This window comes from Juglans microcarpa x Juglans regia, chromosome 3S, assembly GCF_004785595.1.
Source record: "Juglans microcarpa x Juglans regia isolate MS1-56 chromosome 3S, Jm3101_v1.0, whole genome shotgun sequence".
In the NCBI taxonomy this organism is placed as follows: domain Eukaryota; kingdom Viridiplantae; phylum Streptophyta; class Magnoliopsida; order Fagales; family Juglandaceae; genus Juglans; species Juglans microcarpa x Juglans regia.
This window is the reverse complement of record NC_054599.1, coordinates 15968268-16040356: the sequence shown is the minus strand read 5'-3', so window position 1 is coordinate 16040356 and position 72089 is coordinate 15968268. Positions and strand designations below refer to the sequence as shown.

At 35.6% G+C, this 72089-nt stretch overlaps 4 protein-coding genes across 6 annotated transcripts; 2 read left to right on the top strand and 2 right to left on the bottom strand.

Moving 5' to 3' along the window:
- The first annotated feature begins 27135 nt into the window (after positions 1-27135).
- LOC121258586 (protein DETOXIFICATION 29-like) lies at positions 27136-33676 on the top strand. The gene is made up of 8 exons (XM_041160127.1): positions 27136-27648; positions 27750-28291; positions 30479-30565; positions 32260-32316; positions 32434-32672; positions 32844-32962; positions 33082-33168; positions 33328-33676. The coding sequence occupies exons 1-8, from the start codon at positions 27310-27312 to the stop codon at positions 33403-33405; spliced, it is 1548 nt and encodes a 515-aa protein (XP_041016061.1). The 5' UTR covers positions 27136-27309; the 3' UTR covers positions 33406-33676.
- Positions 33677-36354: 2678 nt separating this feature from the next.
- LOC121258608 (60S ribosomal protein L27a-3-like) lies at positions 36355-37054 on the bottom strand. Its single transcript, XM_041160160.1, has one exon. The coding sequence runs from the start codon at positions 36938-36940 to the stop codon at positions 36500-36502; it is 441 nt and encodes a 146-aa protein (XP_041016094.1). The 5' UTR covers positions 36941-37054; the 3' UTR covers positions 36355-36499.
- An 8103-nt stretch (positions 37055-45157) lies between these two features.
- LOC121258579 (ABC transporter B family member 26, chloroplastic) lies at positions 45158-65760 on the top strand. 3 transcript variants are annotated; one of them, XM_041160116.1, is made up of 18 exons: positions 45158-45846; positions 45979-46106; positions 46393-46435; positions 52918-52962; positions 53061-53183; positions 53282-53385; positions 53763-53817; positions 53910-53980; positions 54288-54390; positions 54969-55179; positions 56702-56775; positions 57212-57268; positions 57356-57430; positions 63728-63802; positions 63881-64162; positions 64277-64341; positions 64484-64544; positions 65305-65760. In XM_041160116.1, the coding sequence occupies exons 1-18, from the start codon at positions 45409-45411 to the stop codon at positions 65383-65385; spliced, it is 2091 nt and encodes a 696-aa protein (XP_041016050.1). In that variant the 5' UTR covers positions 45158-45408; the 3' UTR covers positions 65386-65760. The 3 variants fall into 3 exon arrangements, with proteins under 3 accessions (XP_041016050.1, XP_041016051.1, XP_041016052.1); XM_041160117.1 differs by having other exon boundaries at positions 45705-45846; positions 46356-46435; XM_041160118.1 differs by lacking the exon at positions 45158-45846 and having other exon boundaries at positions 45979-46117.
- Positions 65761-66499: 739 nt separating this feature from the next.
- LOC121258719 lies at positions 66500-67373 on the bottom strand. Its single transcript, XM_041160263.1, has 2 exons — positions 67053-67373; positions 66500-66997 (listed from the first exon to the last, which is right to left on the bottom strand). The coding sequence occupies exons 1-2, from the start codon at positions 67371-67373 to the stop codon at positions 66500-66502; spliced, it is 819 nt and encodes a 272-aa protein (XP_041016197.1).
- Between the last annotated feature and the right edge of the window lie 4716 nt (positions 67374-72089).

Here is a 72089-nt window from a genome sequence, read left to right as displayed (position 1 = left end):
ATAGAGTCCAATTTGTCTTGTGAAACCTTTTTCTTTTAGGAGTTTGAGTTATCATTAGGAATCTGAGTCATCTCTCTCTTAGAAGTCTGAGTCATCTCCTTGACTTTATCTCTTAGCTAAAATTGTAGGGCTCAAATATCCCTTCTAACAATGATAGATAGAAGCCGAAGTGTGGTAGTGCATGTGTTTGGATCACTTTCGCCACTGTGTTTAACAAGTTTCTTTGGAGATCTGAGCCACCAAAGATGATGAGCAACAACTTAAGTCATTCGGTCAGTTACTCTCATACAAAGAGAAATGAGTTCCAAAAGGAAAATGTAAGACAAATATTTGGGAGGGGGACTGAGCCATTGGGCGCGAGCGGAAGGACTGAGTTTCTAAGAGGCGTGTTCCTCGAGCTAAAAGATTTGAATCTCGGACACAGAAAGGGTAAAAGAAAGGCAGAGGAGCAAAAAAGATGAAGTCACGTTGGCTAAAAGGATAGTGGTGGATAATAAGGGTATCATTGCCCTTTTATAATTAGCCCTTAAAAATGGTGAATTCGCCAAGCAATATTATATGATTGATTAACAATATTATATTATTGTTTCGTTGTCCCCAATGGAAATGTTCTATTATCAATATTATCAAACGAAGGTGAAAGGGCCATGCAATGATCTAATGCAGACGAGACGTATCCTGGTTAGGTTTGGGCTGGCTGGCCTCTAGAAAAGTCGAAGATTCCTGCTTGATTGTACCAATATAGAATATTAGTCTTCATTTTTTAAAATAATATGTATATACCATATAGTATATCTTATTATATGGAACATATGATCTCCATTGTTTATTTTTGTCGTGCTAGCTTGCTTTTGAGCTCATTTTTCTATATATATATATATATATATATATATATATATATATATTCTCAATCGTACGTATTTATGTATGATTGTATTAATTAAGTTGATCCATACACACATGCAACGTAGTAAAATAATTACTGATTTATATTAATCTAAATTAAAAGAATTCATGAGTTATGAGATCACTGAAATATCCGTCAATAATATCTTTGATTACGAAACTTAATAAAAGTAGAGAGAGAGTCAGAGGCTATTAAAATCTCATATTATCTTATTTAATTTAATATATATTACAAGACTCGAAACATGTCCCTAAGAAATTGACAGACATAAAATTAGAATATTATGCATGCTTACGGAATCAATTAACCCAAGACGTGCACCTCTAGTCAACGAGTCATCTCGTAGGTGCTCAAGGCAGGTGATGTATTTGGGATAGGGGTACGGCTCTGCTTCCGAAATCGGAAACCCACCTCCGACTCAGATTGACCATAACAGATTCCGGCTCTGACTCTACCGGGATAGGGGTTCGACTCCGGAGCTCCGATCGGAGTGTAATTGGACAAAGGCCACCTTCTAAAGTTCCAAGGGCCAATATAATATTTGGACTTCTCATTTTTGAAAAATTTGTTTCAAAATTAAATAAAAAAAAGAGAGAGAGAATCACCATCACCTTAGTGGGCTTCTCATTTTCAAAAAATACTATAAAAAATAATTAAAAAAACTTAAATATAATGACTAAATTACATACATTACAAAAACAAAGAAAAATAAATATACAATCACAACCAAACAATAATTTCCACAATCACAATTTCACAACATATCAACCATCTCAATCACAATCACAATCACAATCACAATCACAATCAGTACCAAACAGCCACCCATCCACCAAAATCACAACCAACCCTAACCAACTTCACCAAAGTCTTCAACCAATTTATAATGTAATAATGTATCAGAATAAAATAAAAAACTACAAATTAGTAATTACAAATTGACAATAATTTTCAATTTTTTAGCACCATCAGCCTCCAATCCCAAGCATTCTGCATTGTTTTGAAAATTAAAAAAAGTTAGAATTATTGAGAACTTTCCACTTGCAATGCATCTCCACTCCATTTTATCAAGACTGTTACAAGGACTTACTAGTATTTTGCATATTATCTTATCTTTAGAATTGAGAAGACTTCATTTACCAGAAGATTATTCCATTGTTTTGCATCTCTGTCTATCAAGGCGGCAATATTTTCCTCTTCATTCAAAACCATCATTGCAGATTGGATTCTGAAGGTTATTGCTTGAGGGAGTCACTTATCTTTCCAAATTTTGACAAATTTTCTATTCCCAATTCTCCATATTGTTCATTCTTCAATAGGGTGTCTTGCCGCCTGGATACTTCTCTATACCTAAGATGGGTTACCGCCTAACTAAGCCTTAAGGGATTCAATCTCAATGAAGTATTTGGATTTTAGCACGTGTGTTGCTAGTGAGTCAAGGTTTTGCAATAGTCTCCATCCTTACTTGGCAAGCATTGCAATATTGACATTTTCAAAATCTCTGAATCCAAGCCCTCCTATAATATTTGCCTTTCTCATTTGGCTCCAGTTAATGTGTAATTGACCTCAACAGATTTGAATTCTTGTGATATGGCCTGAAGTTTCTACATTTTTTAGGAGGGTAGTTAGGACTTTCGAGCATAAAATAAACAGGTAATGTGATAGAGGGTCACTCTACCTTATTCCTCTTATTGGTTTGAAAGCTCTTTGAGGGGCTCCATTGATGAGGATAGACTATGAAATTGTACTAGATTATAAGATCAATCCACCTTCCAGCAAAATCCATTTTTTTCATTACTATTCTAAAGAAATCTCATTATATCCGATTGTAAGTTTTGCTCAAATCAAGTTCTGAAGCAAATGAAGCTAGATTTCCATTCTTTCTGTTTAGTGTGCATTGAGTCATAAGCCACAAAGATGTTTTCCAAGATCAATCTCAGGGAGAATTAATTTCAGTTTGTTAACCAACACTTTTGTTATGATCTCATAAAAGCACATTATAAAGACTTATGGGTTTGAATTTTGAGACTTTGGTTGGAACTTTGGTCATAAGAATAAGAGTTATGTATATAATAATGTCATATGTCCAAGCACCTATATTTAGAATATCAAGAGCTGCTACACAAACATCTTGGCCAACTGTACTCCATTGATCTTGATAGAAAGTTGTTGGGAAACTATCAGGACTTGGGAACTCAAAGGGTTCATCTAAAAAATACCTGGTTCAATTTCAGTCACAGTGAATTCTTTTATAAAGCTTGCATTCATATCAGTGGTAACTCTAATACTTAAAAGACAGTAAACAGTATTCTATTCCCTTAGGTACATAGGAAGTGAATAGATATTCAAAGAAACTATGGAATAATTGACTAATATTCGAAGCAAAACACCCCTCCCCATTTGATATCCTGTTGATAATGTTAGTGGATGATTGGAGAATAAGATGAGATAGTGAAATAATTTGTGAATAGTAGTTAAATGGTTGGAATTAAGATGTTTTATGGGGCTTTGAGAAATAAGAGAGAAAAAGTAGAATAAAAATATTATAAAGTTAAAATATTAATATTAGAATATAATTTTTTTTTTTTTAATTTGAAAAAGTTGAATTATTTTTTACATTTTGTTTGAAGTTTAGGAAAATTATAATGATTAGATGAAAAAGTTGAGAGAGAAAAGTATTTGTGTTTGAGTTATTTTTGGGAATGAAATTATGAGAAATTTTGAGATGATATGAAATAAGATAATATAAGATGTGATATATTTCCCAAACAACCCCTTAATCTTTCTCCTTTTGTTTGCACACATATGAAAGGATTTTGTACTTTTATCACCTTTCTGTTGACATCTTTGTTTTGCTCTTTGTTTCCATTTGATATCTTCTTCTTCAAGAAGGCATTCCACTTCCTTCTACAATTCTTTTATACTCCATGTGGATTCTCTATTATTGGTCATTTGAAGATTTTTTATCTGGTTCATCTTATTATTGATAAAACCCTTTTGTTTGCCGAGGGCTTCTTTGCTCCGTTTAGTCAGTCTGACTCTGTAGCGCAAGAAGGCTTCTTTTGTATCCTCAAGGTTGTAATTTGAAGATGGGGAGCTACTCCAACCTTCATTAATTAAATCATGAAAGTCCTCCCTTTTGGTCCAACTTGCTCCATATCTAAAAATTCGTCTTTGAGTTCTTCCTTCATTTATTTGGTTACCCAATGATATTAATAGTGGGCAGTGGTACGAGCTCTCGGCTGCAAGGATACTTATAGTAGTAAGTGAATATAAATTGTGCCATTCTCTACTACCCAAGGCTAGTCTTTCTTTTGTAAACTCACTTCCTTCTCTATTGTTGCACCATGTGAATCCCATACCTTGGAACCCCAGACCACTCAAACCGCAGTCTTCAACAGCTTTTCTAAATCCTTCCATTTGTCTATATGGTCTATCAGAAGCTCCAAATTTCTCATCTTGGTGAAATATTTTATTAAAATCACCCATGCATAGCCAAACCATGTTTGCATGTGGCCTTAAGCATCTGAGTAATCTCCAACTCTCCTCTCTTTTGGCTGTCATTGGGTTACCATAGAAGTCTTTTAGTAGCCATTGTCACCTGTTATCATGAAAAGTAACGAGGAGAGAAATATGTCTTTGAGTGAAAGAATTTAATTCTACCTTTGTCTGACTCTTCCACAAAAAGGCTAAGCCTCAACTCCACCCCTTGTTGTCCACAACAAAGCTATGTTCATACCCAACTGGTTCCTTATCTTTTCTACGTTTCCCCTATTTCATTTTGTCTCTATAAGAAAAATAAAAATTGGGCACTTTGTACATACTAGATGGTAAAGCTCTTGAACTGTCCGATGGTTCCAAGGCCATAGCAGTTCCAGCTTAGGATATTCATTTCTCCTGATAGGGCTCCTACCACCATTTCATCCTGATTTAGGATCCCGGCAGGTGAGAGCGCACTTTAATTTGGATTTTTTAATGTATGGAATTTTGATCTCGAAGACCCTGAATTATTACTTTCCCTCTTCCTAGAGTCTCCCTTTTGGTGTAGTGGCAACGAGTTTATCAATCCAGATTGTTTTATGAGAGGACCTTCTCTAGCTCTCCTCTTCCAACTAGAGCTCTTTTATGACTTTTCGACACGGTTTGTTGGGCTGAGTGAGGGTCCTCTAGTTCCATATTGTCTATAGCTTCCTTTCCTCCGGAGATTCCCGTTTGCAAAGATTCTTTTCAACTGGGATGGTTTGGCTTTCTCTCTTTGAAGCATTTTCATTTGGAGACAGCTCATTATTTTGTATTGGCAAGTGGTCCATAATTATCTTCCCTTCTGAGATTTGATTGGCATAATTCATTGCCTTTTCCAGAGCCGTTGGGTGTCCCATCATAGGAACTCCTCTGTCGTTGATCCTTGGTTTGATCCAGTTCCGACCCACCACCATATTCCTAGTGTTGTTCACAATTTGAGGTTGAGATGTTTGCTTGAAGCCAAAAACTATATTGATTTTGCAAAGCCTCTACCAATTGCTTGCCACGACCCATCTTCAAGCAACCTCTTTCATTATGTATTAGGACGCCACAATGGAAACATAAATTTGGCAGTATCTCATACTTGAAAGAAATCCACGTTTGCTTCTCACCAATATTCAGTAGTCTGAGAATAATTTCACAAAATTACACATGATGATCCAAGATATCATAATTTCTCCAAACTAGATCTTTGACAACCTTGTCAAAGGAACCCATATCGAACTGTAGCACACAATGTCCAAGTTGGCTTTGATATCAATTGTTACTACCCAGTGATGCATTGCCCATGTTTGTATGGTACTTTAAAAGGCTTATATAGTCTTCTTTTTTTTTTACAAAAAATGCGAGGTCGAAGTCTCTTTTTATTAATAAACTCTCACTGAGGTAGAGGAAAACCCTCATAAAATCAATCAAAAAATCAATGTCGAATAAAAGGTAAACCCGATTTATCCATGCAAACTAAACCCCGGAGGCAACCTTAAACCAATTCTTCCCCAAAAAAATCAACTGTTCTACCTTTAGAGCCTTCATTTGCTAAGAAATCAGCAACCATATTCGCTTCTCTAAAATTATGCCGAACCCAAACCTGAAGCCAATGAACAAGATCCTTCACTTCCTCCCAATAATCTCATAAAAATCAATATTAGCAAATACCTGAACATAGCCAACCCACCACCACACTAGAATCGGACTCCACCACTAAATCTCTCAGCCCAAGTATACGGCACATCTGCAACCCATCTAGCAAAGCTCTACATTCCGCAATTGTATTTGTAGCATGTTCATAAAAATGAGCAAAGCCAACTATAACTCTTCCGTGTGAATCTTGAACGACCCCACCCCCACCTGACATACCCGGATTACCGCAAGAACTCCCATCTACATTTAATTTTAAACTCCCCTCTACTGGCGGTACCCAGGAAATAAATCTTGGCATCGTCTCCCGCACCAGCACAATTGGACAAAGTAACTCCTGCAAAACTGCACTATCATGAACTCCAATTTTCCTGAACTTCCGGATATTCCTAGATGTCTCTATTAATGTACCTTTTACAGCACGAATAATCGCCCAACTATTGAATTTTTCATCCTACATCCTTGTTGCACAGCGAGCCTTCCATAATTCCCAAGAAATAAAAATTTGGAGAACACCACGACACCACCCTACCTGCGTAGCTCCCCCAGCTCGAGCCCACCAATAATTCATCATACCATCCCAGCTTCGTGTAAGTGGCAGACGAATCCTACACACCTGTGCAAAATAATTCCAAACCTCTTGTGCTCCCTCCCCCTCATAGAACATATGATGCATCCCAGCTTATATAGTCATATAGCCCAAGTCAATCTAGGATGATTCCAATTTACATGGTACTCAACATATGCATATCACTCACATGAGTACCACACACTAGTTACTTCATGTAGAAAATGAATCACAATAATAATTTTAACTAACAATATTATTATTGAAAGGACAAGGAACTTATGTTAAAGTCTTTTAACAACATTTGTAGAAAGTAGTCAAAACCTCATCGAGAATGCTCAACTAAAAATATATATCATCACAATATGCACTCAGAGTTTCAAGATGACTAAGCCTATGAAGGAGCTAGTCTTAAGTTTTTTTATTTGATAAAATGCAAAGAACAATCAAAACTTTATCGAGAACGCTTAAATCACAGGAAGATTACCTACAAACAACGGTGGAACTAGGAATTATATTCACATGGGTGGGGGAGGGTTAACCTACGTTAGTACATAAGCAAAGATATTTAATTTTACAAATCATGAAATCTTGTCATTTAAGTAACGTGGATAGTGTGATCTATAAAAAAAATTGAGAATAGAATAGCTCATACGTATAAACTTATAATTTCTTGGACGTGGGTGTGTGTATATGCATGTTTATGTGAAACAAAAAACAAGAAGTCTTGAATTTAATTTGATATCAAGTCATAAGCCTTAACGTATACAAAAGTTACATGTGTATATAGTAAATCATCTTAAAAAAGAACTATCCTTTTGGAATACGAAAACTTCCTAATTTTTTATAGTAACTATGTTAAGAAGTCTAGCATTCTGCATACAGTTCACACTTATGTTTATTTTAATTCTTTTTCGACAATCTAACTGTCGAAACTGAATGAGGTGCCAGAGGATAAAAATACTAACTTTGGGGGCTACCTCAAATAAAATACAACTCTAATGGTTTTAAAATTTTTTGGCAGGCCATGGATTCCCAAGGAAAATAGTAACTCCACCCTTGAGTGGGTACATAAAACGCATCAAATAGAAACAACAAAAGTAAAAATGAAAAGAATATAAAAATTGATTGAATTAGTAGAACATATAAGAAGAACCCAAAGACAACTTGGTTTGAAAATTACTTGTGACGTTGTGTAATAACCAATTTTTTAAAGAAGCTACTAGAAGGGAGCTAGGTCATGAGTGTGATCAGCTTCATATAAAATATGGGCCACTTCTTATAAAATATAGCTCTTATAAGGCTTACTTTTTGGGAGGGGGGTATGCCTGACGCAAAGGTTGTAAGTTTACCCTACCAATAAATTGCAGAATATTAACACTACATAGGGTTGTGTCCGGATCGGACTTTTTTTTGTTCAATCTAAAATTTTGTAATTCGGGTGAATCCGGATAATTATATGTTTAAATTGGATCCGGGCGAGTAAAATAATATTTTACCTACCCGAATCCGGTTATGGATACCAGTATAGAACCAGTTATCTGTAGTCGGTTTTATTTTTAAAAAAAAAATAAACCGTTTTTATGTTACAAAAAGATCTCGTTTTCTTTATGAATTTTACTTGAGTATTTTCTTTTAGGAGAGGAAGATGGAGTTGCATCTAGCAATAGTTAACATGGAAAATGGAGGCAGAGATGATAGAGTTTATTACTTAATCATATATTCTTTTAGTTATTCTATTATATATCACAAATAGCAAACAGAACTGAGGGTGCAGCAGATGAGCACCTCCTCTCTGCACATAATTTCTCAACATTGAGCTGCAGAAATTATCAGTTGGCATTTGTCCATGTATTGCATGTACCTGGCTGCTACCAATCTAAAACCAACATGAAATATGGTATCTCGGAGCTCCCTATTAAATACAATTAATTTCTGCATGCCTTTAACTACATTTAAACTTTAACGGCTATTGACTTTGTTTTTCCTATGAAGTATTCAAAATTCTTTTAGGTGTGATTGAAATTCTCTGAAATCAACAGCTGAGGAAATTTGAAGATGGTTGTACGCATGGATCTGGATCATTATGATGTAAAACTCATAGATTTGTTTTATGTAAAATTGATGTTTTGCATTGTGATGTAAACAATGTAATATGTACTATGCAGTGTATTGTGTGTTTTGATGTCTACTATTATTTATTTTATTTTATAAAATTTGAATGGATAATAAAAATTTTAAAAAATACATATAAAAATATTCATTATATAAGAAATAATATTAAGCATAAAGACCTATAAGAAAATCCTTTTACAAAGTGTTAAAAATATTTTTTAAAATAAAAAGCCCAAAAAAATCATAAAAAATAAATCCAGATATCTAGTTATATTTCGAATATCCAAGTTTAAATCCAGCACCAAACCCCGGACTATATCGGATATCCGTCCGGGTTCGGATTTTGATTTACCTGGGAGGATATCCACCCACATTCCAAAAACCGGATACGGATTCGGGTATCGCCGGGTACCTAGATCCATGCATGGATCTACAATTCTAATTAACACAACAATCAAGTACAACAAAGACAGACACCAAAAAATATACGTAAATTGGCTTAAATTAACACTTCAGCATGATTACAATCAACAGTCATTTCATAGGAGCTACAAAAAAAAAAATGTTGATGAAGGGAAGCATATAAGCAAGACTTGAAAAAATGGTTCGATTCAGGTCGATTTAGTGTATTTATTTAAATTGGTCAAAAATCTAACTAATTTTAGTATACTTTTTAATCATTCACTGAATTAATCAACCAAATTAAGTTGATTCACGTTGACTCTAGTCGATTCATGTTGATTTGAGCCGATCAGAATCGATTTAAAATTATGTTACCATTTTCTTTTTCCAATTTTTCTATATTTTCAATAAAAATAATTACCTCATCCATTAAGTTATCTTCAACAGGATAGGTATTGTAGATTGGTATAGAGTTATGTCATATGGAAGAAGGTACATCCTCAAACTCTTCTTCATCAGAGTAGTAAAACTACACAATCTCATGCAATAAATCAATAAAACCTTCAACTTGAAGAGTACCAGAAAATTCTGATAAATTAACTCTGAAACCGAGATTCCCATGACACTTCTCCCTATCACGGTACTCCCAAAATAGAGCATGATTGTAATACAGGTTCTCAAAACTGGAATCGAAATCATGATCTTTCATCTCATGATCACCAATATCATGCATCGTTAGACACCAAGTTAACTCTACAACTAGTCTCTGCAAATCCTCTATCATCACATCCTGAACACTACGATCACGGTGGAGGACTTACTTGTTTGGAACCAACCCACAACAGCCACAACCACCAGACATGGAAACTGATGAAATATCACTTCAAAAAGATGCTTAAGCTCTGATGCCAATTGACGCCGGACAGAATTTAGATTAATTCTAGCAAAAATTTCGAATAATATGGGGTATCAGTTATTTCCAATAGAATTTAACACAGAGAAGACAAGAGATTATTCTGTAGGCTAGTTCCAACAGATGATCAACACAGAGAAGACAAGAGATTTGCCCAAAATATAGAGAAAATAATTCCGAATAATATTGATTAATAGTAAAATTTGAAAGTATTTTATGAAGCCCACAAGTCGGACTTAAATAGCTACAAAATTTGAAATTATGAAGATTTTTCCAAAAATAGAAAAATCTAAATTATTGTATGATATATAAATACATAAATAAATAAAAATCCTACCAAAATTTTGGCCAAAATCAAATCAGAATCATTTCCAAAACTTAAAACTAAGTATTTACTAACAAGGCACAAATTTCGTCCTTAAAAGTCATTTTTGGAGACGAAATTTACATTTCATCTCCAAAAATGCCTGAGCTACTAAATTCGTTCGAACGAAAAAATATCCATTCGAACAAGATATTTTGTAACGAACAAAATCGTTTCAAAAAAGGAAAACCGTTCGAACGGAACAAAATATATTCGAACATGGAATTAATGTCCGTTCGAACAGTATATAATCTGTTCGAATAATAATATTGGCAAGAAATTAATTTATTTTTCCCGGGGTAAATTAATAACCGTTCGAACTTAAATTTTTTTGTTCGAACGGGTAGAGATTCAATTAATTTTTTATTAGTAGGGATTTGTGCATATATTTTTCCATTAAAGTAATAAATATTTTTTCCATTAATTTGTTATCATTTTTAAAATATAAAAATGTATATATATTATATATTATGATTTGCGGCGAGTTAAAATATTTATAAATTCATAAATTACTTTTACGTAATTAACTTCAAAACTTTATAATGATTTCTTTTATGTTAAATTTATATAAATATAACTTTAAAGATAGTATTATTTTTTATATTATCATAAACGGCAAGTAAAATTAAAAAAATAAACAAAGTAGTAAACACGAGAAATAAATACTATACATTAATTACATCTCAAATATATAATGTTCAGTACAACATAAAAAAGTAAAATTATAACTAAAACGATCATAATTATTGATTCCTTAGTATATAAACATCTTCTTGCAACATTTTAATAGATCCTTCCAGATCCCTAAGCTTTTTCATGATGGGCTCAACAAACTCCACAAACAGAGCTCGTACCTGATCCAAAGTAGCCTTAGGAGGCTGTCTCTCAACAGCGGTAGCACTACTAGAAGTTGGATCTGTGGGAGGATCACTAGGCTGTTCTGGTGCAGTCTTCCGCAAGTGCCCCTGGCTCTTGCTGAATGTGATCTTGTTAAGGGGCCCCATCTGTGGCGACCTCTGCTCAGTGGCCGACACTGTAACCCCCGATCGGAGTATGAGGTTAGATATCAGCAGTGCAAATGATAGACTACCTCCACTGGAAAAGCGTGACTCCGATCAAATGCAGAGGAATAAATACAATGCCAGATCAATGGGATCCCCCGTGCTATCTGCAGCAAAAGTCTGGCTCGATCAATCCCGAAATCAGTCTTGTGTTTTTTCGGATCGATATTATAGCCAACAATCAAATTAAGCATTCTAAAAAATCCTATACAATCGGCCTGTCGGATCACCTTACTCCCATCATATGGAGGAGCCGATGGTCTCGCACTAGCTGACGCACTTGATCGTCTGTGAGATCATCATCAGGTAGATCCTCATCCTCACTACCATTAGAAGTAGCATCTGAATCTACATTCGGGGCTAGCGTGGAGGATGCGGCCAGTTTGTCGGAATCAGATGGTGCAGCCGCTGGTCCCCGTGTAGCCGCTGTAGGATATGCATCGGCTATACGGGGAATGTCAAGGAACTCAGCAATAATGCAGGGAGAGAAATTAATACTCACTCCCTGGACTAATATGGTGTAGAACAGAGCATCAGCGCTAAGTTCTCTCATGGCACGGTAGAACTCACCGACCATCTCTGGATATGCAGTCCCCCGTTGCTCACAGATCGGTATCCATCCCTGCTCGGTGAAGATGTACTGTATGCTCCGTCCCTCCCATGAAAGATCAGAGAAGTTAGACAAAATGACTGGACGCTCGACAAGTGTAGACCTCGTCTCCGGAGCATGAGCTACTGATCCACTACTTTGGCTGGGCTGATCTCTCGCACGTTTTCTTCCGCTAGATGTCATTGATATACTATTTAACCATAATGAAAGTAAGAATATAATTAACCATAATTTTTAAATTATATTATTGAATAATTATAGTATATTGAACTGAATTGAAATAATTCGTTCGAACAGAACATAGTCTGTTCGAACTAGAAAACTCTATTCGGATGGACTGTTATGTTCATTCGAATAGAGTTTATTTGTTCATTCGAACGAACTTATTTTGTTCGAACAGAAATAATGTTGTTTGGCAACTAGGAGTTCGAACGGACTAGAGTTTGTTCGAACGGAAGAAGCCAAACAGCCATGGCTGAGTCGACTCAGCCCCGAACTGAAAAACTTCCTATCTAGATGTTATCCTTTGTTTCAATCGGTAGAAATGATTAAGGCGTGAAGCCCAATCATTTCCACCGATTATTTTGATGTTATTTCCACGGAATACACCAAAATGGGTGGATTTCGGATTCGAAATCCATACCCTCCAAACACATCCCATTCGTGCAAAAAACTAAATAATAGAGGTGGAGAGTTGACCCATACCTCTTAGAAGTTCAAATATGGGGTTCTTACGGCGGTTGAGTGGTGGTTTTCGCGGTGGAGTTAAGGGGCGAACTCGGCAGGCTCTCGGTGATTGCTGGTTCAAATGAGAGAATTTTATTTCATTGTATTCGAACTGGGTCTATAATGACCATGGCGTCTCGTTCGAACTGGATAAATATCCGTTCGAACGGTTATTATATTAAAATATTTATAATTATATTACTAATAATAATATTACAAAGTATAAAAGTATAAAAATGAAACTAATAATAGTATTATAATACTTTTAATTAATATATTTAGTATATTATTTTTAAATATATTGTTTCTATTATACTAAGTACATACTAAGAGCATTAACATTAGATTCATCATTTTCATCTTCAAAATTTGGTGAAAAGTACATATTTTCCATAAACTCAAAACTTCCATATCCATAACCCCATATTGAATTAGCCATTGAATTCTCAAAATAATAATATAATATGGTTTTTTTAATAATAATATTTTTAATTTATTTTTTTCATATTTTACAATTTTACTAACTATATGTTAATTAATAATGTAATACTTAAATTATTGTTTCCCAACTTAAATATATTGTGGCTCAAAATTAGAAAACAATAATTTAAGTAAATAAAATAATAGTTATAAAGTGTGAATAGTAACTCTTCAAATTTGAAGATGAATTGGAATGCACAATTCGTCAAAATTTCATATATTAATGTTTGGTGAATCCAATACAGTGATTTTAAATATGAATTCATCAAATTTTGAAGATTGAACTATAGTAGTTATACATTATATAGCTACTATAGTGTAAGTATTATATATAGTTACTATATAGCTATAGCTATTATAAGTTATGATAACTATACAAGTTAATATAATTAATATAAATATAGATATACTGGATATTAGCTATATAGCTACTACAATGTAAGTATTATATAGTTACTATATATATAGAGTAGCTATTAGTTATATAGCTACTACAATGTAAGTATTATAAGTTATAATAACTATACAAGTAAAAATAATTAATATAGATAGTAGTTATTAGTTATATAGCTACTACAGTGTAAGTATTATAAATTTTGATAATTATACAAGTTATCATAAGTACTATAGTTACTATAGCTACTTCAGTGCAAGTATTATAAGTTATGATAACTATAAAAGTTATCATAACTATAGTAACTAGTTACTAGTTACTATTATAAGTTACTATAACTATAGTTATTATAGATTATATCACAAGATAGTAAGTTATATAATATATAGTGCAAAATTAGAAGACCAAAAGTATATATATATTAATAAGTACTATATATTAATAGTTAGTATATAGTGTAAGTATTATATTAACTATTAGACTTGTAGTACATTATATATTATCAATTATAATATAAAATTGTTGGTAAAATATATAGTTATTATATAGTATATAATATTAAAATATTTTGTGATTGGTTCGAACCCAAAAACGTCTAATTCGAATGGTGTTATCTCGTGGAATGTGTTTGAAGGGAAATTTCGCGCCAAATACTCTGAATGTTAGTTTATTCGAACGTCAAAATTCGTCATTCGAACGCTCTGCAAGAAACAGTGTTACGAATACTCTTTGAGGTGGTCTACATTTGAAGAATATGCCAAGGAATATTCTGATTTGTTAGTTCGAATAACAAAATGACACGTTCGAACGTGAAATAAATAGCGGCAGAATTGGTGCCTACTCGAAATTTTCGTGTTCGAATGGGTAAATTTTCAATTTGAACGGGACTTCACATATTCATATACCTGAACCTCCCATTCATTTTCACAATTGATGAATGTTTAATAGGAGGCAGAGCACGGCTTTGTGATTTGTGTGTGTGAAAGTGTTGTGGAGAGAGAGATACTCACAGATTTAGTGAGAGAATGGATTCTTGAGAGAGAGAGGAGAGGTTCAAACAAAATGTATGTTTTTTTTTCTATTGTTTTTTGTATTTCGAGTTTCATTAATATTAGTTTATTGCACATGATTTAGGTTTTCTCATAATGTGTTTTCTGCTTATGTAAGTATTGTGGATTGATATTTTTGTTTGGATTGCTTAAATTTAAGGTAATATTTATAATTTTTAGATTTTTGATAATTTATAGTTTTTAATTAATTATGTTAAGATGCATGCTGTATATTTGTGTTTGTGCAATCCCATTTAAAATGGGCATTCTAGCAATATACATCTTATAAGATTATGATTGTGAAATTTGTGTTTTATGGTAAATGTTTTCTCTGTTTCGTGTCTGGAATCTGGGTTTGTCCCGTTCGAACGCTATAACGTTAGTTCGAACGGAATCATGTGGGAATAGAATATTGTTCGAACAGAATTCAAATATAACAAAAATTATAAATGAATAAAATATAAAAATATAGATTAATATAATATAATTACAACATAGTTTATATAAAATTAAATTAGAAACAGTGTCCAGTGATGATGAGGGCGCCTGGTCCGGCAAAACAGATAGTGAATGAATTTCAAACATAAATTTTTGTAAGTAATATTAACATGTAAATATCTTTAACGATTGTTTGAATAATAATTTGTTACAATTTTAAATATATATACCTCCCAAACGCAAAGCAACACGTGTGCCATCCCCATCCATTATTGACTCTCCGTGTGGTTCACCTGTCATCAATTGTGAGCCAACATCACCAGGCCAGAACAAGGTATTTATCAAATTAGATATCATATTTTATGCTCAATTTAAGTAATATATCTATAAAATAAATTAATTTAATTAAAAAGTTATACTTTAATTACTGTATATATAGTTGTTGTAAACAAGCGTTGAGGTAGAGGCACTACGAGGGGTGTCTGCATAGAGAAAGTAAGGAAAGTTGGTAAAATCAAAGTTGACATTCCTGATGATCTCACCGGTGGCTCCGGCGATTCGGCAGTGTGGCTTGCTTCTTATGTTGATACACTTACTCGCACGTATGTACCGATTTCTACATCCTCTTGGTCTAAAGTTTCCCAAGATGTGAAAGACCACATAAAAAATCGTTGTTTGATAATAACCTACATCTCAAGCAACTAAGTATATAACATGTTACTTTCAAGTTATTTTGTATTTATAGTAATTGTTTATAATTTTTGAAAGGATGAGTTCGAGCTTAATTTTGGCCGAAGAGATGATCGATTAACGGTTGAGGAACTGATGTCAAATGCATTTCGGAGGAACAAAGGTTGATGTTATGCACATTATAAGAAGTTCAGTACTACAATAGAGGCGCGCCAAAATCCATTCCAAAATATTCCACCAAACGAATGGGAGAAAGTTTGTGATATGTTTGAAGACCCTGCTTATCAAGTAATATCGCTGCTGTCTTTTTTTAATAATATATCACAGATGTATTAAACATGTAGACTAATATTTTTTTCTTTTAGCAACGGAGTACTGTGAACAAAGCAAATATATCAAATTTAAAGATAAACCATCATACAGGTTCTCGATCTTTTCATCGTTTGTCTAACAAAATGGTAAGTTATTTTAGTGCTCGTTAAATATTAACATATAATACACATTTTCTTATTTAAGTTCTAATATATATTTTCCTTTTACAGAAAGAAGAAAGTCTCGCTGACTATGATTTGACCCAATTGTATGCTCAAACACATAAAAATCGTGATGATGTTTGGGCCAGTCCTGAAGTAGAGGCAAATTATGTAAGTTTAAGGTTTTTTAGTTTCATTGTCACATAATATTTTTATTACTTATACTAACTTTAATGTTTTTATTTTTGTAGGATAAGATGATATCTCTTAAGGAAACTGCTGCGGATCTATCTGATGCATCATCTGTCAACGATGCTAAGATCTTTTATCAAGTTATTGGATCACGTTCTAGATATTTGAGAGGGGTTTAAGACGTTGCGTAAAACCATCATCATCATCATCATCATCATCATCATCCTATTCTCGAGTCAAATCGAATGACGACAAGGCTAAGGAATTGGATGAAGCAGCACTTGAGATAGAACAATTGAGGTCCAAGGAAAAAGAGCTGCTGGCCCAATTAAATCAAGCAGCAGATTTGGAGGCGAGATTAGAAGAGATGGTGCATTTGAATAACCAAAAAATGTTTGAACAATTCCAGTCAATGATGTCCCAAAACTCTATGCCACCACCATAGTCTTCAAATTTATCTTTTCTTTAATTGCTATTATGATGTTCCAAAACATTTAAACAATTGATGTTTGAATTACAAATTGTGTAATATTAATATGATATTTTTAATTAAATTCTGATCTCTATGATTAATACAGTTCGAACGGTAAATAACAAGTTACGGTAAATTACCATTTGTAATTTCATTCGAACCAAAACAGACCCATTCGAACGGAAACTATCCCATTCAAACGACAAAAGAGAAATACGGACGTTCGAACAATAAATTAAGCGTTCGAACAACAGTTATATGCAAAACCCCGTTTGAACGAATATAATTTCCGAAATAAAATTTATGTTCGAACAGACATAATTTTTGTTCGAACACAAGTCGTTTGAAAAATTTATTAGTTCGAACGCATAAAATCTGTTCGAACATAATCAAATATGGACATTAGTTCGAATGAATATTTCATATTGTTCGAATGGACATCTCGGTTCGGACGAATAAATATTCCATTCGAACAATATATTGAGACAAAATCAGTTCATCTCAAAAAAAAATTATCCGTTCGAATGGTTTTGACTGGATCCGGCCAATATCATCTTTAAAAATGATTTTTTGAAATGAATTTTGATTTTCGTCTCTAAAAATTTTTTGAGATGATCTTTTCGAGACAAATTTGAGATAAAATTTTTTTATCTTCAAATATAATTTAAGATGAAAATTATATTTTTTGAAATAAAATTTTTTATCTCAAAAAATATAATCTCTTATAGTATAAACATATGATTCCATAGACAATAATTAATTTTCTTCTAATTCAAGAAAGATATTAAGTTTTTTCTTCTTAGCTGCAATCCACATCCTTGACGTGATCTTTTGTATCTTTTCTCTGACAAGTCATCAGCTTTATCTTTCTAGTTTCTATCTCGATAGATTTTGTCATTTTCCCTTTTGTCTTGAGCTTTTATGAGCCTTTCTATTACTAGGGCTGGGCCTTATTAAATTTTTATCTCCAGTAAGAGTTTACCCCCGTTTTAGGAATGTAAAGTTTCGGTGATTTCGGCTAAAAAATGGAGGAAAGATGAACTGCAGGCTACTTTTGTAGCGAGGTAAGGAAAGGGCCGTCAGTGACATGCTGAGGAGCTGCACTACTGTGCTGCTTGCATTTTTTTATTCATTTTTAAATATTTTTAAAAAATACAAAAAATATATCAATATATTAAAAATTTCTTTTTTTAATCATTAACTTAAAAAAAAATTCATTACGTGGTTAAATGAAACGGTAAGTATAGTAGTTTTTTCCCATACTGACTCAAGGGTGTGCGTACATGTTGATGATATATAGTGCGTGGTTGTCGGATGGATCAGGTTGCGGATAATTATATCATGAAGATAAGTCAGCGAAACCAGGAGGATTTGACTAAGCATGGGAACCGATTCAGAGGCAAAACCCGAGTAGTATTGTATAAAGAAAGACACCGACAGAATAATTAGGAGGAATGGGGAATGAATCCGCAAAACGTGCGTACCAACTACCAATCGAGTAAGTACGTGCACACCGTGCAAGAAGTGTGAATTTGACATGAAAATCAAGCTGTTTGGACAAATGTAGAGCAGGAATCTTGTTTCTTGTAACTTATATACACATAAAGAATGAGATCATATCTGGTGGGCAAAGATAGAAATTAAATAATTTGATGTGATGACCAAAAGGTTTTTTTTTTTTTTTTTTTCAAAATGGACGGCAATGATCAGAGATATGGCCAATAAGTTATGATTAATTTGGAGGTGATTTTGAGAGGAGCATTCCTAGCGGTCAGTACTTCAGAAGAGTAGCAAGCAATGCATGCAGGTAGCAGATCAAAGATGAACATATAGACGTCATACGTGAGTAAGAATGCACTGATCAAGGAAGGTGCTAGCGGGCCGCCCTCTAGCTGAATTTTGGTGTTATTTTATTTTATTTTTTTAATATTTTTTTAACAGTCGTAATTAGTTATGAAGAAAAAATTAAAAAATATATAATTTTATTAACAGTCATTTATTTAATCACTAAATAAAAAATTAAAATAAAATTAAAATACTCGAACGATAATTTTGAATGATAACGACGACGGAAAAAAGTATAAGAAGAAGCAGAAATCAGAACAAGTCCAGTACAATTTTTGATGTTCTTTGTTGACTTTTTTTGTTGAATTTTTTTGGTCTTTATGTGTCTGATCATCTCTTAAAATAAATCTTTTACCCAATCCATTTACCAATCATACATGAACCATAAGTTTTCATCAACGTTCTGCGAGATCTTTTACCCAATACATTGCCGCTGTTGGTTATGGCTTTTTTTTCCTGCACATTTGAGTATAAATTTTTTAAAGTGTTTTGATTTTTGATTTATATGAGGATTTCTTTAAAGTGATTTACTTTCTAAGTCGAATTTGTTTACAGATTTGAATTTAAAAATTTGTAAGTTAATTTTTTTTTTCCAATTTTTTTTCTTGTTCTTTATCTTTATTTTTTTTTTTTTTCTCTACAGATGTGAAAGGGAAATTTTTTTTTATGTTTTGCTGGTGATTTTCTTTTTTGCCCCAGAATTTGTGGACAATTTTCACGTGGGCATAGTGGGCGACGGACTGGTGGAGGTGGACTGCTGGCAGTGGAACTCTGCTCAACAGTAAAACTAGAAGCACAGCAAAGTTGAGGTTCCTATCGTGAAGAAGAGATTAATTTTCTATCTGTTTTTCTTTTCAAAATTTTTCATGTGAACGAGTATAACTTGAATTTAGTGTAATTTCTTAGCTGACAGCTTGTAATAAGAAGTTGTTATTTGAGAAAAATTGGCATATATATATATATATATATATATATACACACACGCACTTGCATGGCCGCTGTTATTTGCTGGTTGAAACATCCCAACCTCGATCACATGTAATTTCTTGCACACTCTGTCTTGCCAGTCAAAGCTGTCGTGAACACAGGGAATATTACAATAATTGCATTCCTTAATTTTATTTTATTTTGTTTTGTTTTTCATACCGAACCATGATGAATTTCGAGCATTGAACAAGCACATTTGACGAGGAAAATTAAACTCCAGCTTGAGATATGATCAGGCCGCTTTCTGATCGTTAGTACGAGAACAGATAAATACAAACTTTAATTAGGTCACGAAAAAATGCCCCTAATTTTTTTTTTTCATAATTCTATGTGTATAGAAACTGGACCCCAAAAAAAATTTATAATCCTTATATGCTCTTCAAGCTTTTCTAAAATACCTGTTTTACATAGAATTAAATGCCTCTCTCTTTTTTTATATGCCGGCCTAAAGTATTATTTAATTTCTATATATTATGCATTACTATTTTCTATGATGTGACCCCTTTAAAATTATTTTCTCTGTTCCCCAAAGTTCTTTCAATTTGAGGGCCTAGGGTTAATTCTTAGAAAAATCAAAACATAAATTAAGTTTATGAGATAATAAATTTATCATCAATATGGATGCCAAAAATCTTGATTATATGATATTTGGCTTTTTAATGTGGAAAATGAAGTGAAATAAACACTAGATAAATCATTTAAGGCTAACAGTTTATATGAAAAATTAGTTGAGAAATTTTATCTTCTAAATTTCATTTAGCAAGAGAAAATTTATTTGAGGTAAATTTCATTATATACTTAATGTAGCACTAAAATATTCCAATTTTATATAAGACTTGTATAATTAGCTTATGTACTAGAATATAAGATGAGCTTATAAAAGATCACCCGTTAGTTTTCATTGAGAAAAACATTCTACGAATTTTATTTAAAAAAAAAATAATGGATTACTATTATTCTATCAAAGACTATAATAATTAGAAATTTAAAGGAGATGCTTAGTCATGTTTTTTAGAATTTTATTTTGATGTGTGTAAGGAAAATTATAAAGTTTTTGTGTTTGAAATGAAAGTTGAATCTCTACAACACACACTACAAGAAATATGGGATTTTTTCGTGAATTTTTTTTCAAGATATAAATTCATGAAAAATAATTAGCTAATAATACGAAAATTGTTCGTGAAAAAAAAAAAAAAACTAGCCTTTTACCATGAGATCATGTTGGTAAGTAAAATTTTGTGTGAAAAAATTTTTTGCAGCAAAAAAAATAAATAAATAAAGGTTTTATGCGGCGACATCTTCTTGTCGCAAATAGTCTTACCAGAAATATTAATTTCTTGTTGGTTAGTAGTTTTTGTGACGACATTATTAGCTTTTCATTTGCAGTGACTTTTTCTCGCTACAAATAAATTTACTTGAATTATTTTTTCTATTCTGTGTAATTTTTTTGCGGCGACGTATTCAACTTTTGCGGCGATAATAAACCGTCACAAAAGCTAATAAAATTAAAACCAACGTTTTTCCGCTTATTATTTTCTTCCCCACCCCGCAATACTCTCTCTCTCTCTCTCTCTCTCTCTCTCGACAACTGTGAATCTCTCCCTCCCGTCGCGACCTCACTTGTCTCTTCCTGTGACTACGACCCCCCCCCCCCCCCCCCCCCGACCTCATCCAATCAGCCACTCGTTTCCCAACCACCTCCGTAGGCCGCAGTCCAATAGACATCCTCTCAAAATTCTAGAGACACGGTAAGCCTCTCTCTCTTCTCCCTTCGTCTTCTCTCTCTTTTAGACACTGTTTTTCTCTCTCTGAGTTTATTCTTGTGTAATTTGATAGTATAAATGAAAATAGAAAATGTGAATATGTGTAATTTATGATGATATAATTGTGTAAAGTTTGTGATGATATGGTTGTGTAAAATATATGTAATGTTGTGATGATATGGCTGTGTAAAATTTTTGTTGATGAGTTTATGTAAAAGTTGTATAATTTTGTGTAAGTGAGTTCGTGTAAAATATGTGTAACTAAAATAGTATGGATGTTGCAGTTAATGAGTTTGTGTAAAATCTGTATTTTAACATCTTGAGTTTGCTTGAGAGCCATTGAAGTTATGAATTTGAAGGCTGATAATAGTAATAGCAGTAGGGAGTGATGTTGTAGAAGTGAGTAGGTGATTGAGATAGAGAGGGGTGAAAGTAGGTAGGAGTAATCAAATCAAAAGGAAAATGGTGGGTTGAATCACCACTTTTTATACTTGGAATCTTATAACAAAATTAGAGGCTATATAAAGAGGAAGGAAAAGTCAACTTTTTCATCTCAATATTGGTGCGCAAATTTTTTTTCTATTACATATATGCCCTCTGTCTTTTGTATTATCAATGATGTTTTGATATATGGCATATTGTTTTTAAAGTAATGGAATCTATTATTAATAGGATAATTTTTTTTAAAATAAATTATAAATTTATCTAATTTGTTTTAAAAAAAGAGTGAGCCAACCGTTACAAGATTGCATTTGTGTTACTTTCCAACAATATATAAGAAGATGACTACAGATATTATTCTCTTTCTTGTGCCTGTTTTGTTTCTTTTATCCCCGAAGTCTTCGACAACTTTTATGACCACAAGTCCTTAATTTGTTTTTACTGGAAGCTTCGCCTTGCTTTTCTGGTTGAAGATTACAGCCGTGTACGAGTCTTGGCCGAACAGTCGGGGCTTGTTCGATCGGTTATGTTAAATTTTCAATTTTCTTTTTTTTTTTTTAAATAAAAAATAAAGTTTGGACGTTGATTTTAAACATCTTTTTCATAAATTTATTTTAACTGTTTAAGTACTTTTTGTCTGATTATTTTACTATATGTTAATAGCATGTTAAAAACTACAAAATCTAAAAAAACTTTCAGACAAATCAATTATAAAAAGATACCTTAAAACTTATATTTAAATAACTTTTCAGTTACATTCTCACAAATATCAATACAAAAAATATTTAAAAATATAATTTTAATTATTAATGTTACATGTAGTTATAGTTTCACGTAGAAGATTAATTTTATTAATTTTTTATAATATTTTATAAAATCAATTAATAGAAAACACATTTCAAATTTCTCAAATATTTTGGAGAAACATTCTCAAATATTTGTTTGTTTATAATTTTCAAGCCACAAACAAAGGAACAAAAGATAATAACTCTATTTATAAGTTGGTATGTATAAAAATTTTCTGCTTATTAGAGAAGTAAAACAATCTTAATACGAAAATATTATTATTGTTAATTAATGTGATATATAATTAAGCTTTCACATTAAAAATGTATTTGACGTATTAATAATAGAGTGACAAGTCAATTAGTTTTTCTCAAGATTTCACACAAAGTAATGCTATATATATATATATATATATTAAATTTCTTTTTTTTTTTATAAAGTGATGTTATTTTTACGATATATTTTATAAAATTATAGTCGTATAAAAAAACAAATATATAATATATGTAGGCCAGCGCATTCAACAGAAAGTACCGCTTGTCGTAACCAGAGCTAAGAGCCTCGAACACGATTCCTTATAAGAGTTTGTTCGTCGTTTTAGTACTATTTTCCGAGCAGTAGTGTCTGGACTATGTTCTAGCAGTACCTGTGGCTGTATGCAGATAGCTCTCTCTGCTTCTCTCTCTTACGTTTGAAGTGACTCCCAAATCGACAATCACTGCTATCTACCATTCCGAAGTCAATAAATTAAAGCGACGTGTTTGTTGACAGGTAGATCATAGCTTGCATAATTATTATAATTAATTAAGACCGTTCTTAGCAAATCTAGTTGAGTTTTGGAGGCTATGCATTAACGTTAATCGTGTCCATTCGTGACAGCAAAACCCTGTCTGATCTGCAACGTGGAAAGCCTAGCTTACAACTTTTTGTACTCTCCGTGCATGCAAGCATACATGAGACTGTGAGAGTATGCTGATTTATTGCGCAAATTAAACCTCAGCTTGCGCATGTCGTTTATTACTGAACCTATATATAGTGCTTCTAGAAGAAGTTCGTACGCTATATATAAAATACAAAATTAGTTGGTTTTCAGCATTTGCATGTGGGAATCTGGCCGGAAGATTTAAATGATCTCAACGTACGTACGTGTTAATACAACGACCTTGAGGCCCTGGGACGTCAGTGCAAGGGAGTACATGCAGGACATGATTGCCATGCAAATTATTATATAAGTTAATTAGGACCCGGCCTACTTGGTGGGCTTTTTTCCTTTAAAGAAACAACCATATATCAGTAACGGGTGCACTTGGCCGATCAAGGTTATTTCGAAGATTAGTTGGATAAATTGAGTAGTACTGGGTACCTCGACTCCAGTTTTTAAGGAAAGTAATGATAATCAAGTAGGTAAGATCGATTAGTAATTTAAAATTCACTTCAACTCATCTCAATTTATCTCTTCTTATTATTATAATTTTTTAAAATTTTTATATAAAATATAATAAATAATTCAATTTTTTCAAATCTCAAAATAATTTTATCAAATTTTTATATAAAATATAATAAATAATTTAATTTTTATCTTATTATTTATAAATTATCTCATCTCTAAATTCAAACAATTCTAAAATAAGTGTTTAGCAGCAACCAAGTTTCACGTGTAACATATGTATGTCGACAAGAAAGAGAGGAAAGGATTTAATGTGAGTCGAAGAAAAAGTAAAGAAACGATTGATTCATCAGGTACCTTTATCGCGCGTGCCTAAAACCAGAAGAACAAAAAATAAAGATGAGAAGGTAAAATTGTGTTTTGATATTGAATTGAGTTGAGTTGAGTTGAGTTGAGATGATAAAATATTATTATAATATTATTTTTTAATATTATTATTATTTTAAAATTTAAAAAAATTAAATTATTTATTATATTTTATGTTAGAATTTAAAAAAATTATAATAATAAATTAAGATAAATTAAAAAAAATTTAACTTCTAAACGAAGGCCTAAGTAGTCCGAGTTACGGTAAGAGAGTCTGGAGAGGCGACAGAGCCACCTAATTAATTCGGAGAGAAAGTGACTACTACTTGGTATAGATTTAGATTAGACAAATATACAAGTGGGACTTGGTGGGTTAATTAGAGATGAAGGGATGGTAAGATGTGTGGTGAAAAGTGAACGGAACAACATCTTCATGTTTTGATGTTGGAGGTACGTACCGTATATAATTGTCAGTACTCTGTTAATTAAGTTAGCTTAGATTCATCTCAATTTATTTTATTTTATTATTATAATTTTTATATAAAATATAATAAATAATTTAATTTTTTAAATCTAAAAATATTAAAAATAATATTCTAATAATATTTTATTCAATTAATTTAAAACCATATCAGCTCATCTCTAAATCCAAATAAAACTCATACAATGTGACTTTAACGGTATGTGAGCCTTTCATACTTGTCTAAATGAATTATTGTTTGTCCATATTTATAAATTGATAAAATGTTTCACTCAGCAATTTTATACTACACATATAATATAAGACTGTTGAGTAGAAGAATTCACAAGATCAAATAAAATAAAAACATAAATTTGTTAACCATATGATAAAAAGTGTCCGAATCTGTGATTAATTTCCAACCAAAACCAAACAATTAGTAATATAGTCCGTCGACGCTGAGTTCTAAATAAAAGAATACTGACAAAGTACAATGTTTTAGAAGAAGTACTATATATATATATATGGCTTATACATATATAATAATGCTAATTTGTCATGATAGACTACAATCTAGTAATTTACTTCACTTTTCGGAAGTGATACATATACCTTTTGCAAGAAAAATTTGGGGATCAGATGAAAGTTGTTGTAAAAAAATAAAATAATAATGCTAATTTGTCATGATTCAATATCAGTACGTACGTAGCAGTACTATGGCTTTACACGATGATCATGTCTAAATCAAAATCTCACTAAACAGACAATTAAAACCCAATCTATATTCAACCATACTGTATATGTGAGAATCCTGCGACAAAATAATTAATTAATTATATTTTTAATAATAAAACTCATTTTTTTAAAAAAAATATACGAAACTTATATAATCATAAATTGTATGGTACTTATATAAAGTATTTTTCAAAATTTTATTAAACATAAATTTAAATTGACAACGCCAAAATGTCCTTACATTTGTTATGTTATTTGCATGTTGGTATATAATATATTATTCATTATAAATATTGAAAAACAAAGAAATATAAGGGAAATCCCACTCTCACCTAGAGTGACTACCCAAAAAAAAGCTACCAAATGGCTTTTCTATTTTTATTTTTTTGTTGTTTTTTAATAAATGATTAAGGAAATGTTTTTAGTGAGTTTATGAATTTTTTTTTTAAATGTTTAAATGAGTATAAAAAAATATTTGAAACAAAAAAAATTGCACTGTTCTGTACAAAGATTCACTGAGAGTCTCGGTGGCCCTAGCACCACTCAAAATATAAATATCTTTGATACTAGTTACTAAGTTTAATGGGCAATTTTTTTTTTTTTAAATTACTAATGTGTTTAATGGATAAATAAACGATTTTATTTTTTATTGAAAAAGTCATATATAGTTGATGAAATATGTTGGGAGAGAGTAGAGTTATCGTTGATCAACAGGTAATATTGGCCGATTGATCTGTTCAAGGGCCAGACCCAGCATGTCAGATGCGATGGAAAAAACCTGGTCAATTAACCTTATAAGTCAGTCCTGCCAATGTTCTGGGGCAGAGGGCTTTGCCAATAACGAGGTATATATATATATATATATATATATATGTATGTAGTAACACATCAGGTTTTAGTCAATAGGCAGGCCATATCAATAATTTATATGTAAAGAAGGCAGAGCTTCCATGCATATTAATCTATGATCCCCATTCGACTGAGCTTTGAAATTTATATTTTATATATATATATATATATATATATATATAGATCGATATACACACACATACACGGTTCACCAACTTGGCAGGCTACGTGGCCGAAATATGTGACCTAAAAGAGCAATCATCATTTACAAAATAATTATTAATTACCCAATGAAGTATCAAACCCACAAACACATGCACAATCCTTTTTTTCTGACATCTGTTTTGAATGAAAATGTCATGACAAACCATCAACTCTAGTACTGGGATGGATGTAGAAAAATTAGGTCACCACTTTGAGTGATTAAATTACGGAAATTAATTTTTAAAAATGTAAGAAGATATATATTTAAAGGTCAGGCGCAACCCATTATAATTATAGTAGCAAATAAAAGTTGGTTCATACGAAGAAAGGTAGTTGGGGGCAAGAGAATATATACAAGTCTGCTGATGATCATCAAGACATGGGAGCCTTATAGCTGGTTTGACCATCTACTACTTACAGCTAGTTTAAACCTAAAGGCCAATCTCTCTCTCTCTCTCTCTCTCTCTCTCTCATGGAGGATGGTAAGCAGCCATTTCTGTCCTCCAGGGACGAGGACCAAAACCAAGACAAAGAGGATGAGCAGGCGCAGCTGATACAGTCCACCGCAGCCACGTTCGTTATCGGTGTCCCTGACATCGCTCCTATCAAGGGGTTTAGAGACGTCTACAGAGAGTTCCTCGTTGAGTCAAAGAAGCTCTGGTACCTCGCCGGCCCAGCCATCTTCACCTCCATATGCCAGTACTCACTCGGTGCCGTTACCCAAGTCCTCGCCGGCCACGTCGGAACTCTAGCACTCGCAGCTGTCTCCATTGAAAACTCTGTTATTGCTGGCTTCTCCTTCGGCATCATGGTATGTACCTACAAAATGGCACTATTTTATCAAAATTCTGAAGAATATGTATTCTCTTGATTGTTGAGCTGATTAACAAATACTGATCAATATCAAATTAGCTTGGAATGGGTAGCGCGCTCGAAACGCTATGCGGGCAAGCAGTCGGAGCTGGACAGATTGATATGCTGGGGATCTACATGCAAAGGTCGTGGGTGATTCTGGTGACCACGGCTTTGTTTCTAAGCCTTCTGTACATCTTTGCGGAGCCACTCTTGAAACTCATCGGCCAAACCGAAGCGATATCGGAAGCGGCGGGAGTCTTCGCCATTTGGATGATTCCGCAGCTTTTCGCTTACGCGATGAACTTCCCCATCGCAAAGTTCCTGCAGTCGCAAAGCAAGATAATGGTGATGGCGGTGATTGCAGCGGTGGTTCTGGTTCTACACACTTTCTTTAGCTGGTTGTTGATGCTGAAGTTGGGATGGGGGCTGGTGGGAGCGGCGGTGGTGCTGAACTCATCGTGGGTGTTGATAGTGGTTGCACAGCTTATTTATATTTTCTGTGGGACTTGCGGTCGGGCCTGGTCTGGGTTTTCAATGAGGGCATTTCAGAATCTTTGGGGTTTCGTGAGATTATCTCTGGCCTCCGCAGTTATGCTCTGGTACTCTCATCTTCATTACTTTTTTTTTCAATTTTATTATTAAATATGGTTCAGCCGGAGTGGCAAGAAATATTATAAAAGAATAAATTTATAAATTAATATAATATTATAAAATTATTTTTATTATAAAATAAATCAATATATTATATAAAGTTTATAAACTTATTTTTTTTATAAAATTTATTTGTGACTCTAAACGCTTATATTTTATATTATTGGATGATGCTAGCTACTCAATTCATGAGTTTGTTCTTTCAAAGTTATCATGTGTAATTGCATTTTTTTTAATATTTTTAAAAATAAAAAATACTTCATTTTACTAATAGTAACTTATTTAAGTATTAAAAAATAAAAAATAACATTAATTTTAACGAGATAAACTCAGGTATCATTTTCTTTTATTATTACATTTTATTATGAATAGTTGTTAGAATTATTATATTAAACGGTGTATGATTAAAATAATAAAAATTATTGCAAATAGCATTGCGTATAGAGAAAAGTTTGTATGCAGCCCATAGTTGACTGCTACAGTATACCATTCTGAATATTTTTTTTATTTAATAATTAAAAAAATGATTTTAAAAATATTGATATATTTTTTTATTTTTTTTAAATATTTAAAAATATTAAAATAATGTAAAACAATACATAAAAAATAACTAGCGATAAAAAAGGAGCGGTGCTACTCTCGCTCTTACCTGTATAAACACACGTACATGGATAAATCAATTTTTTAAAGGCTGTGTGCGTGTGTTAATTGGACGAGAAATAAATTTTTGCATTTAAAGTTATAATTTCAGTCTTCGTAAGCCACGTATCCTCGTAATTTACGATATTTCTTTTTAATTTTGTTCTTTATCATCCTCTATCATATATTATATTTATTTTTATTTTATTTTATTCTTCACAGATTAATTAATTTTTTTACTTATCATCTATATATTGTATATTTAATATAAATAAATAAATAAAAATTTATATATAATGTGGGAATAATAGGTAATTTTTTTTTTTTTAACATCATAATACACAGTATTAAACGCTTTTTAATGTGCAGTACTTTCATGATGGTTTGTCTAACGGGGTAGGATCAGTAAGAATTAAAATGATGAGTATCATCGTTATTATTATTATTATACCTGGGACTCAAGATCCTGTCTTGTCATTAAAAAGAGAGAACAAAAATCCTTGTCACATGAAACTGTGTACGAGGGTGTTTTTTTGTCATTACATGTGAGGCATACTAGTTTTAGAAAAAAATTTATTTGCAGTCTTTATTTTTAGACTGTATGTACAACATTTTTATTAAATAAAAAAAATATTATTTTAATAAAAATATTATTATAATTTTAAAAAAATTTAAAGATAAAATTAACTAGAGTTATAATACAATTCTCATTTTAGAACTATACATAACATTTCTTCTAGTTTTATAGGGAACCGGAAAGCCTGAAAATTTCTTAGAAAAAAAGGCCTACAAATATCGATCACCGATCACACAGCAATACGCCAATGTGTCATTTAATGTCCAAAACAGAAAATACCATCTTTTTTAATTTTATTTTTTTATCATATGAATTGATACCATAAACTCAAAATAATCTGTAATTTATATTAAAAAGAAAAAAGAAAATGTTACCATGTCCAATAATTAATACCACTCAATTTGCCACATTAACGGGCATTTATTAAAAAAAATTTAAAGAATTTAGAAAATATATATTTGAGTAATGCTAGATACAAATCCTAAATAGACAAATCTCATACAAGCATTTTATAAAACAATGGGTTCCATTAATAAATGATAGTTTTTTTTATACTTTTTTTAAGTGGAGTTCACTTTTTTACAAAGGCTTATATGAGTCTTGTCTATGTTTATGTTTTTTAAAATTTTTTTAAATAAGTCACGTGACACCACAATAAGGGAATAAATTGAGTGGTATAAATTAAGAGATAAAGTAACTGTTCTAAAAAATTATTGAAATTATTTCATGGTATAAAATATGACGAAATTATTTAATATTATTTTATATAAATTGAAACGATTAAGAATTACGATAAATGAGGAAGAAAAGTAGTATTTGTCGACTGATAAAAAAGACATGAATTTGTGTGGTTCAAGAGCATTCAACGTTGGATGGTGCAGTAACGCTGATATCATGAACATATGTTTTCTACTTACAGCTTGGAAGTTTGGTATTTCATGGCGCTAATCCTCTTCGCTGGATATCTGAAGAATGCGGAAGTTTCAGTCGATGCCTTGTCCATATGGTCAGTTTCACTACTTCCAACCTTTGCTTTATGTTCTGTGAACATCAATTAAATTCAGACGGACCCAAGAAAACAAAAAAACAAAACTGGAAAAAAATAATAATAAAATCAAAAAGAGAAAATTTTTAATATAAAAAATTTAGAGTAATGATATATACAATTGTGAAGTATACAAGCGTTGCCTAATTATTTTGAAAAATAGTAGAGTTTACTATTAAAAAAATTAATTTTTTCTCATGCGAGTTATATATTTATTTACTTTTTTTAAAGAAATTGTACAATATTTATACACTTAACGGCTGTAAATATTATTTATATATCTTGAAACCTAATATTCCCACCAGCTTTCTTAATATAACGACAAGGAAAAAAAAAAAGGAAAAAGAAATAGTAATAATAGTTATAATAATAATGACAGAAATAATTGACCTAACATTCTTCATCATCATTTCCATCGGCCTTCTTTTTGCTAATGATATCCACAAGATGATCAAGCTTTTCTAGGATAGACCGACATTTACTTATGAGTAATTGTTTGCGTAAATATCGCGCATATTTTTTTTTAAAAAGTAGTATATATTATTAAAAAATTAATTTTTTTTCATGTAAATTTTATATTTATATATTTTTTTTAAATAAAATACGCGGAGACTACACTCCAAAACCGTATATAATCCTTTTACTTATTCATGACCAGGAAAGAGCCTTCTGAGAACGAATGATCAATGGATTTGGCCCCGAGATTATAAGTATACATCTCACAAGGGGAGTGGTGGATATATGATCCATTTAAGCCATTGAAAATGAAGGAAACCTACCAATCAAAGTTTGGTGAAATCTTGAATTGTTAATATAACTGGTCGTTATCCTTGTAATGGTAGGATAAATTATTTAATTATTACTTTTATTTTATTTTTTATTTTTTATTTTTTTAGTTTGGAATCTAATTTGTAGAATGGCCTAAACGTCGCCTTCTTCGATTATAATAAATTAAAGAAAAAAAAAAAAGAAGCGAAGCATTACATAGAAAAGAAGAAGTCTTATACATAGATCTTCAAAATTTTAAATTGTTTTAGGATTTATTAACGTGAATTTTTAAATTATGTTAAACTTACTACAAGAATGGATGATGCGCCTCTCAATGAGCGTAAGGGTCTATTTAGGAATATAACTATTCTCAGATAATCTCAGACTATTTCACAAATTATTCACTACTTAAAACTTTCTTCTTCCACAATTATAGATCTTGTAGATATCCTAGAGGATGGGCTCATCATGCTAGCATGCATATTTGCCCCAAATGATGTCTTCATATAAGGTCCCGTTTGAATAATGAGATGAAATAAAATGATTTTAGATAAAAATTAAAAGTTAAATAAAATATTATTAAAATATTATTTTTAAATATTATTATTATTTTAGGATTTGAAAAAGTTAAATTGTTTATTATATTTTATTTTTGAATTTGAAAAAATTGTAATGATGAGATGAATTGAGATGAGATAAAATATTTTCACTATTCAAATGGGGCGTAAAACTTATTCTATTTTATTCCAACCCTTCTAAAAAAATTTAAAGAATTTTGCATTTTAGTTTTAGATGTCTCATTTTTCATTGGATTTTAATGTAATTATATATAATATATTCTATTTAGACTGTTTGTTTTGCTGTGCTTGTTGTTGTTGATGTTTCAGCATGAACATCTTGGGATGGACAATCATGGTAGCTCTTGGGATGAATGCCGCCATAAGGTAATATATATGTTGCATGCATGCAGATCAAGCACACGATCGACCTCTAATCAAGCCATATATGTTTCTTTATTTGCAAAACATAAATGGTATTAAAAATAAATGAATATTTTGCAGTGTGAGGGTGTCAAATGAATTGGGAGCAGCTCATCCAAGAACAGCCAAGTTTTCATTAGTGGTGGCAGTGATAACATCATTTCTAATCGGGGTCGTCCTCTCCCTCATTCTGATAATCACACGAAACGACTACCCATCTTTGTTTTCGAGTGATACAGATGTAGAAGATCTAGTTAAGGAGCTCACTCCAATACTGGCTCTATGCATTGTCATTAACAATGTTCAACCTGTTCTCTCGGGTACCAGCTCCTACCTTGTTCCTAGAACTTTTGCCTAGCTCCCTTTTGAATGTCTATTGAATTCATCCTGTACATTTATTTGCATCTTTTGGTATACATTTAAAAAAAAAAAAAAAGATTTAGGAGTAGAGAAAATTGATTTTAGGCAATGGATGAATGTTGTTTGTGCAGGGGTGGCAATTGGAGCAGGATGGCAAGCTGTTGTCGCTTATGTCAACATTGCATGTTACTACGTGTTTGGGATCCCTCTGGGTCTCATTATGGGTTACAAGCTCGATATGGGTGTCAGGGTACCTAATTCTCTCTCCCTCTCGATGCAACTCATCATAATAAAGAAAAAGTAACAATCAAATACATGAAAAACTAACTTCCTTCTAATTACTTGATGGTGTTGATTTCTAATTTTCAGGGTATCTGGTATGGAATGATGACAGGAACGATTGTACAAACGTGTGTTCTTTTCTTCATAATTTATAGGACCAACTGGAACAAAGAGGTAAACTTTGAAAAAAATTTCTATACACAACAAGCAAATCAATCGTATTTCTTACAAGAATGGCAATCTCAAATTACACAAGTTTTGTTCGACAGTGAGCCCCATGTCAACAACCATAAGAGGGATTTAACTAAATTGGTGTGAAATGCAATTATGCAGGCTTCTATTGCTGAAGACAGAATAAAGAAATGGGGAGGTCACGCAGAGAACGATGTCGACAAAACAGCCGAGACCTAAGAGTGATGAAAAGGAAGCTTCCCAACCAGATTTTTGCAGAACATCAGTGGCAAATTGCAGGCCACTCTAGAAGCCAATTTTCTTAATATCGCTAGGGCTCTCTCTCAACAATTTGGTTTACATGTTACATGTTTTTGAAGAGCAAGATTCATTCCTTGCCCGGAGTAATAAAATATTCACTTTCTGAAGCAGATTGGAAAGCTTGATGAACCTTTAACAGCTGTAGGAACTTCAGTTATCTCATCTTGAAATGTTCTATCTTCTATTCTAATACACTGATTACTGAGTATCACTACTCACTGTGTGCATGATCTAGTCAAAGACTAATTGAAGTTTTTTCATCGCTCGTCTTCGTGAAATGATATCTAAATTTCACATTACATACAAATACTAATAACAATACATTAAATCGAGATCCAATAATTATTTATAAAACCCAATTCCACAATTCAAGTCCCACACTGGAGCAATTGTATACATTTTGTAAAAATTCAAACATCTAATATGAAAGAATTATAACTTTCATTCCAAACAAGGTAAAGAGAAATAATGGCGATAACATAATGGTTTCAGATCCATCTGGAAAAGGAATGCTTTGAAGTCATCTTATTGCATTGTGTGCCAAGGACACTACCCCTATAATTTTTTTCCCAGGTTTTAAAAGGATAGGAGACAACCAGAGTGGCTTCCCTGCCCAAATATGATCATAGACTCATAGTAATAACCACTAGCTAGGAATCCGAGAGGAAGGAGGAGGGTCCTAGAGAGTAGAAAGCCGCTCAGGTCCCTCAAGTCAGATTTGAATCGTAACCTAGTCTCCAGCCTTATTGAAGGATTCAATGAATACTTCAACAACTAATATTAGTGTTGCTTCCTTTAACATCAACAGAGGCCTTACCTAATGTGTAAAAAGAGTGGGTAATAAGTGGTATATTGATCTTGTCATAGGGTTGCACCTCAACTGCAAAAGAGCCATCAAATCCGATTCTTGAGAAAATATGTACCCTTTTTTTTCCGAGTAGATACGAGAAATTGAATAAAAAATAGTTTGAAATAAGTTTTTATCAACCATATATACCGATAGGGTTTTTCAGAAAAAAATGACTTGGGATGAACAAACTGCAAATGCAATATAATAGGCACAAGGGCAACAGATGCAGATGAAATATAAACCAAAACATCGAGAAGAAACATAAAGAGATCAAGTTAATAAGAAAAACCCACCAGCTAGTACCTATCTCCACATATTGTGCACTATGGGTGGGCAGCAGGGGCCCGCTGCCCTGTCCCCTGACCTCTCCGCCCCCGTGAGGCTAGGCAGATTACTCCATCCGCCTCTGCAGGGTGCGGGGGGACCCCGCCCACATATGGGCCTTCAAGCGGAGGTGAGGGCGGGATAGGGTGGAACCCCGCCCCGTATATACCACGTCTCGCTCCGTTTATAATATAGATATTAATTATATATATTATATGTAATACATATTATATTAAAAGAAATACCCAGGCATGGATATTTCTTTTAATACCCCTGCCCCTAATCAAAACGACGGCGTTTTGATTATGGGTTTAACACCTAGTCGAAGAGCACCCCCAACCCCTATTTCTCTTCTTCCTTGCAATGCATCTTCTCTTCTCTCTCTCTCTCTGAGATTCTTGAGTCACCATTTGCCTCACCAATGACCAATCACCATCTTCATCCCGAGTTGCCGTAGCCATCGCAGATTTCCATCGTCGTCTCAACCTCAGCGCCAGGCGAATGTAAGTAGGGCTCAATAGCTCACTCCCGAATCTCTTTGTCAATCGCCCCATATATATATATTTTTTAAATTTGTGGATGGAGATTGGAGGATGGGATTAAAGGAGAATGAGATTGTGAATAGTAGAAGATTTGATTATGCATGTGGTTTTATGAATTGCTTGACTGTGCTCAATGAATGTGCTGTGAAATTGTGAATCACTGAATTGTAATTTGCTGTGGAGATTGGAGGGGCGGGGGGCAAACGGTTGGAGGTCAACCCCCACACCCCCGTCAACGAACGGGGTACCTTGCCCCCGCTGCCTAGGGGTAGGGCCCGGGGAAAAAATCCCAACCCTCGCCCATGCGGGGGCGGGTAGCACCCCTATTGTGCACCCATTCACATTCTCCATATAATATTCGGGGAGAATTGCCTTGAGCCAAGCTATTGTTAACCAGTTAAACAATACCAATATAGAAGACCAAAGAAGCTTTCAAAGACAACATCCGTAAAATAAACTACAAAACATGGGAGTAATGACTAAGGGCTCGTTTGGGTACAAAAATCATCTCACCTCATCTCATCTAATCATTACAACTTTTTCAAATTCTCACATAAAATATAATAAACAATTCAAAATTTTCAAATCTCAAAACAATAATAATATTAAAAAATAATATTTTAACGATTTTTTATTCAACTCATCTAAAACCATCTCATTTCATCTCACAAATCTTACACGAAGAATACGTCACTTCTACTATACAATAACAAGAACTTTACAATATATCGGATGGCATTTAACAACAAGAAAGTTTTGGTCTTGCAGGTATGCTTCCACTCTTGGGTGTTAACAATTTCTAAAGGCTGCTCAACTAGAGGAATTTCATTTTGAATTATCCGAGTTGCACTTGCACAAAAAACTCGATAAGGTGCACCCCCAGGATAAATTGGGGCCTTGTTCCTAGACACCCGGCACCAATAAAAATAATTCCCAGCAAAAATCAGGCATCTTATTATCAAAGACTGATAACAGAAATGAATTGCTAAGAACAACAAAGAAAGCACCAATACAAAAGCACATACAATTACGACAGTAACCTATCCGGCCAGTAAAATGTAGTTATAAAATTTGGCAAAATGGCGAACGATCTACCAAATGAGCTCTTCTCACAGTATCAGAAATGAAAATATTATGCATAAACACAAAATCTACCAATGCGAAAAACATAAGCATAAATAATCCCATCGTTTAAAACTCAGTGCGAAATGCTAATAGTACAAACACAAGGTTAAACGTAGTTCCTATAAAGATCAAAATTTAAAATGAACCCAAATTATAACCAAAGCAACAAAACCTAAGCGGTGAGGACAACGGCACCACCGGCCTCCTTAATCTTCTTCTCGGCAATCTTCGAGACGAGCTTGGCCTTCACGACTACGGGCTGGTTCTCCGGGAGGACGCCCTTGCCCAAGACCTTGAAGAAGCCGAACTGGGTGACGTCAATGAGAGGAGCGTTGTCTTTGGAGGCCTTTTCCTTGACGTCCTTGGGGATTAGGGACCAGAGCTTGTCGACGTTGACGATGGGGCAGTAGAACTTGTTGCGGAGCTTGTGGAAATATCGCATACCGACCTTTCCGAAATACCCAGGATGGTACTTATCGAAAAGGATCCGGTGATGGTGCATGCCTCCGGCGTTTCCGCGGCCTCCCGGGTGCTTCCTGTGCTTCCCGATGCGACCATGTCCAGCGCTCACGTGCCCCCGCTTCTTCCTGTTCTTCTTGAACCGGGTCGTCATTTTCTCTCGCTCTCTCTCACTCTCTCGCTATCCGCTAGGGTTTTCGGCGGCAAAGGCACGAGAGATATTTGAGGGTAGGGTTTGGGGATTTATTTGGGGGATGGCGGATGATGGACGGATGGATTTTTTAGTTGACTATTTTACCCTTAGGGTTTGTTGATGATTGGGGTTAGTGATGGAATTTTAAATGGGCTTTCCAGAAAGAAGACCATGCTGGGCCTGAGAATGGTGTGAGAGATTTGAAATATGTGCATCGATATCCAATCCTACCAAGCGGCCCATGCAGAATTTTCCAAGGGTGGCCGCAGTGCCCCACGGCCAGCTTCTCGATGCTGCAAGAGGTGGATGGTCCTTAAGGTTTTGATTCTTACATATCAAAATAGTCCATCCATCCAAATTTAATTAATTCATTAAATTAATTTAAATCACGACTAATCACAAGTGGACAAGTATGATCAATCTACTGCCAACTTTTAACAAAATTTTAAAAAGAATTATGCTATAATGCCATTCCATTTTGCCTTCTCATTTTGACTGTTAATGTATTTAATTTTTTTTACATTTTTTTCTTTTACTTACTGATTAAGAAAGTGACTATTAATGTATTGGTATTTTTTTATATTTTAAAAAATATTTAAAAGTACTAAAAATTATAAATTTAAAAATTTAAAAAGAAAATTTTGCCTAAGGGGCACGTCCAAGTGGCACCTTAGCAACACTCTTTTAAAAATGCCCATTAAACAAATTAAGGGGTGTACAAAATTCGGTCCGGATCGAAAAAACAGACCGGATTGGACCGAACTATATTTTTAATAATTTAATATATTATTTTTATCTAGTAATTATATAAGTTAATGATGTAATTTTTCTCCATCTCTCCTTCATTTTCTCTTCTTCTTGGTTCGAGCGATATGTCGATACGAACTCGAGCGAACACTAGGGTTAGTGATTCGCTCGGACGGTGTGTCAAGCGCCTATCGAGCGAACTCAGGAGTTGATCTTCACTCGAGTGTCAGCTCGAGAAGAAGTCGAGTGAACTCATGGGTTACTATGGATGTTTAGAGTGAAGTAGGATCTAAACGGATCCTATGCACCGAACAGACCGGATTGGACCAGATCGATAGGGACTAGTCCGGTCTAGGGTGGGAAAACTCTAGACCAAAAGATTCGGTTCGGTTCAAAAAAATACCATCCAAACTGACCGGACCGGACCGAATTCACCCCTAAAACAAACCATGTTATTAGGCAACATTAAAAATTTTATCCTAAAAGAATTATAATGAAAATGAAAATATAATTCTGAACTCTACCAACTCCAGTATTGTACTCTCAAGGGAGATTGCACTATGTGAGGCATATTGATCCTTATAAATACACCCACAAGTATGCACTGTAGTTATGCTTATGAATTTTATTGTTTCTATGTCATTCTCCACCTTTTATGCTTGGCTTCACAAGTCTTTAAATGTCTTTTTCTCAAGCTAATTTTAAGAATTGCACTTTATAAAATAAAATAATAGTGTATCGGTCTTGGAAATTCTTTTTTAAAGTTTCTCATTTCTAATGTCAAATTTCAAAATAGTGATTCGTTTACAAAAGTGCTTGCTCTGAGGCAAGCACCATATAGAGCAAAAGTATTTGCCACCTAAGCGAGTAACACAGGAGCAAAAGTGCTTGTCACCTTGATGAGCAACCTGGATGAAGCATAATGATCCTCAACCCCAAAAAACACCATAAAGGAGCACGAAACTAGTTACTTTGATGCAAATCATGGAAAGGCAAAGTGCTCGCTCCCCGTGGCGAGCACCCACCTTGGAGAACCTGTGGTCGAGATTTGAGCTCACTACTATATGCAATGAGTGAGTACCATGCTCATCTCACAAACAAAAGGACAACCCGCACCTATTTGCAACACACTAAGCGAACGAAATAAGCTTCAGCTCATCATGACAAGCATAATGCATACTTAGGATACTTACAAAATTTGTGAAACAAACACTGCATGTTTGAGAATCAAGAAAGATAATTATAAATCTAAAGAACAAGTCATGCCTTTGCCATGACTTGTGAGTATCGCGGAGAGCAAAAGTGCTCATCACCCAGACAAACAACATACGAGCAAAAGTGCTCATCACCTCGATGAGTAACTTGGATCAAGCACAATGTTCTTCACCTTGGCTAGCAGCCTAGCACCATGAAGGAACATAAGGTTCGTTTCCTGAAGAAGCATGAAGAGCGAGTACGACAGGGGGCATACTTGCCTCCATGCAAGTTGTTGGAGTATAACATCACAGATTGAAAATATGGAATTAAAGTTCAAAAAGGAAAATGTCAAACTAGAGAATTAGCATTAGTCATTTTCCATTATTTCTGTTATTTCTACTACTTCAGTATAAATACAATGTAAAGCTGCTTGTATCGTGATCAATTCATTCCATACAATTTCAGTACAAATTTCATTCCATTCTCTATTCTCAAGTTTCTTTTATGCTTTTATCAAGTTCTTAACATGGTATTAGATTAGAAAATATTTTCACAAATTTCTCTTTTTTGGAACTTGCTTTATCTCTTTTCGATCATTTCTTTCTGCATTACGTTATCTTTCTCAAGATCTTGTAGTGATTCCTTACACAGTTCTACAAACTATCGTGTTTATGTTTCTTCATTCTTGAAATGACTTCTATCAATTCTACCATTACAAACCCATCAGATGATTCTTCAAGTCCCTATTACCTTCATCTGAGTGATAGTCCTGATGCTCTTCTAGTCTAAGAGATTTTTAATGGAGATAATTACGTAGCTTGGAGTCGATCGATCATCATAGCTTTGACTGTCAAGAATAAAGTGGCGTTTATTGATGGCTCAATCAACTCTCCTATTGTTGCTCAATCTGTTGCTCACACAACTTGGCTGCGTGCAAACAATTTGGTACTTTTTTGGCTAATAAATTCCATTTCTAAAGAAATCAGAAATAATTTGTTATATGTTGCCTCAGCTCTTGATCTTTAGATTGAGTTGAAGAATCGATACTTGAGAAGTGATGGACCAAGAGTCTTTCATCTTGAGAAATCTTTAAGCTACATAAATCAAGGTTCTTCTTCTGTCACTGAATATTTCAATGCCTTCAAAACACTCTGGGATGAATATGTTAGCTATCGTCCATTTCCAACTTGTACTTGTGGAAAAATGTCCAGTTGCACTTGTGATCTTTTCACTTTCTTGCTACAAAGACAACAATCTGATTTTGTTATGAAATTTCTTGTTGGCTTGATTGACTTATACGCATATGTTAGAAGTCAATTGCTTCTTGCCATTCCATTACCAATATGGCCAAAGTATTTTCTCTGTTGCTTCAAGAAGAAAGTCAAAGGCAACTCACTAACTCAGTTCTTCATGAAACTCATGCCTTAATGGTCAAACAGTCGAATCCTGCAGCTAATCAATACAGATTTTCAAAAGAAAAATCTAAGTATTCTCTTCATTGTACACATTGTGGATACAATGGACACACTATTGACAAGTGTTTTTAGCTTCATAGGTATCCTCCTGGATGGACTGCACCAAAAGGAAAAATGAATTACTCTGTTGCACATGCTGGCATTTCAACTGATGAGGTCTACAATCAAAATAGTAATGAGCAACAAAGATTTTCTTTAACTGCTGAAGAAATTAATAAACTCTTTAGCACTTGCCAATTCCTCTTCAAATATGCCTTATTTAAATACTCAGAGTGTTCCACCAACCTGTAATCTTGTTATTTCTTCACAGTTTTCTGGTAAAGTTTCTTGCAATTCTGCCTCATTTATTCTAAAATCTAATTATTCTTGGATTCTCGACACTAGTGCAATAGATCATATGATCTGTTCACCACTTTTGTATTGTTCTCCTCCCAAACAGATCAATGCTTCTATAAATCTACCTAATGGTCACATTGTACCAGCTACACACATTGACACCATTTGTCTTTCTAACCAATTTTTCTTATCAAATGTCCTATGTGTACCTTCATTCTCTTTTAATCTTCTATCTGTTTCTAAACGAACCAAAGATTCTAACCTTTGCTTATCTTTCTTTGGTTCTTATTGCCTTTTACAGGGCCAATCATGGAAGAAGATGATTGAAATTGCATTTGAGAAACAATGGCTCTATCACTTGTCACAAGCTTCTCCCCAAGCTTTTTCCTGCACTTCTTTTAAGTCTAACTCAGTCCTTTTTGTTTTAGCTATTTCACAAAAACCACTAGATATTTGGCATTGCAGATTAGACCATGTATCTTCTTCTAGACTGTTTTCTCTTAAACAGTTAGATCATTCTATTTCTATTTCTATTGATTGTCAAAATGCCTGCGACATATGTCCTTTGGCAAAGTAAAAAAAAAACTACCTTTTTCTGTATCTCATAGCAACTCTAATAAAATTTTTGATTTGATTCATGTGACATATGAGGTCCATTTATAACTGTTTCTTATTTGGGTTATAAATTTTTTTTAACAATTGTTGATGACTTTACACATTGTAGTTGGGTTTATATGCTTACAGCTAAATCTAAAGTATCACCTATACTCAAAAACTTTTGCAGAATGATAAATACACAATTTAATACTTCTATAAAAACTGTAAGATTAGACAATTGACCATAATTTTTTCTTACTGATTTCTATCATGAAAATAGAATTTTACATAAAAAGAGTTGTGTAGAAACTCCACAGCAAAATGAAGTAGTTGAAAGGAAACATCAACATTTAGGAGTGATTTGGATTCAGAGATGAGTTGAGATGAGTTGAGATGGTTTGTAAATAGTAGAATAAAAGTTGAATTATTTATTATATTTTGTGTGGAAATTTAGAAAAGTTGTTTCGGGATTTGAAAAAGTTAAATTGTTTATTATATTTTGTGTGGGAATTTGAAAAAGTTATAATGATGAGATGAGATAAGTTGAGGTGGGTTTTGAATGCAAACAAAGCCTTACTTAGTACATCTAGAGCCTTAATGTTTGAAGCCAATATTCCTTTGTCTTTTTGGAGTGACTGTGTACTAACTACAGCACATATAATAAATAGAATTCCTACTCCACTTCTTAAAAATAAAACACCTTATGAAATGTTTTTCAACAAAATACTCAATTTTTCTCACCTCAAAGTTTTTGACTGTCTTTGTTTTGCCTCTACACTTCAACATCACAGACAGAAATTTGATCCAAGAGCTACAAAGTGTATTTTTCTTGTTACCTTTCCAATGTTAAAGGTTCCAAAGTGATGGACCTTAACACCAACAAAGTGTTCATTTCTAGGAATGTTGTATTCCATGAAAATATCTTTCCATTCACAGCTGTTCCTACTAATTCTAATAATCATTCTTTTCTATTTCCTCCATCAGAAACTTCATATAGCAGTTTTTCTACTCCTATTAATTCAATTGCTATTCCCAACTAAAGTACATCATCAACTTTGCCTATTGATTAACATGTTCAAACATTGATCAGGACATGCCTCTGCCTCAAATTAATCCCATCAATAGTCCACATATCAGAAAATCTTCTTGAGTTAGACAAACACCTACTTTTCTGAAGGATTACTATTATAGCAATGTTTCTTCAAATGCAGCTCCCTCCATTTCTTCTATTGATTGTTTTACAAAAGATCATTTCTATCCTATTTCTACTTTCCTATCTATTAATAGTTTATCAACATCACATAAAGTTTTTCTTGCCTCTATCTCAAATTGTCCAAAACCCAAAACTTATAAACAAGTTGCTAAATTTTTAGAATGACAAAAAGTTATGAAAAATGAACTTAATGCTTTAAAGTTGAATAAAACCTGGGAGCTTGTTACTCTTCTTAAAAATAAACAAACCATTGGTTGTAAATGAGTGTTTCGAGTTAAATATAAAACTGATGAAACCATAGAAAGACACAAAGCTAGATTAGTGGCAAAATGCTATACTCAGCAAGAAGGATTAGCTTTTTTTGATACCTTCTCTTCTGTAGCCAAGATAACTTCTATTTGACTATTGCTTGTTGTTGCTACAATTAAAAACTAGCACATTCACCAACTAGATGTAAACAATGCATTTTTATATGGTGAATTGCATGAGGAGGTCTATATGAAGTTGCCCCCTGGCCAAACTAATCAAGATGACAAAGTTTGCAAACTTTTAAAAAGCCTTTTATGGCCTCAATTAGGCTTCTAGACAGTGGTTTGAAAAACTGTCTACTGCCCTTCTCAGTTATGGTTTTATTCAAGATAGTTCTGATTGTTCCTTATTCATCAAGAAATTTGTAACTTCTTTCATGGCACTACTAGTATATGTAGATGATGTATTACGAGTTGGTGATAATTTGTAAGAAATTCAACTCGTAAAGGATTTTTTACACAACCAATTTACTATAAAAGATTTGGGGCCACTAAAATACTTTCTTGGTATAGAAGTAGCAAGATCCAAAATAGGCATTTCTCTTTGCTAAAGAAAGTATGCACTATATATTCTTCAAGATACGGGTACAATTGGTTCAAAGGTTACTGCTTTTCCAATGGAGTCTAACCTCAAGTTGAAGATCCTAATCTCTATGAAGATCCACCAGTCCATAGAAGACTTGTTGGAAGATTATGGTACTTAACACTCACAAGACCAAACATTGCTTATTCTGTTCAAGTCTTAAGTCAATTCCTTGTCAAACCTGCTATTAGTCACTACCAAGCAATAGTCAGAGTGTTAAGGTATTTGAAGGCCACGCCAGGACAAGGCTTGTTCTTTTCAACATCTTCAAAACTTCAACTTAAGGCTTTCTCAGATAGTAACTGGGCAGGATGCATTGATACAAGAATAAGTGTCACAGGATTTGCAATTTTCTTGAGAAATTCATTGATCTCATGGAAATCCTGTGCAATTTTCTTGAGAAATTCATTGATCTCATGGAAATCCAAAAAACAAGCAACCATTAGTAGATCTTCTGCTGAAAACAAAATATAGAGCTCTTGCAGCTACAACTTGTGAAGTTCAATGGCTAGTTTATGCTTTACATGATTTACAGATTAATCATTCTCAACCAACAGTATTATACACTAACAACAAATCTGCCATATTCATTGCTATAAATCCAGTCCAACATGAAAGAACCAAACATATCTAGATTGATTGCCATCTTGTTTGAGAGAAGCTGCAGCAGAATCTTATCAAATTGTTTTACATTCCTTCTCAGTTACAGTTGGCAGATATACTTACCTAGCCACTTGGTTCTTTACCTTTTCATCACACTCTTTACAAGATGAACATTCTTAACATTCATATTTATCTTGAGGGGGGTGTTGGAGTATAACATCGCAGATTGAAAATATGGAATTAAAGTTCAAAGAGGAAAATGTCAAACTAGAGAATTAATATTAGTCATTTTCTTTTATTTCTGTTATTTTTACTACTTCAGTATAAATACAATGTAAAGCTGCTTGTATTGTGATCAATTCATTCAATACAATTTCAGTACAAATTTCATTCCCTTCTCTGTTCTCAAGTTTCTTTTATGCTTTTATCAAGTTCTTAACACAAGTATCTTAGAGATCAAAATAGATTATATGCTTTTTTATTTGGGCTCCAAAATAGATTATACTTTCGAAATATGTAAACATTTCAATTAACTTCCTATATTAACGTAAAATATGAAGTTGCAGAATGAGTATTCATATTCATGAAAATGCATATATTTATCTCTCATTCAGAGCATCACAAGTGGTATTAGTATTGATTTGTACTCTATTGGAATTTTCAATTTAGCTTTTGGTGTCTACTCCGATTACTTTGTAATGCTAGGCTTATTTAATCCCTTACAAAATAATTGATATAGAAACCTTTTGCATCAATTATTTTAAAAAAGAATTGATATTTTAAATTTTTTTTTAAAAAAATTGAATAAATCACACGACAAAAAATGTCCAGCTGTGTTGCAAAACTTAACAAAATTTAGGATTAGTTAGATACAGAATTACTCTCAATTCATCTTATCTCATCATTATAAATTTTTTAAATTTCTATATAAAATATAATAAATAATTCAACTTTTTTAAATTTTAAAATAATAATAATAATATTAAAAAATATAATTTTAATAATATTTTATTTACCTTATTTAAGACTATATCATCACATTATCCAAATCATCATTTTATATATATATATATATATATATATATATATATATATGCGCTTTTAAGGGAAATTACATTTCTTAATAGGGAAAAACTGGGCAGCCAAGGACAAAGGCGACTAATCAAAATCTTGCACGCCAAAAATTTCCGGAAAGGGTGCCTTCTCAAATCCCCTCTTCGTCTTGGCCTACGCCACACACAGAACACCAGACATTTGACAAGCTCCTCCACCTCATAGCCTCTATCGTATATAAATATCCCACCTCTCTCCTTCTCTCCAACCTTGCTTCGCTTCGCTTCGCTTCCTTTGTGTATTCGTGCAAGCCACCAATGGCTGCTCTCCTGCTCTGCAATATACACCCTAAACCCCCTCCCTCCATAACTCACCACCGCAGACGCCTCAATTTAGTTGCCAACATCAGACTCTGCCTCTCTGCTCCCAAACCTTCAGCTTCTCCAAGACGGCGCATTGTTTTACCTCCCCCAAAAGCAGCTTCCATCAACGGATTCTCCGTCCAGAATCCTGTAGTTTCCCCCGACCGCCACGGAGAGGAAAACCTCGAGCTAGTCGAGAGGCTTCGGAGATGGATTGGCTTCATTCGGTCGGTCTTGCCCGGTGGAAGTTGGTGGAGCTTCGACGAAGACGTCCATGTGAGAATGCTGGCTGAACCGGTGACCGTTTCCCGGGCTCTTGTACGAATGTGGCAGCTTGTTGCTCAAGACCGTTGGGTTATCTTCGCTGCATTCGCTGCCCTAATTCTCGCGGCGGTGCGTGCTCTACTGATTGTTGGAAACATTGCTAGTATTAATAGTTGCACGATTAGTTCCTGTCCCAAACTTTATTTAAATACAGATTTGTTTGTTTTAGGACTAATCTCGTGAGATTAATTTTTGGTTCAGCTTTCGGAGATTTCGGTACCACATTACTTGACAGCATCAATCTTTTCGGCACAGAGTGGTGAAGTCGCGGTGTTTCATCGGAATGTGCGTCTCTTGGTTCTGCTGTGTTTCACTTCTGGAATATGCAGGTCAACATCTTGTATGGTCTTCACTGTACCCTTCCCTAATTTTCAAGTTAATGTGTTACTACTCATATATAAGGATTTAATGCGTCACAATACCCTCTGTCATTTTTGAGTATACGCTGTATAATGAGCAGTTTTTTTTATCAGTATAGTTTTAATGGTTGTTGTTTGAATTTCTGCTTAATTTAATAAATGCTTTACTACTCTCCATGCCTGTAATTTTTTTGAGCCATCTTGATGAACATGTGACAGAGCTGCTGACCCCCTACTCTGTTTATTTGAACTTCAGTGGCCTGCGAGGTTGCTGTTTTGGCATTGCAAACATGATCCTTGTGAGCTCTCTCTCTCTCTCTCTCTCTCTCTCACCCCTCGCGTTACTTTAACGATTGTGTCTAGGGGTGTCAAATTGTGTTAACGGGTCGTGTTCATGTTGTGTCAATACATGTATATTGTACTATATGTGACACAACATGAGTCAACCCGAACAAGTTCCGTTAAGCTTATCGGGTTAAAATTTCAAATCCTAACATGATCCATTAACATAACGGGTTGATACGACACGACCCGTTAGTGAATAGTACGAAATAGGTTAATACGACCCGATCCGTTTATGTAAATGGGTTGAACAGACCCGAAATTAACCCGTTTGACCTGATTAACTTTAGCATAATTTTATATAAATGTTAAATTCACAGTATCTATAAAAAGTATAAAACTAACTACAAGTTTGAATTTTTTTTTTTTTATATGTAATAAGATATTTTATTGATCAAAAAGTAGGCATAGCCTAGGTACATTGGAAGTATACATGTGAATACACCTATTTAGGAACTAGAAACTGTTACAAGGAAGTCGCGGAAGTCGAGACCATTCAAATCTAGAGCGATGACCCATATAAATAAAGTCTTACAAAAAAAACTCCTAAACTTTTCCAAGGATTATTCATGATCCTCAAAATGTCTATCGTTTTTTTCACACCAAATGCACCAAAGAATACATAAATGAGCCATCTTTCACACAGCTGCTATCTGTGATGTCCCGGTAATCCCTCTCCAAATTGCTAGCAGTTCTACCACCCTTCCCGGCATTACCTATGCAATTCCCATTCTGCTGAAGAAGTAATTCCAGATTTCTCGTGCAAACACACAATGTAAGAGTAGATGGTCCACTGATTCACCACTATTTCTACACATATAGTACCCTTCTGTGATAATAAAACCACGCCTTCTAAGATTATCAAGAGTCAGAAACTTCCCTAAGGCTGCTGTCCAGACAAAGAAAGCAACCTTTGTATGTGCTTTACTCCTCCAAATGTTCTTCCAAGGAAAATTCTACCGATGTTGCATGGTAGTTGATTCATAGGAGTGTACAGAAAAAATCCCTTTCCTAGAAGGTCTCCATTCCATCTTATCTTCATTTGTGACAACAACAGCAATGTTATACAACAGGTTAAGAAACTCCACCAGCTCCGCCACTTCCCAATCATGTGCATCTCGAGTAAGGCTAATGTTCCATTCTTGTGTGCCATGAGTTATATCCCGCAAGTCAGCCACCATAGCTTCTTTGTCTTGTGCAATTCTGAATATAGTGGGATAAGCCTCCTTCAACTTCGTGTCTGCCACCCACACATCATACCAAAAGCTGATCCTATTGCCATTCCCCAAACACAGCCGAGTATGACTAACAAAGGAGCACCAACCTTTCCGAATGTACTTCCATAACCCCACACCATATGTCCCCCTCCCCTCTTTAGAACACCACCCCCTCGGGCACTTTCATACTTTATGTCGATCGCCCCTTTCCACAAAGCTCCCCTCTCATTATTATAGTGCCACAACCATTTTCCCAATAGAGCCTTATTAAAGGCTCTCCTGTTACGAACCCCTAATCCTCCGTCTCTCAAGGGATTACACACCTTATCCCACCCGGCTAGGTGAAATTTAAACTTATCTTCTAGTCCACATCACAAGAAGTCACGTTGAAGTTTCTCTATTCTATTTGCAATGCTAGCGGGGAGAGGAAATAGAGATAAGTAATATGTGGGAATGTTGGATAGAGTGCTCTTAATAAGAGTGATCCACCCCCCTTTAGTTAAATACAACATTTTCCACCCAGCCAACCTACGCTCTATTTTCTCCAACACCTCCTTCCAAATTTTCTTAGATTTAAAAGAAGCTCCCAATGGAAGACCGAGATACTTCAATGGTAACAAAGAAACCACACTCCCAATATGTTTGCCAACCCCCTAATGTTACTTACCTCACCCACCACAACCATCTCCGTCTTAGCAAGATTAATCTTCAACCCAGATATTGCTTCAAAACAAAGTAAGATAGCCTTTAAAGATTGTACATGTCCTACATTTGCCGTACAAAACAGCAATTAGTCATCCGCAAACAAAATGTGGGAAATAATGATGGAACCATGATTAGTAGCTGCCGCTAAAAATCCTGAAAAAAATCCCCCCTCTACCGTAGCCAACACCTTTCTACTTAGGGCCTCCATTACTAAAACAAATAAAAGGGGTGATAATGGATCCCCTTGTCTTAGTCCCCTCGAACTATTAAAGAAGCCCATAGGGTCACCATTTACCAATATCAAGAAGCGGGCCGTTGACACACAATGCCTCATCCACGCCATCCATCTTTCCCCAAACCCACATCTATTCAACATATAGAGCAAAACATCCCAATTAACATGATCATATGCCTTCTCCATAGTTAATTTGCATAAGATACCTGACTCTCCCGACTTGATTCTGCTGTCCAAATGCTCATTCGCTATAAGAACCGAATCTAAGATTTGTCTCCCTCTCATGAAGGCATTTTGAGACGTAGAGATAATTTTGTCCATAATCGTGCTCATCCTATTAGCAAGGACTTTAGAAATATCTTGTACATGTTGCCCACAAGGCTAATAGGCCTAAAATCTTGTACCTCTATTGCACCCGCCTTTTTAGGGACTAGTGCAATAAAAGTTGCATTCAAGCTCTTCTCAAATTAGCCAAAATTGTAAAATTTCTGAAAAACCAGCATGACCTCCTCTCTTACCACCTCCCAACAAGTCTGAAAAAATGTCATAGTAAAACCATCCGGTCCCAGAATTTTATCTTTGTTCATTTTTCTGATTACCAGTTGGACCTCTTCCTCTTCAAATGGTCTCTCCAACCAATCCATACTGCTTTGGTCAATGGACTCAAAAGCTAGTCCATCTAAAGTAGGCCTCCAAGCATGAGGTTCCGACAACAAATGTTCAAAATGTCCAGCCACATGATCCTTTATCTCCGCTTGGTCTGTAGATGAGTCTCCATCAATGTTCATGGACTCAATAGTATTAAACCTCTTGTGTGAGTTTGCAACTCGATGAAAAAACTGTGCACTTGTCCCCCTCCCTAAGCCAAAATGCCCTCGACTTTTGTCGCCACGAAATTTTCTCCATTAGGATCAACCTTTCTAGTTCAGAAACCACTTGCCCTTTTCGGTTATGCTCATCTCCTACACCCTCCAAGCTTTGTAACTCTTGGAATAAACTCTTCTTTTGTATAGTTACATCATCAAATACTTGTTCATTCCATGTCTTCAGTTCCTTCTTCAAAGTCTTTAATTTTCCAGCCAAGACATTGCTAGGAGTGCCCTGGAGTTGAAATGAATTCCACCATTGTCTAATCAAATCCACAAACCCCTCTGTTTTTAGCCGCATATTCTCAAACTTAAAAGTCATTCTACCCCCTTGAATACCTCCACAGTCCAACATAACCGGGAAGTGATATGAGCATATCCTTGGAAGTCTTTTTTGACATAAATCTGGAAATTGCAACTCCCAAGAAGGAGATATGAGAAATCTGTCCAAACTTGACCAGCTTTGATTATTAGCCCAAGTATATTCACCTCCCATCAACGGTATGTCCATAAGGCCCAATTCAAATATTAGATCCAAAAATTCCACCACAGCATGGTTGTGCCCCTCCCCTGATCTTTCACTAGGAAACCTTGTCACGTTAAATTCTCCCCCAATACACCAAGGTATATCCCACCAAGTACATAGGCCAGCAAGTTCATCCCAAAGTAGGTGCCTCGCACAATCCAAGTTGGGGCCATACACCCCTCCAAAGGCCCATAGAAAACCATCATCTGTATTTTTGAAAGAACACCCCCACCGAAAATTCTCCCACAAACTCCTCAATGTTTTCCACCACCCTCTTGTCCCACATGACCAAAATTCCACCCGAGGCCCCTTTCGAAGGTAAGTATGTCCATCCGACATATTGGCAATTCCATATGCTCCAGATAGTTCTTCTAGTGATGATCTTCAGTTTTGTTTCTTGTAGACAAATAATATCCATCTTCCATTGTCTTAAGAGAGATCTTATACGGAGGCGTTTGTTGATCTCGTTCAACCCCCTAACATTCCAAATCAATATTTTGTGCTTCATTTAACAACTAATCCAGCCCTCCCCTTATTTCTTCCACGACTTGTACTCCCCTCCTTTTCGTCATAATTAATGGACCAGGTTAGCCTCTTCAACTCCCTTTCTATTTTTGACCCTACTCCATGTTGGCCTGCCTCAATGGCTATTATCAGTGCCTTAAATTGATCCTCATAGCCCTCACATGAAATCCCCATACAATTCTGAAGTTCCTCCACCTTTTTCAGAACCCAATCAGAGGAGGGAATAGGTGGAATCATACTTATTGGTGTAGGATCCTCTCCTGGAGACTCTATCCCCTCTGCTGAGTGTTTACATGGCTCAAACAGGATCAAAGATCCTTCCCCTTCTATCTCCCCCTCTTCCGACGTACCCTCATACTCCAACACAGCAAGTTCTAACTCCCCCTCTCCATCCTTTTGCCCATTGTAGGTCTTCCACCATAGTGCTGTTCTGAACCTGGTTCGAGGATGGCAGCGAGTTTTGTGGCAACCCAGGTCTCGTCGGCATGATCTGTGGTAGCCCACAGGGTGGCACCCCTCCTTGTGCAGCTCCCTCTCTCGTTGGACTCAACTCCAGGCCTTCAGCGTCTGCACTGGGCATCACGAAATCCCCCTCTGCCATTGTTGGCGTCAGAGATGCCCCCATCGGACCACCACCAGCATCGCAGCTGACCGTCGCCGTTCGGCCCAAGAACCTTCACCAGGGCAGAGGTTTCAGGTTGTTCCTTCAAACCCGAGACGTGTTGAGGCCCGATACATAGACCCTTCTTCTAGATTTTGCGTGGGCTTCTGCTCAGGCTTGGCCCAACTGCCTTCATCTTTCCCTTCAGCTCAGCATCTCCTGAAGGCCCTTGTTGTCTCTTGTTCAGCTTCATGGGCTGAGGCCCCTTGTAAATCAGATCCTCCTTAAGGCCACAACCCACTCCTGAGCCCATGTCCACCCCCTTTTGCTCCTCTGTGCACCGTATCAACCAATTTATTTTTCCTTGCATTTCCTCTATCTGGCTTTTCAACTCAAGTAAAACATGGTACTCCCTTTCCTCAAATAGACCGACATCAATACTGCCACCTTCCTCCCTCACCTGTGCAATCACAGAGACGACAACACTCCTTTGCAAGCCTACCACTCCTCTCGAGCTTGCCACTATGTCAGAACTAGCTCCGCTCCTGGGTTGCAATGCAACCCTCCCTATATGTTCGAGATGGTGGTGGTTGTTGCGCTGTCGTCATTGTACGTGGTGGCCTATTCGTAGCACCACCCACACCCCCAACCTCCCTCAGAGCCTCCACCATCTTCTTCCATCCCCTCCCTTCCCTATCTTCTGGTATGAAGATGGTGCTCCTATTACTTCCCCCCACCCCCCCATACTCCACTAGCGCCATAAAGCAGCCTCTCTAAAGTTAGATCTTTTTTGTGCAATGTATCCCCTAACTCCTTCCCTGTAAGGGGAATAAAACTCCTTCCTCACTATCTTCAGACAATCCTCCATGGCTTTGGAGAACCAACATGCCGTACCTACCCCCAAACGTATCTAATTCACCCCTTGCCAACCTCTCTCAGTTATAAGCACATATTTTCCTTCTCTTACTACCTCGAAAGCCTTAGCTTCACTCACCACAAGTTTCAGAGGACCCATTGTCCATAGGGATGAGTGTGAAAACCCCAACCAAACAATACTCAGGCTTTCAAACAATCACTAACACCATCGAAATACAAGTTCATGCAAAAAAAAATGTATGAGAACGAAAGTGTACAGAGAGGTTTTTCTCTCTCCTAACACCCCCAAACCAAGAAAATTTAAACTATAAATAACTACAAGTTCAAAATTACAATCCAAATAATAAAAATATCAAAATTAAAATTTCAACGATTTTACTTTTAGGTATAAGGGTATAATTGTAACTTTAACTTTTTTAATGAGTCATAACGGATTGACCTGTTATCAACCCGTTAAGTAATCATGTATTAATGGGTCAACCCGTTTTGACCCAAACTCCTTAAGACTAAATCTAAACCCGCTATTATCGTGTCGTGTTCATGTTGGATTAATAGGTCTTGTCACAGATTTCCACCCCTAATCATTCCTATATATAGGACTAGTTGATAGCAATTCCGGTTATTATATTGACTGGCTATCTTGTTCTATCATACAAAATTGCCTCCGTGGGTTCTAGAAAAATCGTTAACTGTAATAGGGCTATAATTTGTGAATCCTAAGATAAAATGGTCTTTTTTTTATCCACGAAATTATCCATATATGTTGGTGCCTTTCAGGGTGATGCAAATGGTGATGTGAATGAAGTACTTAGTGCTTTTGTTCAAACATTAATTCTTTTAATAAGGACTTGATGCTGTGCTGACTGGAGCTTTTACAACATTCTGCAGGTCAAGCGTATGAGGGAAACTTTATATTCTTCCCTTCTCCTGCAGGTTCTGAAACATGCTGTCATGTCCAACTATCAAGCAAGCTAGATCTGTAGAGATTCGGTGTAAAGTTTTGACTTATTTTGGCAGTATCTCTGTTGTAGGATATATCCTTTTTTGACTCCGAAACAGTTGGTGATCTGACCAGTAGGCTTGGAGCCGATTGCCAGCAAGTGTCACGTGTTATTGGAAATGATCTTAATCTGATATTACGCAATGGCCTACAGGTTCCTTTGTTTATTAATCAATTAGAGCCTTTCTGCTTTTTTCCCTTGTGCTCGTCAATTTGAGGCCTAAGTTTGTGTTTTCCATTGTTCTATGGTAGGGAGTGGGTGCATTGATTTACTTGCTAATTCTATCTTGGCCACTTGGTTTGTGTACATTGATTATCTGCTCTACTTTATCAGCTGTTATGCTGCTTTACGGCGGGTAGGTGATTCCTTTTTCTTCCCTAGATGAAATTTGAATTTGACTTGATGAAAGTACTTTGATCTAACGTGAGTGTTGTCTAAATGAGGCTGTTTGATGGGTGCATGATAGAATGCTATAGTTTTTTGTCGATCAGTAAAAAAATGTTTTCAAGTAGTAGACTTCATAGAGTACTGATACGTGCTATTCTTATCCTATCATTGGATGCCATGTCATTAAAAATTAATGCTCAAGTAATTTGATGGCATGCCTATGATAGTATGGGAGTTCTAAGTCATCCATACTTCAAGAATACCAAATAATCCGCTTCTCTTCTTATCTGTTGCTTTTTTTTTCCTCAAGAAAATTTGTTGACTTTGAGTATGTTCTTTTCACAGCTACCAGAAGAAGGCAGCTAAGTTAACCCAAGAATGTGCTGCTTCTGCAAATGAAGTAGAACAAGACTCCTTATCTATATCTGTCGTTGAACATTCTGTTTCACAAAATGATTTCTGTTGGAAACTAATACATCATTATCTGCACAGGTAGCTCAGGAGACCTTCTCTTTGATGAGAACTGTTCGTGTTTATGGAACAGAAAAAGATGAAGTTGAAAGGTATAATGTGCTACTAGAGATAGTGTCTTTCTTTGACTGTTAGTGATTTCACATCCCTTTCCATTATTAAATAATTTTGTCTTAATCATTAAAAAAAAATCTGTACCAGTGCATTAAAATGTTTTTTAATTGGCATCGGGTGTCTGAGAACAAAGTCCCCAACTAATGCCTGGGGTGCACAGGCCCTCGGCAAGGAGTTTCCCGCAAGTGCACCTCGGGTAGCATTAAAATGTAAACATATGGAAACAGGCATGTGTTGTACCATTAACTTGTTTTGACAGATACTTCATCTGACTCTCTGGTATAGGTACAAGCATTGGCTGGGGAAATTAGCTGATATAAGCTTGAGACAAAGTGCTGCTTATGGTTTTTGGAATCTGAGCTTCAATACTCTTTATCACTCAACTCAGGTCTTGCTTTTTGGTTGGTTTTTAGATTCAAATATTTCCAGTATCTAAGGATAACCAATTTTGCATCCTTTCCCTTTTCTAAAAATATGGTTCTTGGTTCCTTCTCCAAAAAATCATTAAGCATTGGTTCTCGGATGAAAAGTTTCAATTGATACACAATAATCTGTGTGATTTAAATGTGAGTCTTTGCTTTCTGTTATAGTATATGTTATAGTAGCCTATGTTATAGTATATTCTAGCTTACTATGTTTCAGCTCAATGGGTTTTTGTTTTTTTCATCTCTAATTGTGTTTTAAGAAAGCTACTTATAAAAAAAAAATTGTGTTTTAAGAAAGCTGTTTCTTTGATCCGAGAATTTATTTCCAGTTGCACTCAGTTGGACTTTTTTTTTTTGATAAGTGAGTTGCACTCAGTTGGACTTCAAGTGAAGCATGTGTAATCTGCCTTAGTGCATGAAATTTGGATTTTAAATACCTATTTTTATACTCAGATGTATAACATGAAAGATTTATCTTCTATGTGTTTTAAGTTCTAGTTATTATTGACTTCAGTTATTATTGGCTAATTTAATTTTGTAGATCATAGCTGTGCTGTTTGGAGGAACATCTATTCTGGCCGGCCATATAACGGCAGAGCAACTTACGAAGTTTATATTATACAGTGAATGGCTAATTTATTCGACATGGTGGGTGGGGGACAACTTGTCATCTTTGATGCAATCTGTTGGGGCTAGTGAAAAAGTCTTCCAATTGATGGATCTCTTGCCCAGTGATCAATTCATATCAAAAGGTAAGCATTTTATGGAGTTAAGTGAAAGTTCTCACGTAATTAAATTCTTTCATGTTGAACTAGTCCTTTTTCCACGCTTTCTCTGGTTGTTTATTGATGCATTTTTAAGGAGATTGCAGTATTAAACTGCCCTTGCATTCTTAAAATCTGCTTCGTTAACTTTGATATCGCCATGAGTTCTCAAATTGAGGAAAAATATGTGCTAGTTATGTGTGGATGAAACTGTTCTTTAAGATTGCTTTGGAAGCAACATTGGCATTTGACTATTTTCTAGTTAGGTGAATGGATTCTGTTAGCTGTCAATTATTACATTTTTCCAGCTAAAACGGTTCTATTCTTTTCCTGGTCATAAAATTGAGTCTTATAAAGTTCTTCATGTACATAAATGCTAATGTCACATATTGCTTTAGCTTAGTTGAATACCCTTGGAGCCTTATCCTGGATATCCTCAATTTGATGCATGAACTGGCCACACAGAGCCCCCTTGCCTAATCCTATTCTTTCCTTTCTGAAAAATCTTTCCCACTTTAAGGTATTAATAGATTAGCTCATACTCATAAATATATCTTAAGAACAGCCTGTATGACAATATATAGTGGCCAGGGTTGTTTGTCACTATGCCCCTTGGCCTCCAAACAGTATGGGTGTCTTCCACCATGTTTTTGATCAGACTCATAACCAATAGTCAAAAGTAACTGAGGAACGTTTTCTACCTTAAAATATAGATAATGTTTGATTCGAACATTATAATCATATTAATTGTAATCTGAATCATCATTGTGTTCTAGAAGCTCCGTTTCCCTAATTAGCCTAGTGAAATGAACAACATTAGCTTTTTTTTCTCAAACATGTAATTGTAACTAAACAGAAAACATTTAGCGTCATTTGGACTTGATGCATAGGTATAATGAGATGTTGAGGCACCCGAAACCTGTACTTACAAGCATATTGCTTAAACCTGTAAGATGATCCATGGTTACAGTACCCACCCCCATGGGTAGCCCAAGTGGTAAATGTGAACTTGTGTGAATGAGCCTCATGCCACAGGTTCCATTCCCCCTGGGATCAAACTGCCATTTAAGTGGGAAGCCATGGTGGTGGGTTGCTGTGCTAGTCTTCCCGGGGGTTTAGGTTCCATGGGTGAGTCCTAAGAGCTCTGCCGTGGATCTATAGTTACAGTTTAGGATTTTTCAAGTCTATAGAAATTATGGTTGAAATCTCTTTTTCTTAAGTAAGATTATATAGTGAAATAGTGGGAGTGTGTAATATCTTGGTAATTGAAATCCCTTCCTCTTAGTAAGATTATCTAGTGAGATAGAGGGAGTGCATAATGTCTTGGTAACAGTAAATTGTGCATAAAAGTAAGAGGGGTCAAATTTTTAATATCAACAATTTAAAGAGTGGCTTGGACTAAGGGTTTTTAAATTTAAAACATTCAGCAGATGTAACAGACTTTTCTTCCCATTCAAATTTTCTATTTTCCTTAGCTAAAATAATGATCTTTAATGTTTCGATTTTGCAGGATTGAAGTTGCAAAATCTATTGGGACATATTGAATTTGAAAATGTTTCTTTTCATTATTCTTCGAGGTCAACGGTACGTTTCCCACTACAATTTACAAATGTTCCATATGGCTCATGATCTTTGACACCCCTGTTTTGGATAACATCTCTAATGTTCTACCACCTCTGTGAGTATGAATGATACTAGAAAGGAATACTTGCCCATAGAGGTCTTCCCTGTCCTATGGTGCAGGAAGCACTCCAATTGAATTGGTTATATCACAAGCATATTATAGCCAAATAGAGGACTATATTAATTATTTAGCAGATAACAAGGCATTCCAATTATGCTATAATTTGTTATTTTGTTGGTGCTTAAAATCCATGCTGCTAGATTTGTTCACTGGTATATCTGATACTTTCTGCTTCCTTTGATTTGGCTACCCTATCCTGGTTTGATGATTCCACTTTTGCTTAAAATTACTGGTTTAGCTACTGCAGAAAGAACTAATTGTTGTAAGTGTGAACAGGTACCTGTGCTACAACATGTAAGCATTTCAGTGCATCCTAGTGAAGTGGTTGCAATTGTAAGAAAGTATTTCTATTTTACTTTATTTGATTTCTTGCATCCAACAATGAAATTAGAAATAAAATTTTGTTCTGATATTGCTTAGGTTGGTCTTAGTGGCAGTGGAAAAAGCACATTGGTGAATCTTTTGCTCCGTCTTTATGAGCCCACAAATGGTCAGGTAGTTTCTCTAGTCTTGGTTTAAACTGGACTCATGTTTAAACAGTTTCTTTTAGTTAAAAGAAAAAAGGTTCTTAACAAGGAAAGGTAAATACCATGACCATAAACGTATTATCTTTAGCTCCTCAACTAAGTCATTGCATATGAAATTCTAGCAACCTTGTATTGGTATCGAAACTTTTGGGTTTTTTTTTTCTCTCCCCTAAAAAATTCTCTGTACATTTCTTCTTTCTTTGTTTTTCCAGCTGGTTGGTTGTGGTGTATCAATGACTACATCTCCTTGTGGAGATTAGTGCATTAGTCCAGTTTGAGTTACCGTGTTGGTTGGCTTTCATGGGGCTGTGCGGAGAGGTAGTTATTGAACATAAGGTATTTGAGTTCAGAAAGGAGAATGAGAGGTGGTGGAGAATCACAGAGAGTAATTGCCGTGTGGTGAAATACATTTCTTTGGATCATGAAGCCCTGGGGTGGTTGGGTTCAATGGTAAGGGAATGTGCAGGGTCATTGGGTTCTTCAAAGTTCTTGAGAACTCGTAGAAAAGGAAATAATGTGTTAATGGTGAGAAGGGGATGTAATAACAATGGCAGTTTTATCTTCATCTCGGAGTTTGGGCATGAAAAGAGGAGAGGGCTGATAGTAGTGCCGAAGGAAGGAAGGGGGAGGGGTGGAGGAATTTTGGAGTTACATTGAGGGAGCTTAGTCCCCCTCCCTCTGTTTCAAGTGTGAGAAATAGAGTAGCTAAAGGTGGTGGTGCTCATAAGAGTGACGGTGGTGCTCCATCATGGATAGCAGCTGGTGCACAGTCGTACAATGAGGTGCTCCAAGCACAGCAGGTACAGCGAGCCGTGAGTGCTGTGGTGCCAGGCGTGAACAGTACAGAAATTGTGCAGAGACGTGGGGGAGATGGTTATGTACTGTTGGGGTCAAATGAGGAAAATATTTTAAGAGTGTTGGGTGATATGGAGAAAAAAGTGGGGACGTTATTAGATGAAATAGAATGGCTAAAACGCATCTTTAAGGGTAAGGAGGTGCTGAGTTTGGGCATGGGCCATGATGCGGGCTTTACTTAAGGGAAGGCTTGGGCCGTGATTCGGGCCAGAGGGATATGGGCGTAGGGAGAGGGCATGTGGAGCAGTTGGTCTCAACGGGCTTAGAGGTGGGCCCTGCTTTGGGCCAGGCTGTAGGCCCAAAGAAGGCTGGAGGGCAAAGCAGTGATAGACCATGATTTCAGCCCAGGGGCCGACTCGTCCTCCGATGGCGCCGATAAGTGCCATGCCGGTTTCCCCACCGGCACAGAAACAACTGCCGGCCACAGGCGATCACTTTGGTGAGCCGATAGACTCATTCCGGCAGGAGGAGTTGGAGGACGGCGAGATGGTACTAGATGAGACCTTGAGGGTTGATTTTCTATCGTCGTCAGGGGGTGGTTGTTGGGGAGTGCACAAACTCAGTCGTGCATGGTGTTTGAAGGCTCAGATGCTGCGTGTTTAGTCTCGCCGACAGAGGAGGGGCTTTTGTTTGATTACCCGTTGCCGTTTCGTGGGCGTGGGTTGTGTTTGGAGAAGGCACAGACTTCGCCGTCTGTAGTGGATGGAGGCCCAATGGTGATTCCTGTGCAGTCAGTGTTGTCGGAGCATGATCCCTCGATACTGAGGTCTTCGATTGAATCTTTATCAATGGAGATGGTCTCCATTGAGGAGAATAAGTTTGGAGATGGGTTTGAAGAATTAAAATTTTCGATTCCTGCTAGTGGGGCACCAAAATCAGTGTGGCTCAGAATTGGATTTTTTTACTCCTACCAGCATTGGTGACGAGGGGGCCATTCTAACTCCTATGTGTACACTCCCTCATAGCTCTAATTATGGGAGTAGTTCATTAAAGTGGGTTTTGAAGAAAGTAGAAGAGATTCAAGCTATCATTGGGATTTCGTTTGGAGGTTATGAAGAACAATTTAAGGCACTCTTCGTAGCACTTGAGGATAGCCATTCGAAGTCAGCCTCAAAGCGGAATAGAGAACTTAAAAAGTTAACTTGCTCCATTAATTATGATGTGAAAGAAGGGAGTAGCGGAAGGGATAGATCGAGAGGGAGGGGCAATATAGTTTTGTTATGAAACCTAAGATTTTATCTTGGAATGTTTGGGGGCTCAATGATCGCAATAAACACTATCGTATTAAATCATTATTGCGAATGTGGAAGTGTGATGTGTGTTTTCACGAAACAAAGTTGCGATGCATTGATAGGAAAATTGTGAGAAGTTTATGGGGGTGCTCGTATGTGGGTTGGATTTATTTGGCCTCTTTGGGAGCCTTCGGAGGAGTGTGAATTATGTGGGATAAAAGAGTGGTTGAGTTGATTGAGGAGTGTATTGGAGAGTTCTCGGTTGCTACTACTCTTTTTAAAAATGTGGTTAATAGATGGGAATTGGCATTTGCAGGCTCCTATGGTCCTAACGTGGATAGGGACAAGAAAAGTTTGTGGGAGCAGTTGGCGGGTATATATTCATTATGGGATGTGCTGTGGTGCATGGGGGGTGATTTTAACACTATTCGCCTCCCTAGTGAGCAATCAGGGCACTGTTGACATGCTATGGCTATGGATGAATTCAGGGAGTTCATATTTGATCTCATGGATGAAAAGTTTGTGGGACCTCATGGATCTCCCTCTGGTAGGGGGTGAGTACACTTGGTCAAATGGGTGGGTTTGGTCGAGATTGGATAGATTCCTTGTATCTCCTTCGTGGGAAGATAAATATTCGAAAGTAAGTCAGAAACGACTAGCTCGAGTTAGTTCAGATCACTTTCCTATCCTTTTGGATTGTGGGGGTATTCATAGAGGGCGTTGGTATTTCACGTTTGAAAACATGTGGCTAACAACGGATGGGTTTGTAGAGATGGTACATGTGTGGTGGTCTTCATATCAGATTATTGGTACTCCAAGCTACATTATGGCAGGCAAGTTGAAGGCACTGAAACAAGACTTGAAGAAGTGGAATTTGGAGGTTTTTGGTCACATTGACAATCAGAAGATTACATTGTTGGAGGAACTGCAAGACATGGAGGATAAAGAGTTCATGGGAGATAATTCGGTGGAGGTGTTATTGAGGAAGGACATGGTTATGGCAAACTTGGAGAGGGTTCTGTTGTCAGAGGAGACTTCATGGCGTCAAAAATCTAGGGCCCTTTGGTTGAAAGAAGGTAATAGGTGTACGAATTTTTTCACATTGGCGTAACAATGCCATTGAGTCACTTCAATTAGATTCTCAGGTGTTATCTTCTCATCCCGAGATAGAAAACCATATAGTATAGTACTATGGGACTCTTCTTACAGGATCGGCTTCTTGGAGGCCGAAGCTTGATGCTTTGCATTTTGAGGCAATTGACGCGCAAAGTGTGAGTGTTTTGGAGTGACCTTTTGTTGAAGAAGAGATTTATGAGGTCATATCTGGCCTAGCGAAGGATAAAGCGTCGGGGCCGGATGGTTTCTCAATGGGTTTTTTTCAAACTTGCTGGGACATTGTGAAAGGTGATGTTATGCAGGTTTTTAGGGAATTTCACTCTTTCCAAAAGTTTGAAAAATTCCTTAATGCGACATTTATTGCTCTCATTCCCAAGAAACACGGGGCTTTGGCGATTGAGGACTTTCGGCCTATAAGTCTGGTTAGTAGCATTTATAAGATTATCTTGAAGGTTCTGGCTAACCAGCTTAGCCCGGTGTAGGAACGTATTATTTCCAAGTCCCAGAACGCTTTTATTCGAGGGAGACAAATTCTTGATTCAGTCTTTATTGCAAATGAGTGCTTGGACTACAGATTATAGGAAGGAGGTTCAGGTGTTCTGTGCAAGCTTGACATGGAGAAGGCATATGATCATGTGAATTGGGATTTTCTCTTATACCTGCTTGAGAGATATGGTTTTGGGGTTAGGTGGATTGCATGGATATGTCATTGTATTTCAACATCTCGGTTCTCGATTTTGGTTAATGGCACACCTGCTGGTTATTTTGATAGTTTGCGGGGATTGCGACAGGGAGATCCTTTATCTCCTCTTCTATTTGTGATAGTTATGGAGGCTTTAAGTAGGATGGTGCAAGCTTCTGTTGGGGGAGGTTTCTTATTGGGTTTCCAAGTGGGCAATGGTTCTGGTGGCCCTACTATTATCTCACACCTTTTTGCAGATGATACGTTAGTTTTTTGTGAAGTGGATAGAAGCTAGATTAAAACTTTACGAGCACTGTTACTTTACTTTCAAGCAATGTCGGGGTTAAAGGTGAATTTGGGCAAGTCTGAGATGGTTCCTGTGGGTGCAGTCTCTAATATCCTAAGCTTGGCAAGCTTGCTGGATTGTAAGGTGTCCTTTTTCCCAATAAAATATCTGGGCCTTTCGCTGGGAGCATCATTCAAGAATAGAGCTATATGGGCTGGGGTAGTGGAGAAGATAGAGAGAAGGTTGGCTGGCTGGAACAAATGGAATTTCTGTTTCACAACTGAGGCACATACAGTCTTCCATCTTACCAGATGGAATTTCTTTTCCTCCCCCATGCCTCCCCATAAGAACGCCCTAAAGAGTTTCTCCACTTTGTTCACCACCCGTACAGGCATAAGAAACAAAGATAAAAAATAGGTGGAGAGGTTAGTGAATGAAGGGTTGTGAGTGTAACTTGAGAACTTTTAATAAAACTTTATTGGAAAAATGGCTTTGGAGATATTATTTGGAGGGGGGAGCATTATGGAAGGATATTATTGATGCTAGATATGGTGTCGCTTGGGGTGGTTGGTGCTCTAAGGAAGTAAGAAAGGGGGGGGGTATGGTGTGGGTTTATGGAAGTATATAAGGAAGGGGTGGCTATGTTTTGCAAATCAAATCCGTTTTGTAGTTGGTGAGGGCATCCGTATTAGATTTTGGTGGGATGTGTGGTGTGGAGATCACACATTGGAAAGAGCTTTTCCGGCATTATATTGTATTGCAGTTAATAGGGAGGCATCAGTGGTGGATGTGCGTTTATTCTTCTTAGGGTTGATGTTGCTTGGGTTATGCTATGAGGGTGATGGATTTGTTGGGTTGTTGGTCAAAGATGCAAGGCTGCCATCAAGTGGCAGCAGTGTGGAAGACGATTCTGTTGTGTATTATATGGTATATTTGGACGGAAAGGAATGCGCGTTGCTTTGAAGATAAGGAACGCACAATATCCGAGTTGAAGAATTTTTTTCTTCACACTCTAATGTGTTGGTTTCCCACTATTGTATTACATGGGGATAATGTTCAGGAATTCTTGTCTTTAATTTACCGCTTTTAGAATGTATTTAGGAGCTCTTATGTATACTTTCTGTGTACAAGGGGCTATGCATATTTCATTCATATATATAATATCTATCTTTTACTGATAAAAAAAAAAAGAAATTCTAGCAACCAACTTCAGCAACAAAAGATCTAGTTTCAAAATTGTTCTGTCTGGTATGTATTTTTGTTTGGTTGTTTCATCTGAACATTGTGTTGTTTGACATTCATCAAAGGATTTCTATTAAATTATTGTGGTGAAACTACATTTTGCACCCTCGAATACTGTTTTTTTCAGTTCACACTATGAAGTACCAAAATTAGCAATAGAAACTCTATACTACCAAAATTTAGCAATTTATATTATTAATTAAGGTTTGATTCTTAGGATTGATGAAAAATAAAACATGTGGTAGAACATCATACTCAAATGTTAATTGAGGGTGTAAAATGCTAAATTTGGTGGTTTATGGTGTCAATTATCATTTTGGGTAGTTTGGGGTGTGTATTGAAAAAGAGAAATGTTTGGTCTTCAAAGAAATCCTACTAAAGTAAACTTACAAATTGATGTGGCTTGATATGGTATGTTAGATTGTAAAGCTCATTTTCGTTAAAGTAGATCTGATGTCTCACATTGATCCACATCAGTTTGTAAGTTTGCTTTTGTAAGGTCCTTTTGTAGATGTAACACTTCTCTATTGAAAAATGGTAATTCAGGGGTGCAAGATGTAATTTCACCTATGTTTATTTTACCTTTTCTTATAAAAATCTCTGAACGCCTTTGTTGCAATTATAGCAACCTGTTTCATTATTTCTTTCTTGCTACTTAAATTGAAGTACCGTGGTATGGATGTCCATTAGCAGATGACGCTTTGAATTTTGGATTTTGATCAATGTTCTCCCTCTTTTGGGTTTAGGAGTTGATAGCCAGTGATGCTATTTCTTTTTCTTGCTGAAGTATAATAATTGGTATCTGGGTGCCCATTCATCGAATCTTCCCTTTATAATTTTAGTTTAATGCAGATTTTGATAGATGGCTTCTCTCTAAAAGAGTTGGATGTCATGTGGTGGAGGGAACGAATTGGATTCGTGGGACAGGTTCTTGATTCGCTTACAGCATATAGATAGATTCAGTTCATATATTAGTCGTTTTCATCTTACATAAAATTTGAACAGGAACCCAGACTTTTCCGCATGGATATCAGCTCAAACATCAGATATGGATGCACTAGAGATATAAAGCAGAAGGATGTTGAATGGGCTGCTAAGCAGGCATATGCTCATGACTTCATATCATCCCTGCCACATGGTTACCAAACACTTGTTGATGATGATTTGCTAAGTGGAGGACAAAAGCAGCGAATAGCCATTGCTCGGGCCATTCTTAGGGACCCAACTGTATTGATCCTTGATGAAGCCACTAGCGCGCTAGATGCAGAGAGTGAATACAATGTCAAGGTAGCTGTTAGCGATAACCTGCATCAACACATGTACACGAACTGCATTATTGCTTTTCCTCTCAAAAACAGAATAAGAGAAATATTTTGATCTGTTATTTGCCATTACATCTAGGGTGTTCTTCATGCTGTCAGAAGTGACTTGACGACTAGGAGAAGTGTCATAGTTATAGCACACAGGTAGGTTCTCTAAGCCCCTCATTTTGAATGTTGTAGTTGTAATATGAAGTTTTTGATTGATAGAGGGTTCAATGAAATGTATCCAAGTCATATCAGTAAAATTCCAATTTCAATGCTTAGATTGATTTCCCACTCTATACAGGCTTTCTACAATTCAAGCTGCTGACCGTATTGTGGTTATGGATGCTGGTCAAGTTGTTGAGGTTGGCTTTCTCTCCATTTATTTTGAATTCCCAAGGTTTTGTCCATCCTTTGATCTTGAAAGGCTGTTAAGATATTTGTTAATACTGGTTAATTTTCTTCAGATTGGTTTGGTTTGATTCTAATGGTTCTCATTGCACTTAAAAATAGAGATGAGTTGTGGAGAGAAAAATGTAAGGGTCGAGTAATTGTGGTGCATCTAGAACTTCATGTTGCAATGGTGTATCATATTAATTGCATATACGTAATTAAGATATTAAAGTACAAAGTTTGGTTCTGGTTGGGTTGGGTGGCACAACCACTAACTCAAAAACCGAACCAAATTTGGTAGGAACTGACTGAATGACCAAAGTTGCTCGGTTTGGCTTGGGGTCTCAGGCATCCAAGAATCAAATTCCACCTCTACTCAAAAGCCTTTTTGGGATTGATCTCTCAATCACGGTGCTTGAGCACAATATGATATCACTGGCCAATCTGGCTGATAATTTTTGCTACTCTGTCCTTTGATTTCCGATGATACAATGGAAATAAGACAGAATAGGTTTGCCCCTTATGTTACAATCTAACAAGTTAGGTTGTAAAAAGGGGAATTTTAAGCATAAACACATAGTGGATCTGCATGGCTGTTTTTTTTTTTCTTGATCGGTAGAACTGCATGGCTTTTACTATGAGATGAGAAATTGTGATTGGAATGTCTTCTTTGCCCATTGTCGATCCTATTTGAAGTGTAAGCTGTGAAGTAACTTGTATTCAAATGCACAGACGGGCAGTCACAGGGAGCTTCTCCTCAAAGATGGCTTATATGCTCGACTGAATAGGAGACAGGCTGATGCAGTTGCGTGATCTTGGATTGCATCGGCAATTCCATTTTCTTACTACGCTGACATGTTTGGTTTGGTATAGAGGTTCAAGCATCTTTTTCACTGCTGAGCCATGTATTGAGACTCCATAAATTATGGGAGGGAACTTCAAGAAAATGTGCAGCCAGCGTGATATCCTTGATTCATTCTTTCTGATGATGAAGAGTTTTATTGGAAAAGAGTAATTGAATGTGACGACCCAAGGATGATGGATTAGCAGAACATCAGCCAAATGGGTTAATAGCGCATACAGCTGCCAATAGATGTCGTTCTATATTTTTCAATTTATAAGAACAACCTTTTGACCTTCCTTACAATTTGTACATTTCTTATTTAAAGGCTAAAAGAGTTGTTTGCAGGGTGTGCCATCTACCCTCTCTCTCTCTCTCTCTCTCTCTCTCTCGCTGTGTCTGTGCCAGTTTTTGGATCAACTGTTCCTGAATCAACCAAACAGCACAAGTGTTTATTTATTATTATTATTCTTTTTATTATTTTTTTTTCTGGGCTACGGGTTGGTTAATTAATTAGCTTACTTATTTTAATTATTTAACAATTATTACCAACTTGTTAAAAGGGCAATATTTCGTGTACCAGATATGATCGCAATAGATGATCCGTCCGCGTCTTCATTACTCTACCCATAGCATCATCCATTAACAAGTCGGAGCAAGTGATGGGCTATTAAAGTTTTGTTGATTTTGATTTTGATTTTATTATTATTATTATTATTATTATTATTATTATTACCATCTCGAGTTTTATCACCAATTGAGGATAAAATAAATGTGGAAGTTAAGCCCAAGAGTCCATGTTGCATTAAAATTCCACCAAAGGCCACTATGGTGGAATTTGAAGAAATTTCTTCAAAATTTGAAGAAATATAGATAAAATGATCTATATTGACTTGTTTAAAAAGTAAAAGCTTGAACTATGAGTTTTTTTTTTTTTTTAAATAAACCTCAACACTTTGTTAATCAAACTTTAAGTAATACAAAGTTTATCATTTTCTAAGTAATTTACAATAAAACCTGGAATTTCTTCAATCTATATCTTAGTTTCTTCTAACTTCAAAGCTTTCTTAGCTAATGTATGAGCCACTATTTTTTTTCTCTATAAGCAAAATGTAAAGACCAATTTGGTATGTTTCTGAGCATTGAATGTATATCATCAACTAAAAAATCAACACTGGACAGATCCTCCTCCTCACTGTTAACAGCTGAAACAATAGCCTTGACATCTCCTTTAAACATAACCTTTTGAATGTTCAACTCATTACACAACTCCAATGCCTTCCAAAGTGCATGGCATTCTGCCACTGATGGATCTTGAACATGCTTCCTCTGATCACAAACAGCTACCAATGTCTCTCCCTTCGCGTCTCTAATCATAATTCCCACTCCTATTCTCTTCCTCTTTAAATGTAATGATGCATCCCAGTTAACCTTCACGAAATCAGCCTCTAGTAACTGCCATTTGTGTCTGTTCTTGTCTGCACTTGATGGATGAACATCCTGCCTTTGAACCCTTTGAGAATTCCTGTACTCTTCAAGTCCTGCTATAGCTGAAGTGAAGATTTTCCTAGGGCAAGAAAGTCTCTCCTCAAAAACATATTCATTCCTCCTAAACCACACTCTTCTAAAAAGGGACTACCATCTCTTCAAGCTGTGACATGTTCAGTCTTGCTATCAATTTCTCCCACAGCTGCATAAAATTAGCCTCCTTACAAATCCATTTCTGTACTATGCTTCTCTCATCAGCCCATATATCGTTTGCTGCTTTGCACTCCCAAAGAGCATGCATAACTGATTCTTCTTCTGCAAAACAGATGGGACAACTTGGATCCTGCACTACCTTCCTTTTAAATAAGTTCTTCTTGGTGGGAAGCAAGTTATTTGCTGCTTTCCATAAGAACAACTTGACCACTCCTGGAACTTCTAAATCCCAAATATTCCTCCATCTCTTATCTTCCATTTCTGCATCTGAACTTGAACCTCTACTGTTTCTTAATCTTTCAAGTTGCAAATAGTATGCACTATTGACAGTAAAAGCCCATTTCTTTGATGGACCCCATAATATTTTATCCTATGTATTACCTCTACCCAAGGGAATATTAAGAATTTGCTCAGCCTCTTCACTTGATAAAATGGCTCTCACTCTACCTTCATCCCATGCCCTATTCTGTTTGTCAATCAACTCTTCCACCTTTGCATCTTCCCTCAGCACAGACACGGGTGACTGAACTGAAAAAGATGATGGTGTTGGCATCCATTTAGAGCCCCAGATTTGAATCTTACTACCATCCCTCACTCTCCACCTTAATCCCTCAAGAAGCAAATCTCTTGCGGACCAAATGCTTCTCCATAAGAAAGAGGGTTGACAACCAAGCTTTGCCTCCAAAAAATTTGATTGCCCAAAATGCTTTTCCTTAAAAACCACGGCTACTAGAGAATCAGAATATTTAAGAAGCCTCCATCCATGCTTAGCTAAGAGAGCTAAATTAAAGCTCTCCAAGTCCCTAAATCCTAGGCCTCCCTTTCCTTTTTGCAATCCCAAAAATTCCCATTTCTTCCATCGGATACCCCCCTCCATGTGCTGCTTCCTCCACCAGAATTTAGAAAATAACCCATTCATGTCCTTACACAATTTCACAAGAAGCTTGAACACACTCATGGTATATGTAGAGATGGATTGTAGCACAACCTTTATCAATACTTCTTTTCTAGCTTGTGAAAGGAAGCTGTTTTTCCAGTTGGAAATCCTCTGCCAGACCCTATATTTTAATACTCTAAAAGAGTTGTATTTAGATCTTCCTACTAGAGCTGGAAGACCTAAATATCTCTCATCACTACCACAAACCACAGAAGCCACAGCCACCATAATCCTTCTCTTATCCTCCTCATTGGTATTGCTACTGAAGAAAACAGAAGTCTTCCATTTCTTCAGAAATTGTCCCGAGTCTTGTTCATATTTATTTAATAGCTATTGAATCTTATCCCATTCTTCCAACTTGGCTCTTCCAAACAGTATACAATCATCTGCAAAGAGGAGATGATTGATACTTGTCCCCCTCGAGTCACTTGTACACCTCTAATCAAATTCTGTTTCTCATAGCAATTAAGCATCGAGCTCAGCCCTTTAACACAAAGGATGAAAAGGTAAGGTGACAAAGGGTCACCCTGCCTTAACCCCCTTGAAGGCTTAAAAATGTGACCAACCTTTCCATTAATCAACACAGAGAAGGTTACTGAACATACACATTTCATGATAAGCTTCACCCATCTCTCACAAAAACCAAGTCTTACCATTACTGCCTCTAAGAACTTCCATTCCACTCGATCATAGGCCTTGGACATGTCCAACTTGATGGCCATACTTCCCACCCTCCCTTCTTCCTTGTTTTCATTGTATGAAGCATTTCATAAGCTATCATAATGTTGTCACTAATCATTCTCCCAGGTAGAAAGGCACTTTGAGTGGGAGAAATGATAGTTGATAACACTTTCTTGAATCTGTTAGTGATAGCTTTTGACATAATTTTATTAATGACATTAGAAAGACTAATTGGTTTAAAATCACTGACTATCTTAGGGTCTTTCACTTTTGGAATCAAAGCAATGAAAGTATAATTAAGAGAAAAATCCATAGAGTTACCATTTAGAATAGATAAGGCTACCTGACACTCAGCTACTACCTTCCAATGGTTTTGGAAAAAGCAAGCTCCAAATCCATCTAGACCTGGGGACTTTAGAGGTCCCATTTGCTTAACTGCCTCTTCCACCTCCTCCCTTGAAAAGCTCCTTGAGATCCAATCATTCATGTCTGGGGTAACCTTTGCTTCAATGCCTCCAACACAGTCCTCTATCTCCTCTTTAGTGGGATTGTTTGTCTGAAAAAGATTCATAAAGTATCTCCTGAAAGTTTGCTCAATTTCTTCATGCCCAGTAACTCTCCTATTAATTTCATTCATCACTTCTCTAATAAGATTCTTTTTTCTCCTTTGATTGGCACAAGCATGGAAATACTTTGTATTTCTATCACCAAGCTTGTACCAATTTGTCTTTTGCCCTCTGACGCCACCTTAGATCCTCTTTTTCCAGCAACAGATTCAGTTCCTCCTTCACTCTCATTATCTCTATTGCATTACCACTATTTTCATCCTCTTGAAGCCTCTGCAGTAACCTTGATTTTTCCTCAATGTCCTTTTTTCCTTCATTACTTCGCTTCTTACTCCACTTCTGAAAAACTGCTTTACTATTCTCCAGTAACTTCACCACCTTGTTTGAAGGATTCCTCCCCACTTCTACCTTCCTCCATGCTGTCTTTAGAACTAGTTCACAATCATCTTCTAAGGCCCAGCTTGCCTCATACTTAAAAGATCTCCTCTTAACCCCTTTAGCTTCTTTTTGCTTCAGTAAGTGAACTAACAAAGGTTTATGGTCAGAAGAACTAGCCACCAGAACTTCAACCCGTGACTCCTTATACACCTCTCTCCACTTAGTGTTTGCAGCAACCCTATCTAACCTTTCCTTGGTAAATGATTCATCACCATGCAGATTACTCCAAGTAAATTTGTCCCCTTCCAACCCAAGTCATAAAGGTTCCCATCAATAAGAGCCTCCCTAAATAAAGCCATCTAACCCTCAGGTCTCACTCTTCGCCCTTCCTTTTCACTATTAACAAGGATTTCATTGAAACTCCCCACCACACACCATCCAACCTGAGTTTGTGGTTTACAAGATTTCAACAAGTCCCATGATTCCTTCGTTTTAGCCATTTCAGGCTGACCATAATAACAAGTCAGCAACCATTGTTTTTCAACCCCTTCATCCCAAATCCAAGCATTAATATGCCTTTGGGAATAATTCACAATTTCAAATTCCACATTAACCTTCCAAAATAATGCCAAAGCACCCCCTTTTCCCACTGGATTCACCGTAACACAACCCTCACAATCTAACCTCTTCTTTAGAAACTCAATCCTTTTTCTTCTAATCTTAGTTTCCATGATGAAAACCAAGCTGAGTTTATTTTTCTCTGTCATCATGCAGAGATCTTGAACTGTCCGAGGATTCCCCAATCCTCGGCAGTTCCAACTTAAGATTTTCATAATGCTTGGCGGGGTTGAAACTCAGTCTCCGCCACTTCAACCACACTGTCTTCACCCTCCACACCACTGCTCCATTTCCCTTTTTTTCTATTTATCCCACTTTCCTTTCCTTCTGCCACAAATTCCTCATTTCTCTTTTTATTAACTATAGTAACTGTTGTACAATCATTCTTTCCTTTTTTCCTTGCTTTCCTCTTCCATGTTCCTTTTTTTTTGGCCTGCCGAACTTCCTTCTAACCCTTATTTTGAACTGCATCCTCAACATGCCTTAGCTCTCTCTCCCCATTTTCAATGCTCATACCACTTGCTTGAAAAACTGCCTCATCTCTCAGCTCCACCTCAAACAGTTGTATCAGGCCCTTCTCTACATGATTTTGCCCTGACCTTGCCTTCATATTCACCTCCTTTGTATTAGTAGTAAGAGCAAACTCCTCTTCCCTCCCCTTATTAGAGCTTTCTGAAAAATCTTCATTTCTCTCTTCCTCACCACTCAGTTTTTCCCCCTCACCTCCATCTCCCTCTCTACCCCCCTTTGCATTTTTATTTTCTCTCTTATCCTCACCTTGAAACTGCCTAGTATCTTCCCTCCTCCACTTCTTTAACCCCTCTTGTAACCCCCAGTCCCGCAGGGATCGAAGAGTTACTCCCTATAACTTAAAACTCACAATTCATCAATATATTTACTGACTTCAAAATATAAAGTCATCAGAATACTACAAAATCTCTTAATAAAATCCGCCAATTCTCAGAAATCTTCTATGAGTAATCCACTATGCTTAAATAATCATCTCATCGATGCTCCATAATCCTGATCCTTAGTCGGACTATTCAAAATCATCTGAAAAATATATGGAGATAAAGGGTGAGTTATCAACAACTCAGTAAGTAGATGACATATACTATTGTGTAAACATGAGCATTTATAGAGTTCAGAATGCAGAATAAAATATTTTCTTTCAGATTGCAGAATCAGTATATTTCAAAATGCAGCGTCAGAACATGTTATCAAAATATCAGAGCAAAAGTTTGAAAATATTCATAATCAAAATCTGTTTGGTATAGCATAAACTGAAACATCACATCTTATCTTATCATATCAGAACAAATACCATGTTTAACCCCCGTGGTAGTATTGTGCAAACTCTGGTAGCTAACCGAGTAGAAACAGAATGTGAATCTTCCCCTTATTCATTCTCGGAGTCCTGAGTGTGCACATAGGAAAGACCACGTAGAAAACCACTTTGTTTTCAAAGTGGGTGCACCAAAAACAGAAAAGTTGGTACCAACCCAAACAGAGGCCACAATTTTACACCCGTGGTAAGGTCAGAACGGAACAGAAATAGAATGTTATGCCAGAGGTTTTTCAGAAATCACATCAGATCATATCAGAGTATAAAAAATCTTCAGAACAGAACAAATTCATTTCACAACATAATTTATGCACAATTTCATATTCGCTCTCTTTTTCAAAGTTCAGAAATAGAATGTCAAAAATAAACTTATGTTTACACCAGTCATGACAGAAAATACTTTATTCTTAAACAGAATCTCATGAGTAATGCAGAACAAATAATTGAGGT

Coding starts and splice junctions, on each gene's coding strand:
- LOC121258586 (XM_041160127.1), top strand. CDS start 27,310: ATGGAGGATGGTAAGCAGCCATTTCTGTCCTCCAGGGACGAGGACCAA. Junction 30,566..32,259: donor GTCGATGCCTTGTCCATATG/GTCAGTTTCACT, acceptor TTGATGTTTCAG/CATGAACATCTTGGGATGGA. Junction 33,169..33,327: donor GGACCAACTGGAACAAAGAG/GTAAACTTTGAA, acceptor GCAATTATGCAG/GCTTCTATTGCTGAAGACAG.
- LOC121258608 (XM_041160160.1), bottom strand. CDS start 36,940: ATGACGACCCGGTTCAAGAAGAACAGGAAGAAGCGGGGGCACGTGAGC.
- LOC121258579 (XM_041160116.1), top strand. CDS start 45,409: ATGGCTGCTCTCCTGCTCTGCAATATACACCCTAAACCCCCTCCCTCC. Junction 53,981..54,287: donor GAAAAAGATGAAGTTGAAAG/GTATAATGTGCT, acceptor TCTCTGGTATAG/GTACAAGCATTGGCTGGGGA. Junction 56,776..57,211: donor ATTATTCTTCGAGGTCAACG/GTACGTTTCCCA, acceptor AAGTGTGAACAG/GTACCTGTGCTACAACATGT.
- LOC121258719 (XM_041160263.1), bottom strand. CDS start 67,373: ATGGAAGATAAGAGATGGAGGAATATTTGGGATTTAGAAGTTCCAGGA. Junction 66,998..67,052: donor TGTCACAGCTTGAAGAGATG/GTAGTCCCTTTT, acceptor GTTTTTGAGGAG/AGACTTTCTTGCCCTAGGAA.